Source organism: Pinus tabuliformis, chromosome 6, assembly GCF_031772625.1.
Source record: "Pinus tabuliformis cultivar Carrire ecotype Pingquan chromosome 6, CPIR1, whole genome shotgun sequence".
Classification (NCBI taxonomy): Eukaryota; Viridiplantae; Streptophyta; class Pinopsida; order Pinales; family Pinaceae; genus Pinus; species Pinus tabuliformis.
This window is the reverse complement of record NC_142292.1, coordinates 764,772,195-764,833,142: the sequence shown is the minus strand read 5'-3', so window position 1 is coordinate 764,833,142 and position 60,948 is coordinate 764,772,195. Positions and strand designations below refer to the sequence as shown.

General features: G+C 40.2%; 1 long non-coding RNA gene across 3 annotated transcripts; it reads right to left on the bottom strand.

Annotated features, from left to right (window-relative positions):
* Nucleotides 1-5,185: 5,185 nt before the first annotated feature.
* LOC149260960 (uncharacterized) lies at nucleotides 5,186-41,133 on the bottom strand. 3 transcript variants are annotated; one of them, XR_016248366.1, is made up of 9 exons: nucleotides 40,887-41,133; nucleotides 40,366-40,767; nucleotides 39,906-40,099; nucleotides 39,616-39,807; nucleotides 6,324-6,399; nucleotides 5,984-6,221; nucleotides 5,822-5,896; nucleotides 5,405-5,719; nucleotides 5,186-5,264 (listed from the first exon to the last, which is right to left on the bottom strand). It is a non-coding gene; the product is annotated as an uncharacterized LOC149260960 (long non-coding RNA). The 3 variants fall into 3 exon arrangements; XR_016248368.1 differs by having other exon boundaries at nucleotides 5,984-6,218; XR_016248367.1 differs by having other exon boundaries at nucleotides 39,933-40,099.
* Nucleotides 41,134-60,948: the final 19,815 nt, after the last annotated feature.

The window sequence follows — 60,948 nt, the reverse complement described above, 5'->3', positions numbered from 1 at the left end:
CTATGTGTGAAACAATGTGATCCCGGACACCATCTAGGATCAACCTCTTCACTCGTGCCATCTGCTTTTTGTACTCCTTCAGCTGATCTGCATCCTGGGGAACTGTCGACACTACATCAATATATGGCTTTAGGCCATATTCATCCAGAAGAAAGGATATCCTTGCCTTCCAGATGACATAGTTGGAAGCACCATCCAACCTATCATGATCTCAAAGTCTAACAGTGGCCATCTCAACAAAATGTCGCAAATCTCCTCTTCCCTTCTGCTCAGCGACTGCGAGGTTATTCGCAATTCCTTCTGGAGTGAGAAACTCCGCTCACAACGACTACTGATCTGCAAGGGAAATCGAACTTCTTGAGACTAGAAGTTCCCTGAGGAAAATTTTCCCTCAGTATGTGCTCTTCTTCCTACCACTCGACGCTAGCTTTGCTTTAGCAAACTACTGCAAAACTATTGCGTCCAGCTAGAGATCTGCTCTGCGAAAATATTGGGTTTCTCCCTATACCTATGGAATCCCTCAATCTGGAGAGATTGAATTTTTCTGTCCCTCACTCAGAAAAATCGAATCTCCTCAAGAAACTCGACCTCTCGGCAAAGTGATTGTGTTGCCTCTAGGGTTTCGATCTGCTGCCCACACTGAACAATGAAACTCCTTTTGTCTTCGCTACTGAGCTCTCTCGCTGATCAACTATGCTTTGATACCATGTGATAATTCCACAACTGGAATCCTATTGCAGCAACTAGAAAATATTCTCCTAATTGTTAATTTAATTTAACAATTTATTTATTGTTTGCTACAACAAATATTAAACAAATCACACTGCAACCTACACAAATAAACTGCGGAAGAATAAACGCTAGAAGAAATGTTGAACACACATAAAAATAACACAATTATTTTTGGACCATTGTCCTTGTAAAAACCCAACTTGGGAAAACTAGTGCAGCAGCTGAGGGTTTTAATATTAAGCAGCAGAGAAATAACCTAAGTACAACTGGATGCCTAAAATGGCAATCCTACAGAGAAATATACTGGCAAGAAAATCTAGTGAGGATATTTCCTCACTCCACAAGCAAATACAGGCTCTGACCTCAGCGCAAATTGAGTCGTCTAAACTGGCTCTGCGCAACTACTGCGTCACCCTAGCACAGTCACTTCTGCACTCAATTCGAACCAGCTTCTCATCAAGTCGTCTGGTCTGCTGTCGTCAAGGAAAATGTCTCTCCTGGCCTCCTGAACCTCTGCCCAGCTTTTGGAATTGAAACTCGTCTTTCCCCAGCAAAATCAAAAATGCCTCTAGAGGCTACTACAATAATTTGTAGTCAACCTCTCTGTGGCTCCTCAGCCTTTGCAAATGCACTCACCGGATTTGGAATCCTTCCTCCGGCTTCACAGTCTCTACACCTCTGTCATTGTTTCGATCTCAAGCTCCCTCTCCGGCAACTAACCACTGCTACTCAAGAAATCGAACTACTCAAGTGTATTCTCCATCACCACATCGACCTCCTCTTATAATCCTCTGTTGGAGCACCAACGACCAAGATTAAAACTTAATCAATGGCTAAAATCATCTCTGGATCAATCTGTGTGAGTTTATAGATGATTCACGCCTTGACTTAATTAATTCTGATTAATTAACCATATTACCCAAGTTTAGACTTAGGAAATATTTACAAATTGGCTAATAATCTAATTAAGACATTTTTAGGCGGAATTTCCAGAAATGATTTCTAGGTTTTGGAGATCTCCTGAATTCTAGCCTCTCCACAAAATTTTTTGACTAAAACACATCTGATGCTACAAAAAACTAACACTAAACAGTTGTATTCTAGTTTGTTAATATAACGAAGTTGGGTTATTTAAAAATTGTAAAATGTTGTATATATTTGTGCACTAGTTGATTTATTGTTGTTTATATCCCGTTGAGCAAAGTAGTTTGTTGTGGTATTTGTATTGGTAGTTCCAGTGATTCTAAGACCCTAACCTAGATTGTAGTACCGTGGAAAAACAACATGGTATCAGAGCTACTTTGAAGGGCCAGTGAATCAGAGTGTGCACAGCAAAGCAGCTCAAAGAGAGTTCAGATTGTCTAGATCATGGAGCAGATGTTTCAGCTAAAGACGTGGAGATGTGGTCTTGACTGGCTTGGCAACGAGATTTGTTGGGAGTTCTGGTGGATTGGTGGTGAACCTGGTGAACAACAGTTTGTTGTAGGGCAGATTATTGATCATGGACTTCCTATGACTTGCCATAGATCATTGGGACAGCTCTAGGATTGCTTTAGCATGGACGAGATTGGTATGATCGAGATTCCTTCATGTGATGAACAACATGTTGGCAGGCAAGTTTCTTCTTTAGGAAGTGATGTTGCATATCTGAGATTGGAGGGATGTGCATGTGTTGTGTTTGACCGAGGAGGATGAGTGCTTGCAGGACAAAGTAGTAGTGATGATGGTCATGTTCGAACACAACTCAGACTGACCTTGTAGGACACGAGATCAATAACAAGTTGAGCCATTGGAGATCGTGCACACTCATAGGGAGTGTAGCTTCAAAGAGAGCAACACTATGGAAGTGTTGAGATCTTTAGGTTCAAATGAGATGAGGCAAAGGCACTACTAAGATAGCATGGTTCATTCTATAAAGTAAGTTGTAGTGGCGGACACCGGATGGGCTAGTGTCGCAGGTGCTGATGATGAAGACTTCCTAGTGTTGGAAGTACATTCGTCGCTAAGAGGGAGTGTTGAGATTATTAGCTTGGGAGGTACTCCAAACCCTAGGCTATAGGGTTGTGGAGGAATTGGCACCACAAAGTGACGTGTGGGCTAAGAACCAAAGGGTGTGGGCTTTGCACCCAATCTTGTGGGTGTGAACTCATCTATGGTTTTGGACACTTAGGCACTTGGAGATTGTAGGGCACCCTTAAAGGAACAAGGGGTTGTCTGAAGGACCAAGAGAGGCCTTGTGCGTTAAGAGAAAATAATTTGTATGTGATTATGTGGGTGAATTTGTCTTAAGTTTCAAGGTGGCCTTGACTTGAGGAGACCATTTGAGAATGTTAGACGTCACCCTAAGGAATGATCTAAATAGGTCTGAGGAGGAGCCGCATTCCTCACCCAATCAAGTCACTTATTTCTCTTGTGAACACTGAAATAGGGGGTCGAGTCTGCAACCAAGAAGGAGAAAGGATCAAGTCTGATTAGGGTTGGTTTTGGGATTGTTTTGGGTTGTGGTTATGGAGGTAAAGGAAACAAGTAGAAGGACACTAGGCCACGACTTTTTAGGATGAAATATGAGCATGAAAACAATAGCAATCCCTCTCTAAAAGGCCGAGATTTCTGAAGTATTGTAGATGGACAAAATTATGATTCTAAGAAGGCCAAGTAGCCTACTTAGTATCCAAGGATAGGTCGCATTCATCTACAGTAGGAGAGAAGAAATCAGAGGTTGTTGGAGTGGTTTGGAGTTGGGTTGGATCTACTTCATGTTGCCCTAGTTAGGGATGATTACTTTAGAAAAAGCCTCGCTCAAATCCAAGGGTTTTGGAGAGCAGAAGTGGATGTGTTCAAGGAGGAAAAGTGCAAGATTGGTGTCCTAGTTTAGGACAATATTTGGAGTAACCAAAAGAACATTTTTGGGAGGGATGTGGTGGCTTGCTCCAAGCCCTAAGTACAATCACTTGAGAAGGAATTTGAGGACTATTAGAAGCGCAAAAGAAGGGATGCTTAGGACTAATCTTTGAAGGACAAAAGAACAAGGTCAAGGGAGCAATTTGACTAGCCCAAGTTTGTTGTTGAATGACTTTTGACAATGATAGGTGGCAACCATCCACTCCCTAAGTTTGCGTCATTAAAGCAGCACGAGTAGGCTATAGAGGGAAGAAGTCCCTAAGAGTTGTGTTCTTGAAGGACTATGGAGCAGCTAGAGAGCAAGAAGTCCCAAAGGAGTAGCAATGGTCAGTCTAGAGTTTTTCACAAACAGAGTTGTGTACAACTCAACAGAAGACCCTATGTCCTGGTTGTTGATGGACTAATGGAGTCGTGTTCAGTGACCTAAAGGAGCAAGATCTTTGATAGACGGAGATTGGTGTAGTTGTAGATCGGGAGCCAAAAGATCGGGCAAATGTGTTCAGGATACAACCAGTGAAGCTGTGAAGTGCACTAGATCAGCTAGTAGGTCAGTGTATCTTTTTCAGGGTAGTTTGGTGGTCAAAGTTGTTGACATCAAACACTAGTCTGTATTCATTGTATTAGTGATTGTATGAGAGCGATGAACCCTAGTACGAGAGTCTTAGACAATTGTATTACAGTTTGTTAATATAACGAAGTTGGGTTATTGAAAAAATTGTAAAAAGTTGTCTATATTTGTGCACTAATTGATTTATCTATTGTTTATATTTCGTTGTACAAAGTAGTTTGTTGTGGTATTTGGATTAGTGGTATAAGTGATTCTATGACCCTAACCTATATTCTAGTACCATGCAAAAACAACAGAACACCCAAAATCCTAGTGTTGTCTACTAGCACAATGGTTGATTGGTTGATGACTCAGTATTCTTGCTTGCTTAACCTTACCATCCTCCTCTCTAGGGCACATTGTGTGGGGTTGTGAGTGTGATGTGGACCAAATTAACATATAAATTTAAACATACCATTTTATGTATATCTCAAACCACTATTTAAGTGGTACTACCCGAGAACCATGCTAGAAGGAGAAAACGTCGAGCAAACAAATAATAATAACAATATTTTGTTGGAAAACAACATAACTCACCCATCCTCTGTGTTGCATCTACTTTTCCTAAGATATCTTATCCACTCGACCCTCCCAGACACTACAATTGTAGTCACTCGTTGCAAAAAGTAATATTATATATGAGATCATGAATAAATCATGGGAGCTTAAAGGATAAATATATAGAGCAATATATACATACCTAGCCTCCTTTGGCTAATATTATAATAGCGACAATCATGAAAAATAATCCTTGAACATGTGAACCCTAATGTAACATTTTCATTTCTTTCATATCAAATTTCTAGGAAAATCTTGAATCTCACACCCATGAACAAGATCATACTACCACGAAACCATGACAAAATGATAAATCATTGTGCAACTAACAAATATTTCATTGTATTAAAGGACAATAGTATTGTGTAGGAGAAAAGTATGCCTCACCCATCCTCCATGCCATGTTTGTAGAATGTCTGCATCTTCACCACCCGACCTTTGTAGACCACACAATTGTAGTTGTTCACTACATAAAAAAGATCAATATAGTTGACTATCAGAGCATAGATAAAACATATAATAATTTGAATAGTAAAAAACTAGAGCCACAAATTAGCGAAAAATACTTTTAAGTGACGTGCATTGCATGCAGATATCTTGAATTACCTTCATTTATGAACAATAACCTCAATTTTCTTTGTCTCCTTCCTTCATTTCCATTTCCGCACCCAACAAACGAAACCAATACCAAACTGCAAGAAACATTAAAGAAACAAAACAAAGCAAAGTACAACACACCCAACAAACAAAACGAAGACCAAACTATAAAAAACAAGAAAACAAAGACAAAATAAACGAAAACGAGTACAACACAGCATGGCCATGCTCAAACTCAACAAAACAAAACATGCAGACAAGAACAAAGAAAAATTGCAAACATCCCCTCCGCACATCATCTCTCCTGCAATGTGTTGTCCTCCGCTGAAAGGGGAAAAAGTGGGTTGAATAAGGTTAAAATACACATACAATTAGTAATGTTAAACTTATTTCAAAACCAATAATTGTTCATAATATGAAACACACCTCCCGTCGAGTTTGTTTTATAATGATGGACACTCTTTTGTATTCCACTTGCTTGTGGTCATCAAAACCAACCATCTACAAAAGATACACAATAAGATATTAGAATCATTATATAAGTTAAACTAAAGAGTGCACAATAATTAATCATAATAAGAAACACACCTTTCTTTGAGATTTTCATATAAAAGGAGAGAATCCATTTTGTATTTCATGTATTCATGCCCATTGGAACATGCCATCTGCAATAGATACACAATAAAATATTAGATTTCTAATAAAAGTCAAACTAGAGAGTTTGAAGGCATGAACTTCAACAAAAACAAATCATGTAAACAACAACAAACAAAAGTTGCAAACTTCCCCTTTGCACATTATCTCTATTGTAGTGTCCTCTCCTCTGCTGAAAGGAAAAAAAGTGGTGTCAATAAGGTTTAAATAAAGACACAGATAGTAATGGCAAGCATAATTCAAAACAAGTAATTATTCATAATTGCAAACATACCTTGTTAGAGTTTGCTATATAAAGATAAACATTCCATTTTGTATTACACTCGCTGATGCTCACCAGAACAAGCCATCTACAACACATACATAATAAGATATTAGAATCATTATACAAGTTAAACTGGAGAGTTGAATGCAACAATCAATCATAATCTGAAACATAACTAACTTTGAGCATTTTTATATAATGGGGGATCATCCATTTTTGTATTTTTGTATCAATGTTATCGCAAGATAAACAATACTTTTTGTAAGAGGGATCTAAGCATATTTAAACATATTGAACATGTTGAGATTGGTAACTTGCGAGGAATATTGAACATGTTGAGATTGGCAACTTGGGAGGTACTACAAACCCTAGGCTACAGGGTTGTGGAGGGATTGGCACCACAAAGTAACTTGTGGGCTAAGAACCCAAGCTTGTGGGTGTGAAACCGTGTATGGATTTGGACACTTAGCACTTGGAGATTGTAGGGGTTCCTTAAAGGAACAATGGTATGCTTGTAGCACCAATAGAGGCCATGTAGACATTTTGAGAAGGTTAGACGTCACCCCAAGGAATGATATAAATAGGAGTGAGGAGAAGCCTCATTCCTCACCCAATCAACACACTTATTCCTCATGTGAAGACTGAAATAGGAGGACGAGTCCGCAACCAAGAAGGAGAAAGTATCAAGTCTGGTTAGGGTTGGCTTTGGGACTGTTTTGGGTTGTGGTTATGCAGGTAAAGGCAACAAGTAGAAGGAGACTAGGCCGAGACTTTTGAGGACAAAACCTGAGCATGAAAACAGAAGCAAGATCTCTCTAATAGGCCGATATTTCTGAAGTATTGCATGTGGACGAAATTATGATTATTGGAGGGTCAAGTAGCGTACTTGATAGCCAACGATAGGCTGCATTCATCTACAATACCAGCAAAGAAATCAAAGGTTGTTGGAGTGGTTTGTAGGTAGGTTGGATCTGCTTCAGGTTGCACTAGTTAGGGTTGGGTTCTTTAGAAAAAGTCTCGCTCAGATCCAAGGGTTTTGGAGAGCAGAAGTGGACATCTACATGGAGGAAAGGTGTAGGATTGGTGTCCTAGTTTATGATAGTATTTGGAGGAGCCAAAAGAACAGTTTTGGGAGGGATTTAGTGGCTTGTTCCACAGTCATGCCCTAAGTAAAGTCACTTGAGAAGGAATTTGAGGATTGTTAGAAGGGGAAAAGGAGGGATGCTCAAGAAAAGGAGTTCAAGGGAGTAGTTTGACTAGCCCAAGTTTGTTGTTGACGAAGGACTTTTGAGAGTGATAGGTGGAAGCACTCCATGCCATAAGTTTGCCTCGTTGAAGCAGCACAAGTAGGCAACAAAGGAAACAAGTCCCTAAAAGTTGTGTTCTTGAAGGACAAAGGAACAACTAGTGGGCAAGAAGTCCCAAAGGAGCTGAGAAGCAGCAGTGGGCAATCTAGAGTTGTTCACAAACTGAGTTGTGAACAACTCAATAGAAGACCCTATGTCTTGGTTGTTCAAAGAATAATGATCATGTCTTGGTTGTTGAAACAATAATGATCAACTGGAGGGCAGATTGGAGCCGTGTTCAATCACCTAAAGGAGCAGTATCATTGATAGAGGCAGATTGGTGTTGTTGCAAATCGAGAGCCAAAGGGGCTAGTGGCGGATGTTAGAAGGGCTTGTGTCGCTGGTGATGGTGATGGAGACTTCCTAGTGTTGGAAGTACCTCCCTCGCTAAGAGGGAGTGTTGAGATTGGTAGCTTGGGAGGTACTCCAAACCCTAGGCTATGGGGTTGTGGAGGAATTGGCACCACAAAGTCAGTTGCGGGCTAAGAACCCAAGGATGTGGGCTTTGCACCCAAACTTGTGGGTGTGAAATATTGTATGGATTTGGACACTTAGGCACTTGGAGATTGTAGGGCACCCTTAAAGGAACAAGGGGCCATTTGAAGGACCAAGAGAGGCCTTGTGGTTTGAGAGAAAAGAATTTTTATGTGATTATGTGGGTGAATTTGTCGTAAGTTTCAAGTCGGCCTTAACTTGAGGAGACCATTTGAGAATGTTAGACGTCACTCTAAGGAATGATATAAATAGGACTGAGGAGGACCCTCATTCCTCACCCAATCAAGTCACTTATTTCTCATGTGAAGAATGAAATAGGGGGACGAGTCCGCAACCAAGAAGGAGAATGGATCAAGACTGGTTAGGGTTGGTTTTGGGACTGTTTTGGGTTGTGGTTATGCAAGTAAAGGAAACGAGTAGAAGAAGATTAGGCCGCAACCTTTTAGGATGAAATATGAGCATGAAAATAGAAGCAATCTCCCTCTAACAGCCGAGATTTTTGAAGTATTGCAAGTGGACGAAATTATGATTCCTAGAGGGCCAAGTAGCGTACTTAGTATCCAAGGATAGGCCACATTCATTTACAGTAGGAGAGAAGAAATCAAAGGTTGTTGGAGTGGTTTGCAAGTGGGTTGGATCTACTTCAAGTTGCCCTAGTTAGGGATGACTTCTTCAAAAAAAGTCTTGCCCAAATCCAAGGGTTTTGAAGAGCAGAAGTGAATGTCTACAAGGAGGAAAAGTGCAAGATTGGTGTCCTAGTTTAGGACAGTATTTGGAGAAGCCATACGAACAGTTTTGGAGGGATGTAGTGGCTTGCTCCAAGCCCTAAGTATAGTCACTTGAGAAGGAATTTGAGGACTGTTAGAAGTGCATAAGAAGGAATGCTTAGGACTGATCTTTGAAGGACAAATGGAGGAGAACATGGGAGCAATTTGACTAGCCCAAGTTTGTTGTTGAAGGACTTTTGATAGTGATAGGTGGCAGCCATCCATTCCCTATATTTGCCTCATTGAAACTGAATTGTGTACAACTCAACAGAAGACCCTATTTCGTGGTTGTTGATGGATTAATGATCAGCTAGAGGGAAGAATGGAGTCAGGTTCAGTGACCTAAAGGAGCAAGATCATTGATAGAGGCAGATTGGTGTTGTTGCAGACCGGGAGCCAATGGATCGGGTATGTGTGTTCAGGATACGACCAGTGGAGCTGTGAAGTGCACTAGATCAGCTAGTAGGTAGGTGTATCTTGTTAAGGGTAGATTGGTGGTCAAAGTTATTGACATCAAGGCCTAGTTTTTATTCCTTGTATCAGTTATTGTATGATAGCGACGATCCCTGGTATAGGAGCCCTAGACAGTTGTATTACAGTTTGTTAATATAAAGAAGTTGGGTTACCAAAAAAATTGTAAAAAGTTGTCTATATTTGTGCACTAATTGACTTATTGTTGTCTATATTTCATTGTGCAAAGTAGTTTGTTGTGGTATTTGGATTGGTAGCGTCAATTTTTCTAAGACCCTAACCTAGATTCCAGTACTGTGGAAAAACAACAAAACACCCAAAATCCTACTATTGTCTACTAGCACAATGGTTGATGGGTTGAAGGCTCAGTATGCTTGCTTGCTCGACCTTACCATCCTCCTCTCTAGGGCACGTTGTGTGGGGGTGTGCATGTGATGTGGAGCAAATTAGCATATAAATTTAAACATTCCATTTTACATATATCTCAAACCACTATTTAAGTGGTACTACCCAAGAACCAGGCTAGAAGGAGAAAACGTTTAGTAAACAAATAATAATAACAATATTTTGTTGGAAAACAACATGACTCACTCTACCCTCCCAGACACTACAATTGTAGTCACTCGTTGCATAAAATAATATTATATATGAGATCATGAATAAATCATGGGAACTTAAAGGATAAATATATAGAGCGATGAATCAACCATACACATACCTACCCTCCTTTGGCTAATATTATAACAACGACAATATTATCCAAGATTGGAGGGATGTGCATGTGTTGTGTTTGAATGAGGAGGATGAGTACTTGAAGGACTAAGTTGCAGTGATGATGGTCGTGTTCGACCACAACTCAGAATGACCTTGTAGGACACAAGAGCAGTAACAGGTTGAGCCAATGGAGACCATGCAAACTCAGAGGGAATCTAGCTTCAAAGGGAGCAACCCTATGGAAGTGTTGAGATATTTAGGTTCAGATGAGATGAGGCAAAGGCACTACTGAGATAGCATGGTTCATTCTATAAAGTAAGTTGTAGTGGCGGACACTGGATGGGCTAGTGTCGCAGTTACTGATGATGAAGACTTCCTAGTGTTGGAAGTACATTCGTCGCTAAGAGGGAGTGTTGAAATTATTAGCTTGGGAGGTACTCCAAACCCTAGGCTATAGGGTTGTGGAGGAATTGGCACCACAAAGTCACTTGTGGGTTAAGAACCCAAGGGTGTGGAATTTGCACCAAAGCTTGTGGGAGTGAAACTGTGTACGGATTTGGACACTTGGCACTTGGAGATTCTAGGGCACCATTAAAGGAACAAGGGGCACTTGGAGATTCTAGGGCACCATTAAAGGAACAAGGGGCACTTGTAGCACTAAGAGAGACCTTGTGGGTTGAGAGAAAAGTATTTTTGTGTGACTATGTGGGTGAATTTATCTTAAGTTTCATGTCGGCCTTGACTTGAGGAGACCATTTGAGAATGTTAGACGTCACCCTAAGGAATGATATAAATAGGAGTGAGGAGGAGCCTCATTCCTCACCCAATCAAGTCACTTATTTGTCATGTGAAGACTGAAAGAGGAGGTCGAGTCTGCAAATAAGAAGTAGAAAGGATCATGTTTGGTTAGGGTTGGTATTGGGATTGTTTTGGGTTGTGGTTATGCAGGTAAAGGCAACAAGTAGGAGACTAGGCCGCGACTTTTGAGGACGAAATATGAGCATGAAAACGGAAGCAATCTCTCTCTAACAGGGCGATATTTCTGAAGTATTGAACGTGGATGAAATTATGATTCTTGGAGGATCAACTAACCTACTTAGTAGCCAAGGATAGGCCGCATTCATCTATAGTAGGAGAGAAGAAATCAGAGGTTGTCGGAGTGGTTTGCAACTAGGTTGGATCTACTTCAGGTTGCCCTAGTTAGAGATGCGTTCTTCAGGAAAAAGTCTCGCTCAAATCCAAGGGTTTTGGAGGGCAGAAGTGGATGTCTACAAGTAGGAAAAGTGTAGAATTAGTGTCCTAGTTTAGGACAGTATTTGAAGCAGCCAAAGAATAGTTTTGGGAGGGATGTAGTGGCTTGCTCCCAACCCTAAGTACAGTCACTTGAGAAGGAATTTGAGGACTGTTAGAAGGGCATAAGAAGAGATACTTAGGACTGATCTTTGAAGGACAAAAAGGGGAGGTCACGGGAGCAGTTTGACTAGCCCAAATTTGTTGTTGAAGGACGACTTTTGATAGTGATAGGTGGGAGCCATCCATTCCCTAAGTTTGCCTCGATGAAGCAGCACAGGTAGGCAATAGAGGGAAGAAGTCCCTAAGAGTTGTGTTCTTGAAGGACTAAGGAGCAGCTAGTGGGCAAGTAGACCCAAAGGAGCTGAGGAGCAGCAGTGGGCAATCTAGAGTTGTTCGCAAATGGAGTTGCATACAACACAATAGAAGACCCTTGGTTGTTGATGGACTAATGATCAACAAGAGGGTAGATTGGAGCCATGTTCAGTGACCCAAGGTTTTGAGTGAGATAGTAAATTCTAAGGTTTATGTGAGTGATGTCACCCAAGGGTGGTTGGGGACATTACAAGTGGTATCAGAGCCTCGGTTTCAACACGAGGGCATTACAAGTGGTATCAAAGCCTCGATTTCAACACAGTGACGTTACAAGTGGTATCATAGCCTCAGTTTAAACACTAAGGCCACATGGGCTAGCCACTGTGAGCATAGAAGTGAAATTGCAAAGTGGTACTACAAACAATTTGACAAAACGTATGCACGAGATGTGATGTCTTGGGAGACAGCGATGGAGTTGCATTTGCACTCCCACATGTCCTGTATTTACACTAGATATATCCTTTAGTCCCAAAGACCTACTTTTGTGGTCACCCAGGGACATTAATAAAATTTCATTTCATTTCTACCTCATATTCAGATCAACAATCCCAGTAAGCCAAAGGTGGCAATGTTGAGAATGCACGCAAAGTGTTTGATAAAATGCATGAGCGAAATGTCTATTCTAGGATGCTAATGATCGGTGAATATGTTCACTAGGGACATTGTGAAGAAGCATTAAAACTCTTTTCCCGAATGAAATAAGACAAAGGTATGTTGTTTAATCAGTCCACAGTAGTTAGTGTGGTTTGGGCTTGTGCTAAAATAGCAAGGTTGTAATTTGGTAAATTAGTTCATGCCCATGTAATAAAAATTGGCTTTCAATCATGTGTAATCGTGGCGACTGCCCTTATTGATATGTACGCTAAACTGGGGCCAGCGAAGATGCATGCCAAGTGTTTGACAAAATACCTAAAAAAAACATGTTTTCATGGACTGCGATAATTTCAGAATATGTTAAGCATGGATATGGGGAAGAGGTCTTTAAATTATTTAAAGGATTACTCCTTGCAGGAGTGAAGCCAAACTACTTCACTTTTTCCAACATTCTTAGTGTGGGTTTAGTGCTAGATTCTTTAGAACAAGGCACGCAGGTTCATGCATAGATAATCAAAACTAGCTTTGATTCATATCTTTTTGTGGGGAATGCTCTTGTTGACATGTATGCAAAATTGGGTCGCATGGTAGATGCAAACTCACTGTTTGGCAATATGTCTGAACTAGACATGGTCTCATGGAACTCAATGATAGCAGGATATGCTGACAATAGTTTTGGAGTGGATGTTTTCCAACTTGTTTTCTTCTTATGAGGAGGCAGCTTCTCAACAGGTTTGGCAAGATGCCATGGTGGAGGAGTATTCCTCTATGATGAAGAATGATGTCTGGGAGGTTGTTCCACGACCTGAGGGGAAACCAGTAGTTGGATCCAAGTGGGTGTACAAGTTGAAACATGGAGCAGATGGGAATGTGGAGATGTTCAAGGGCATGGTTTGTGGCCAAGGGCTTCTCACAGATTGAGGGCATAAACTATAAGGAGACTTTTGCCCTAGTAGTATAGTATTCATTCATCAAGACTATTATGCCACTTGCAGCACAAATGGGGTGGAAGGTCCACTAGATGGATGTGAAGACAATCTTCCTCAATGGAGTTATTGAGGAAGAGATCTATATAGAGCACCCAAAGGGGTTCAAGGAGTTCAGCAGAGACACACATGTGTAGGCTGAAGAGAGCTCTTTATGGGTTCAAGCAGGCTCCAAGAGCATGGTACACTCAAATTGATAGCTAACTTCGAGGATTAGGCTTCACTAAGAGTGAGGCAGATGCCAACCTATACTACATCATGGTTGAAGGGTTTCCGCTCATTCTAGTTCTCTATGTCGAAGACCTTATACTAACTGGGGATGAGAGCTTGATCCAGGATTGCAAGGAGGACCTTGCAAGGGAGTTTGAGATAAAGGATATGGGGCTTATGCACTATTTCCTTGGCTTGGAGGTTTAGCAGGGTGATGGTGAGATCTACGTGGGACAGGGCAAGTACAGAGAAAGGATTCTCTAGAGATTTCATATGCAGGATTGCAGGCCTATGGACACACCTCTAGTCACAAACTAGAGGAAGGTGGATGCTAGCAAAGGACAACGAGTGGATCCTACATTATACAAGCAGCTCATTGGGTAATTGATGTACTTGGTCAACACATGATCTGATATTTGTTTTACAGACAACTAGTTGAGTGAGTTCATGGTGGAACCGACCAAAGTGCATTGGGTTGTTGCAAATTTGTGTTCAGATACCTCAGAGGTACATCAGACTATGGATTGTGGTACAGATAGGTTGATGGAGTGAGGCTTGAAGGCTTCACAAATGCAGATTGGGTAGGGAGCTCCACAAACAAGAAGAGTTGGGTTGTTGCAAATTTGTGTTCAGATACCTCAGAGGTACATCGGACTATGGATTGTGGTACAGATAGGTTGATGGAGTGAGGCTTGAGGGCTTCACAAATGCAGATTGGGTAGGGAGCTCCACAAACAAGAAGAGTACTTCAGGTGGCATCTTCAACATTGGGTCAGCAGCAGTTTCTTAGTACAACAGGAAACAAAAAACAGTTGCACTCAGTTCAACAGAGGCTGAGTACATGGTTGCTAGTCAAGCAACTTGCGAGGCTATTTGGATGAGGAAGTTACTTGTGGGACTTTTCAGACAAAGGATGGAGCCTACCATGATACATTGTGATAATCAGAGTTGCATTAAGCTCTCTGAGAACCCAATGTTTCATGATCGCTCAAAGCATATCGAGATTCGGTATCACCATCTTAGAGATTATGAGTTCCAGTGATGAGGACAAGTTCAAAACGCAGTTTGACTAGTGCAAGTTTGTGGAGGACCGAGTTATCTGTCCTCTAGAGAGTTAAATTGGGAACTAAAAGAACAAATGGAGTTAGCCTCATAAATTTTAGGAGGATCCAGTTAACTAAGTGTGTTGACTTTTGTTAAATAGAAAATCGCCAGTTCAACTCCTAATTTAGAAACTCACTAACAATAGCCAAATCAGATTTGCTTATACGGATATCGAAGGCACACTTTGTATTCATCATTCTTGAGCATGAGTTTGTGAGCAAAAGAGCTTGTGGAGGAACGAGCCAAGAGTTTCTTGTGCGAGTTATAGTGGAGAGAATTTCTTCTTGGATGTGCGCATAGAAATAGGGGAAATCCCTATTTAATAGGAGCTCAACCAACGCTAGGAAAAAGGGGCCTATTTCCTAAGGATTTGCACTAGGAAATAGGAGCATCTAGTGCGCATAGCAGGAGGAGGAAGAATAGCATATTGCAGGTTGCTTCAAGCCTAGACTAAGGCTGAGAGATCAAATTGTATTCTCTATTGAAGCGGGGTTATTTGTGAGAGATCTATTGCTCAGTTTTCCTCAATAAAATTCTAAAGCAAGGGTTTTCCCTGTTGGGTTCCCTAGAAAAATTGTGTTGTTTTTGTGTGAATTTGTACATCTTATTTATGTTCTATCCCGTTGTTATTTGGTAGAGAAATTTTGTGTCTATGTGAAAAGAAAACTTGTTTTCAAACTATTCATCTAGCAGATCAGAATTTCATGGAAAATCTGCAAAACCCCACAAGGGGGAAAACCCTTTGAAATTCTTCTTCTTATTAGATTGTCATAAAATGTTCAACAAAGAGAGAGTACAATGTTCCAATTCTTTAATCACAAAACTACCCAGCGAAACAAACCAAACAATATTCAAGAGATGATCCCAACAACAACACTGATTAGAAATCAAAATTCCAAGCCTGCAGCCAACAATCAGAGTTTGTGGTCAACTATCATCAAAATCATAGATCCCAGCCACCACGAAGCTAGTGATCATGTGTGCGGATGCAATGCTCCAGCCGCAGGGAGTACCCTTTCATGCGTGCGGCTATAGCTGAGATTATCCTATTCCAACCCTACGATTACAGACCAAAAACCCTTCCTCACATGTGCGAGCTCAAACCCTGCAAATTAGAACCTGTATGAACCAATTTCCGCGAACCAACTTCAGACTTGTGCGAGCCAAACCAAAGAAGAAAGAAGAAGAAGATGCTTAATGATGATCTCTAAATGAGGTTCACTTAACTTGTATTTGTAGGCTTCCAAGGGTGTCTAATTTCTCTTTAAAGTCGACCTGTACTTTTGTGCACATGTGGGTTTCCATATTAAAAATGTAATTTTCCTTAACCAAATTGAATTCTTCCAAGGGATAGGAGGGGTCTTTCTTGATTAGGAAGGTTGTACAAAGGTGGGAATTTGTCCCTGAGCTATCAAATTAACACAGTTATCAGTGAAGATAGAATGAGTTGGAGCTTCAGTCATTGATTGAAGTAAGGACAAGTTGTGACTCTAGTTATGATTGGAGAGAGAACCAATTTGATCTCAGTTAACTTGTCAACCACACGAGTTATGATTTTGTCCTTGCCAATTTCAGCATGGAGTCATGGACTGAATCTATAAAAGAAGGACAGAGGCACAAAGGTTAATCATATTGAGTGCACAAGTTTGTGTGAGATCTCTTCGGTTATGGAGTGTGTATCTTCGAGGAGCTAGTGCACAATATTGAGGAGACTTCCTTGTAGGAGAATTACATTAGGATTTAGGAGTTGCATTCTAAAGAATAGGAGGTATTGTGCGCTAGGAAATAGGAGGCCTAACACACACAGAAATAGCGCCAGGCAGATTTCAAGGGGTCAGCATAATTGCAGGGTGGTTCAGGCTAGTATAGCAGAGAACAGAAGTGTTCTCAGTTGAACAGACTGCCCTGTATTTGATTCAATTGCTCAAGACCAATAAAAGACCACATCAAGGAGATAGGTTTTTCCCTATTGGGTTTCTTGAGAAAAGTAATTGTGTAAATTTGTGTGTTGTATTTTTATATCTGTGTCTATTTCACTGCTCTTAAGTTGTTAAGAAATTATGTATTTTTCCCTATTGGGTTTCCTGAGAAAAGTAATTGTGTAAATTTGTGTGTTGTATTTTTATATCTATGTGTCTATTTCGTTGCTCATAAGTTGTTAAGAAATTATGTATCTTGGAGAAAAGTAAACTAGTTCAGCTTTTAGAAAATCAACTAAGTAGTTGCAAAATTTCATGGAGAATTAACATGGTATCAGAGCAGATATCAATATAAAGACCAGCACCAAGTTGATCATTAGTGAAGAGCGCAGATCAAAGTTTTGAAGAAGCAATTCTTGGGATAAGCAAGATGTCGGTTCAAGGACTGAGGGCAGATCATTGTTTAGAGGGAGTGTGCAAGGGAGATCATACTTGCCAAGCATGCATCCCTTGCACACTCTCGTGCATCCCTTTACAAGATTGGAGTGTGCAAGGGATGCACGCTTGGCAAGAATGCCAAGTTATCTTTCCAAGGTTGAGGCAACAGAGCCAAAGGGATTTTGGAGTTGTTGTATTCAGATGTATGCAAGCCCTTCTCTTCTCCATCACTTATGAGACACGGGTGTTACTTTCATAGATGATTATTCTCGAAAAACTTGGATATTTTTTATGAAGAAGGATGAGGTCTTAACCAAGTTCATGGAGTTCAAGGCCTTGGTAGAAAACTAGACTGGGAAGAAGATCAAAGCAATGAGAAGTGACAATGGTGGGGAATATATCTCCAATGAATTTGAGGACTTGTGTGCCAAGGAGGGCAATAGGAGAGAGTTGATAACACGCCATACACCTCAGCAAAATAGGGTGGCTAAGAGGAAGAACCAAAGCATAGTTGGAGTGGCCAACGCCATGTTGCATGATCAGGGACTGCCTATGTTCCTATGGGCAAAGGCATGCAACACTATAGTATTTCTGCAAAACAACAGTCCACACAGGGTGCTTGGACAAGTTACACTAGAGGAAGCTTTCACAAGGAAGAAGCCTAATGTTCCATACTTTCGTATCTTTTGTTGGATAGAGTTGTCACTAATGAGAGTATGACAACAAACCCTAGGTGCATTGTTGAAGTTGAACCTCCAAGTGAGGAGTGATAATGGTGGGGAATATATCTCCAATGAATTTGAGGTCTTGTGTGCCAAGGAGGGCAATAGGAGAGAGCTAATGACACCCCATACCCCTCAGCAGAATAGGGTGGCTAAGAGGAAGAACCGCAGCATAGTTGGAGCGGCCAAGGCCATGTTGCATGATCAAGGACTGCATATGTTCCCATGGGCAGAGGCATGCAACATTGCAGTATTCTGCAAAACAAGAGTCCACACAGGGTGCTTGGACGAGTTACACTAGAGGAGGCTTTCCTAGGGAAGAAGCCTGATGTTTCACACTTTTGTATCCTTTGTTGGATAGAGTTGTCACTAATGTCAATATGACAACAAACCCTAGGTGTGCATTGTTGAAGTTGAACCTACAAAAAAACCCTGGGTGTTGAAAGCAAACCCTAACTCTAAAGTACATTGATGGAAAGGTGTTGATGGCAAACCCTAGAAGGTTGGTTGGAAAGCCCTAAAATTGTTGAAGAGTATGTATTGACATTTATATGGAAGCAAGCCTAGGTGTATGGAAGATGACCTAAGCATGAAGTATATGTCAGTGGGGCACTTCAAGAATAAAGACATGTTGATGTTGGAGCAAACCCTAGGAGGAAGCACTAAAGCATATGCCATGATCAGAATTTGGAAGGAGAGATCTTCCAAGAAAGACTGTCACATAAGGGTCCTATTCTATCATTAGAGACAGTATCATCCACCATGAATACAATGTATGCTATTATACTACTTGTGTGTGGATTGATGATCATGAGGCATTCATGGATACAGATGTTGCAAGGAAGGATATTTTCCTTAGGAAGACTTTAGATGGCAACATGAAGATCAAGAATTGACTATGTGGATTGTTGTGAGTGAGATGTTGGCAGTGATTTCCAGAAAAGTTGGTAGTTCTTTTTCAAGAGTCAAACCTTCTGTTCTATATTGTCTTAGTACATTAGAGCATGCTTGGAAAGAGATGGTTGAAACCCTTTCAGATCTTGTTAGTACTACAAAAGATATTTTGGATGTTGAACCTACAAAATTTGGCAAGACCATCTCAAAAACATATTAGATCGGACCCTTGAAAAATGTTGTTTATTCAATAAATGTCAAAAATTATGCACAGGTCGGCTCCAAATAGATATGTCGGCTCTCCTTAACCAACAAACATGTCTTTTCAACATGTTCAAACAACTATAAGTACTTAGTTAGACTCGTCCATTTCAAAATCAGTTCAATTAAGCAACTTGTATATGAGGAAAGAACGAATAGAAGATTAGAAGGACGAACATAGAAGGATTGTTTTCTATGGTTAAGTTCAGAATTACATTACTGTCTTGTGAGGAAATACTTGGACAAAGATCTTGTTCTATTCAAACCCTTTGGACAAAGACACAAACTCGGATCTGTGGACAAATAAAAATTGCAAACGTTCAAAAAAAAGGGCAAGTCCAAGGACTGGACGTAGGACATTATTGGGATGTTTTTGTTTGATATGTTTCCTATGGTATCTCTGTGACAGCCGTACCTCAGATGTGTGCTTTAAAGAAGGGTCGAGACCTTGTTTGTGGAGAAGGACGTGGTCAATTGAGGGTTGAGTCTCCTTATGGTATAGCGCAATAGTTTTCGGGACTGTGAGTAAGGTAGCACAACATATAAAGGTATGATATGTGACTGAGGTAACCCTAGTCGTAGAAGACTGTAAATTAGGCTGAAACTCCATTCAAGTTGTGCCCAGAACTGTGATTCCTTTAGAGTTGTGCTGAAGTTTCCGAGTAAAGCAAGACATTTTTTTATTTTCCCTAACTTCTATCACATTAAAGAAGCAAGTGGTCAAATAATGGGCAAATTTGTGTGTCCTAGCTCAGTGATTTGGGTATAATAGATAAGTGATAAGAAGGGAGAGTTGTAGACCCTAAGAACAATATCAATTGGAATAGCTAAAGTACTATTGGAGAGCAGATTGTTGAGCCTTAGTAACAATCATCCCTGGATAAGCAATGTAGCAGTCCTTGTGTGCACAGTCCTAGTATCTTCTAGAGCAACCTTAAAGACCTTTTGTGGAGACCTACCTTAAGCAATCGTGAAGACAAGTGGACAGAGAAGATCTCAAGCTAACCAGTGATAAGTTCTTGAAGGCATTTTCAAGCAGCTTCTTGGAAGGTATTTTTGAGGCACCCTTGAAGACTGTTTGAAGCACTTCCAAAAGTCAACCGATGAGAATTGGAAGCAGTCTTTTACACATGCTCTTGGTGTTCTTTGAAGCAGTCCTAAAGACTTTTGAAGCAGCTGTGAACTTTGAAACTTGTTTGGAGCACACTTTGGAGATCACTCTTGCAGCACCTTTGATGTCACATTTTGGAGCAGCATTGTTGAAGCTCTAGTGATGTAACTTTGCAGAAGTACATCTGAAGCAGATGAAGAGTCTTGGAGACACTTTATAAGTGGACCTTTGACGCACTCGTGTAGCAGACATTTGAAGAAGTAGCATTGAAGACATCCTAGAAGCATTATTGTAGAGTATTATTGGAGGAGATTTTTTAAGTCTTGTTGAAGTAGCCCTTGGAAGACTTGAAGCAACCTTTTAGCCACCTTGAAGAACTAAGCATTATTGAGGATGACCTTGATGGACTAACCCTAGGATCATTTTGGAGAATTTGTTGAAGCAAACCTACCCCGGGAACATTTTGGAGACTTTGTTGAAGCAAACCTACCCCTGGAGCATTTTGGAGAATCTTTTGAAGCAAACCTAGGAGTTTTCATTGTTGGATCAGAAACATTCTTAAAGATGATCATTCAGGATTTGTTGCAGAAGATATTGGAAGCCTTAAAGAACCAATAAAGCCACAATGAAGATTTGAAGCAGAGGGTTGGAGTCCTCAAGAAGACCAAGTTGGAGCCTGAACCAACTAAGAGGGTTGGAGCCCTAGAGGATTGGAGTCCTCAAGAAGACCAAGTTGGTGCTTGGCGAAGTACAAGTTGGAGCCTAGTGGATTGAAGATTGGAGTCTTCATCTAGGGTTGGAGCCCTGTGGAATTATTGTACAGTTTGAAATTTGAATATTGTAAAAGAGGATTGGAGTCCTCATTGTTTTTATTAATAATTATTTTGATATAAATATTTTTTTGTGTTATGTTTTAAGTGATCTTATCTGGCATAAAAATAACAATTGTAAAAGAAATAATGATTCACCCCCCTCTCAGAATTTCCAACATCTTTGGCACAAAAGTTTACTGCCATGTGTCCAAATATAGCAGGAAGAAGCTGGAGCCCACAGCAAAAAAGGGCATTTTCATGGGTTACAATGAGACATCTTTGGCATACAGGGTGTATGTTCCATCACTTAAGAAGACAGTTATCAGGCGGGACATGAGGATTGAGGAGGACAAAGCTCTGAGGGAATCCTTAGAGCGAGATCAAGTTGGAGTACCTAAGGAGGAGTTATTCGCTCCCAAAGAGGAGACTTAGCCAGGATCACAAATTGAGTCTTAGCCAAGTGGCAAGAGGGTCGCACAACAGGATGAGGAGGAGGAGAGACCAGGATGAGAGCAAAGAGGTACCCAGTTAGAGACTCTTGGCACAGGAAGGAAGAGAGCCAAGTGGGCTAACATGTTGATTCAGGAGGCCCGAGAGCGTGTTGAAGCTCCTAGCTCTATGTTCAAGCAGAGCAAGCAGCCACAGAGGTACACCTCGTATATGCCACTGATGACAGAGTTGGACACAAATCCTTCTCAACAGGTTTGGCAAGATGCCATGATGGAGGAATAGTCCTCTGTCATGAAGAACGATGTTTGGGAGATTGTGCCACGACCAGAGGGCAAATCAGTAGTAGGCTCGCGTTGGGTGTACAAGGTGAAACATGGAGCAGATGGGAGTGTGAAGTATAAGGACAAGTTTGTGGCCAAGGAATTCTCACAAATTGAGGGCATAAACTATGATGAGATGTTTGCCCCAATAGCATGGTATTCATCCATCAAGACTATTTTGGCACTTGCAGCACGGATGGGGTGGAAGATCCACCAGATGGACGTGAAGACAACATTCCTCAATGAAGTGATTGAGGAGGAGATTTATATGGAGCAACCAGAGGGGTTTGAGCAGTTCAGCAAAGACACACATGTTTGTAGGCTAAAGAGGGTTCTTTATGGGCTCAAGTAGGCTCCAAGAGTATGGTACACTCATATTGACAGTTACCTTCGAGGATTGGGCTTCACTAAAAGTGACGCAGATCCCAGCCTATATGACATCATGGTTGGAGGGCTTCCACTCATTCTAACGCTCTATGTTGGCAATCTTATACTGATTGGAGCAAATAGCCTGATTTACGATTGCAAAGCAGACCTTGCAAGGGAATTGAGATGAAGGATATAGGGCTTATGCACTATTTCCTTGGATTGGAGGTTTGCCAGAGTGATGGTGAGGTCTTCTTGTGACAGGGCAAGTACACGCAAGATATTCTCAGGAGGTTTCATATGCAGGATTGCAGGCCCATGGCCACGCCTCTAGTCACAAACTAGAGGAAGGTGGATGCTAGCAGAGCAGAGAGTAGATGCTACATTATACAGGAAGCTCATCGGGTCATTGATGTATTTGGTCAACACACTACCTGATATTTGTTTTGCAGTAAACTAGCTGAGTCAATTCATTATGGAACCGACCAAAGTTCATCGGGTTGCTGCGAAGCACATTTTAAGGTATCTCAGAGGCACAACAGATTATGGCTTGTTGTACAAACAGGTTGATGGAGTGAGGCTTGAGGGCTTCATAGATGCAGATTGGGCAAGGTGCTCCACAAATCGAAAGAGTACCTTAGGTTGCGTCTTCAACATTGGGTAAGTAGTTGTTTCCTGGTTTAGCAGGAAGCAAAGATCAATTGCACTTAGTCCAGCAGAGGCCGAGTACATGTCTGCCAGTTTGGCAGCATTCGAAGCTATCTGGATGAGGAAGTTGCTTGTGGGCCTTTTCAGAAAGGGGATGGAACCTATTGTGATACATTATGACAATCAAAGTTGCATTAAGCTCTCTGAAAATCTAGTGTTTCATGATCACTCAAGGCATATTGAGATTAGGTATCATCATCTCAGAGATTGTGTGCAAAAAGGGATAGTAAAGTTATCGTACATTCCAATAGAGGAGCAAACAGCAGATATCTTGGCCAAGGCATTGGCAAGAAGAAATTTCATCTATTTCAGAGACAAGAATCCCTTCCTCGCTAAGAGGGATTATTGAAAAGTGTAGCAAGTGGAAGGTCTTCTTTGGCTCATGCCTTAGCCAGAAAGACCACGATTTGTCTTTCCTTGACCATGGAGCGAGTTCATCGACATGCTAAGTTTATTTTCAGTTTGCAGGAATGATACTCACAAGTTCATGCATAGTGTTTGAGGATCAGTTAAGTGGATCCTTCTTTAGTTTGACTACAGAATCGACTGGAAGTTATGAGAGCAAATAGAATGAGTTAGAGATTCAGTCATTGATTGAAGTAAAGACGAGTTGTGACTCCAGTTATGATTCAAGAGAGAACTACTTCGGACTCAGGTAACTTGTCAACCACACGAGTTCTAATTTTGTACTTGCCAATTTTAGCATGGACTGAATCTATAAAGGAAGGACGAAGGCACAAAGGTTAATCATTATTGAGTACACAAATTTGTGTGAGATCTCTTTGGTTGTGGAGTGTGTATCTTGGAGGAGCTAGTGCGCAGTAGTGAGCAGACTTCCTTATAGCAGAATTGCGCTAGGATCTAGGAGTTGCATTGTAAAGAATAGGAGGTCTTGTGCGCTAAGAAATAGGAGGCCTAGTGCGGACAAAATAGGGCCAAGAAGAGTGCAAGGAAGTAGGATATGGGTTAGTGTAATTACAAGGTGGTTCAGGCTAGTATAGCAAAGAACAAGTGTGTTCTCAGTTGAAAAAATTGGTTTATATTTGATTCAATGGCTCAAGATCAATAAAAGACCACATCAAGGAGACAAGTTTTTCCCTATTGGGTTTCCTAAGAAAAATAATTGTGTAAATTTGTGTGTTGTGTTTTTATCTCTATGTATCTATTCGGTTGCTTATAAGTTGTTAAGAAATTTTGTATCTTGGTTAAAAGTAAACTAGTTTAGTTTTCCCGTCAAGGCCAGTTACCTCACCCCTTTCTTGAATACTTGACATTGTATACTATGTATATTAGAGTAGGATGCATTGCATATTTATTTTGCATAGCTACTATCATCATGTCATGTTCTCATGCTAGAATAGATGCATTTATATTAGAGTTGCATCATAGCGTAGATTTTGTTTTCTATATGGTTTATTATTTGATGAAAACATGGGCGATAAAAGTACGCCCAAGACAAGCTTCCAACATTGTTTGTGATGTGAAGAATACAAGCCTGCAATCCCAAGGGATTGTTGGTGTTCTCATGACCTCCCCATTGGAGAACATTGATTGTGCACTCTACACAGAGCTCATGTCCCAGTTAGAGCCAGATGTTACCCATCAAAATTGGGTGACCCCGTAGGAGAATTTTTCTCTTAGACGTCTCTTTAGTCGGCAACCAGCAAGCCCTTACAACCACCGATGTAGTCGATGTATTGTGCCATTTCATCTCCATTCCCTAAACTAGTCATATGTTCCCTCGCCCATTTGTCGAGAGCATATGCTTGAAGGTGGGCAATCCAATCCTAAAGGCATGTTTTTCATTATGCAATCGGATGCTTATGCTTGTTTTTCCTTGGGCATCTTAGGCATGGATTATTGGGTAACTTGGAAGAAGAAAGGGTTTTGACCACAGTTTTGTTCCATCACCTTAAATGGGGGGTTAATCCTCAATCCTAGTCCTGTGGGATCTCCCTTATTGGCCTATAGCTTTAGGAAGGGCTCTATTTGGGAAACCCTGATTTTGGTAGCACGGTCTCGTTTTCCCATTCCATAATTTTCACTCCCCTTTGCACATTACAAGCCCTATTTCATCATCTTCCCTCTTTGGGTCCACAAGGCATCGGTACAGCCCCCTCCCCTTATCCATAGGTTTGGATCGGGTCTGAAAATGTTGCCCTAGAGGTTGATGCAGCTAAAAGAACATTAAAAGCATATCATGGCCATAAGTAAGAAACAAAAGAAAAGAATATTATAAAATGCAAAAGATGGTCGGAACATTAAAATAATGGGCAAAAGCCAAACATGAGCTCTACCGCTTATCATTATGGCCATCACCCTGGTTCCTAGGGCCCCATGAGTACCCCCACGTCATTAAGAAACACATGCATGCCCCAACCCCTAGTGGGCGATGAACTACCCCACCTTAAGGGGGTAATAACTGCTTACATCATACACAGCATGCTCCCATCTCGAGCAGTAATACAAAGAAAAATCAAGAAAAGGCAAAAGGTTAATGAACTCATCATTATCATCCTTGAACCCATGCCATTTGGCCTTCAGACCCCTGTGTCCCCATCCATTCATCATCATTCACATGGCGCCTATCAATTGAAGGATGTACAAAGGACATGTCTTTCTCCTTAGGGGCTAGGAACACCTAATAGGGTTGTTTATTAGCCACTCCTACCTAGGGAGATAAGACTACTACAAGCTTAAAGCCCCAAATTTGGAAGGGAGGCCCACTATGAAATCTCAATGTGCCATTGATTAAAAAGCTTGGTTCACTTAGATGGACTAATGAATTATTGAACCTAATGGTGAGGAAGCGCATTGGATCTTATATGTAATTGACAAGTGGTTTCATCATGGGTTGGGCTATAATTGGGGCCCAATCCCACCAGAGGATCATATTGACATCCCCAAGGGGAAGCGTTGCCATCATGTGTTAAAGCATTATTTCATGTCGTGGGCACCTTCATTGCACCCTAAGCAGTCTCTTCATTACCCCACATTTTTCACAAGATGATGCACTTGCACCAATGTGCCCTGGCCGACTTAGCATATTATGGCAATTGATTTAAGGCCCAGCGGAGGTTTGTCTCACCCTTGAGACATGGGAGGGAAAGCACCATCGTCAAAGCCCTCATCGTTGGAGCAGCATAGGCTTTTCTATCATCAAGAGACCCATGAGACCAGTTCTTGTGCCCCAAAACCAATTTGGGGCCCCACATGATGTCTTGCATGGAGACCAAGGAGCCATCCCCTTGTTCAATATTTATAGAGCCCTCTCTCACACTTTGACACAAAGAGGACTCCACATGGCCCTCCAGCGGCCCTACATCAACATGACATCATCAATTCGGCTAGCATTTGGATGGCTAATATATAATTTGTGAAAGCTACTTGGCCGGCTTGTGACCAAGGCTTGCTTCTTGCCCATTATTTTAATCTTTTGGGGGCTAGTTAGGCTAATTCGACTTAGTGAGGTTCATATAAATAGAACCCACTCTCATTTGTGAGAGATCATTATCATCACTTGGATTCTTGTCTTGTAAAATAACTCGTACTTTTTCTTTGAAAGTTATTGGAGATTCTTTGATGCATTTTGACATTTGGAGCTGAAATTTTCGATCTGCTTTGGAACCATATCATGCTTTGCGAATGGATATATCATATTGTCATCTTGTAAGTTCTTCTTATTGAATATTTTCTTGAAATAATGTCTAATGTATGGAATTGGTGCAGCAAGGTTAATGTTATTGTGCCCTAATTATTGAAAATCATTTTTGGAAAGCTATTTGGTTGTTAATTGCATATGTTACCCATTGTATGGAAAATGATGAATGTTCCTAGAGGATGAAGTTTTGTCTTTCTTCCATAAAACTCCATAAATCTTGGGTGGATAAATGTTAAGGGTCGATTGCTAGAGCACCAATCTTTAGCCTCCTTAAGGACGATTTTGACCAATTTAAAAGCATTAGGACTCCATACGCCAAAGGACTAGGCACTAGTCCAAGAAACTCTATGATCAACTCCTCTCTTCTCCATATTTTCTCCTCCTTTGATTTTCATCTCCTTTTTCTAGGACGGCTAGGCTAGGGCATCGAGTAAATTCCTTTATAGAGGGAAATTTTAGATTCTGTGAGGTCAAGACTCTTCCTTAGGGTCTTGCCTACAGAAACTCCAAGCTTGGTAAAATTTTCACAGTTCCTCATCCATAAAATATTGTGCCCTAGGTATGCCCTAGAAGGGAAACCCTTGCTTGTTTCTCCTAGACTAAGGGACTTTCTTGAGTGTTGTATGAGCATAGTATTCGTTGGAACAAATCATAAGAAACCCTTTCTCCTCCCTTGCCTTGACATAGTGAGTACTTTGGAATTATTTCTTCCCACGATTATCCATAAAACCCTAGGCCTAACACAAACCTTTCCTAGGTCTCTCAAAGGAAGTGAGGAGCCTCTTTTATCCTTTGTCCCTGTTACCCACCACTTGTGGGTAGTATGCATGGGAGAAAAAATTTCCCCTGGATGGTCCTCAACCGACAGCCCCTTACAGCCCCCAGATAGCTCGATGTGCCATTTTCTCTGCCGCCTGAGCCAGCCATGTGGTCCCTCGCCCCTCTGTTATGAATGTATGTTTGAAGGTGGGTCTCCCGACCCCAAAGGTATGGCTTTTTATTGGTATAGTTGAGTAATTTTCCTTACTTGTCATGGGCACTTTCAGGCATGAATTGGTGGAGGGATTCAGCGGAAATAGTGGGTTAGGTCTGTATTCTTGCCTCCATTGCGCGATTTTGTGGTTACCCTTGTATCCTAGTCCCATGGGATCTCCTTTACTGGCCATTAGCTTTAGGGCTAGCACTACATGAGAAATCCTGATTTTGGTTGCGTGGTCCCGCTTCCCGACACCACCTGCATTACTCCCCTTCCAGTCATTTTAGCCCCATTCATCTCTTTTCCCATCTGGGTCCACATGTGTCTGCTAGGTCCACATAGGGTTAGCCTCCCCCTCCCCTTGTCCACACCTTGGGTCGAGCCTAGAACGATGCCTTAGAGGTTGATGCAGCTAAAAATAAAATAAAAAGCATAATTTGGTCGCTCTCAACAAGAAATGTACTACAAAATGCAAAAGATGGTCGCGACACAAATTTAGCACGTGGGCAAAAGCCAAACATGAGTTATACCCCTTATCCATGGCCTCACCCTAGTTCCTATGGGCCCTAGATGAGCCCCCTTCATCATTAAGGAACCCATGATTGTCAACCCCTAGTGGGCAATGAACTGCCCCACCTCAAGGGGGTATCCACTACTACATATTACACATCATGCTCTCCATCCCCTGGAGCCCCGAGCAGTTATGAAGAAAAATCGATCAAAGGCAAAATGCATATGAAGAAGGGTGGAAAAACAAAGGTTGGGGTAACACATGTACCATGATTTGCTCCCTCCTACACTCATATACCCAAGTGTGGGCTTCCCTTATTATAGCTACCCTTGGACCTTGACATGCAGTCTAGATGATTCCCCTGATCCCCACTCTATTCCATTATTATATCATTTGCCACCTACCACTTGAGGGAAGTACCATGGATATGTCACCCCTCTAGAGGTTGAAACCACCTAATAGGATCCTTGGTTAACCCCCTATTGAGCTTGCAGACACTTGTATATGCCAGAGCCCACTATGGAAGGGCATGCCACCATGAAGTGCCCCATTGATCCCATGACTTGTAAGCTTTATTACTTGATTATTCTAATGACTTGTTGTATTAGAGGGCAAGGGGATGCATTGGATCTTATGCAGGATTGTAGGTGGGTCTTCATTTGGGGCTTGGTCTCCCTATACAGGGTCCTAGCCCTCCAGAGGCCCACATTGGCACTTGTAGGGTGAGCGTTGAGAGCCATGGGCCTCCACCATAGCAAATATTACTTCATGGATCCCCAGCACTAATCATTGATTGCTCGTGTTCCACCTTTTGGATGAGGATGATGCACCTGGTTCACCATGCCCAGTCGGCTCCACACTTGCACCATACACTTGGCAGATGTTCCAGGGTCTAGAGGATGTCTCCCACTACAGAGGGAGGGCTTACATCACCATCCTAGCCCTTACAGATGGTCTATAGGCATTTTCAATCCACTTGGAGACCCATGAGGATGTCCTTGTGCCCCCACACCCACTTGGGAGCACCACAAGTTCTTGCTTGGAAAACAAGGGGCCAACCCCTTGTCCACTATGTTTGGAGTCCATTTCTACATCATGGCACCCCTTGGACTTCATTCGGCCTCCTCAAAAGCCTAACGACTCAATTTTTTTTATCATTCGACCCTCTTGAGAGGCTTATATTTACATTATTGAGCTATTTGGTGGGCTTGTCACCAAAAGTATTGTTATTATGCACATTATTTTATTTTAGGGGCTAAATTAGGCCAATTTAGCTAAATTGAATTCATTAGAGTATATAAATAGAAGTGAGATGAATCATTTTGATCATCATCACTTGGATTGGGTTCTTGTCTCTTGTGATTTTCGCTATTCCTTTTGGAGAAGGATTTTGGATGTAATGGATGAATTTTGATGTTTGGATATCTCTCTCTTTTCTTGGAGCTTCATTATTGGAATAATTTGGTGATTGGATATACTCTTTTATACATGTAAGCACTCTTTTAATGCTTATTCTTGTCATTTACTTTTGTCACATGAATGTTGTTGGGATTTTCTCTACACAAGTCTGAAATTTACTGCTGCTCTATATGAAATTGTGGGAATTTTTGTTCTTTATACTATTATAGTGTTGCATCATGTCATGGGACATGTATGAATGGGTGAATGTTCCTAGAGATAATTTATGTTAAATACATCTCGATGAGTCATCATTTATTGCAAACCTAAGTATAAAGTCCTTGCAGCAACTATTCTCATGCTCTAAATGCCATGCGAAGTTGTTGAAGGCCTCCTTGATTAGGTGAATTCTTCCCAAACCATAAATTCTCCTTGACTCCATCTCTCCCAAAGGACAAGGCACTAATCATCCATTGGTGATCATTTTCAACGCTTATTTTTTTCACCTCCCTCTTTTTCTAGGCCTAGCTTACATAGGTCACCTAGGGCATCAATTATCTCACAATCTAGCCATCCAAACACTTCGATTTTTGGTCCAAAATTGCATTGAGATTTATTCTATAGGCCCTCCAAATTTGAAGCAAATCCAATGGTGGGATCTCGAGATATAGCAAGCCCTAGCTCGAGGACCATTTCTTGCCCTAGTTTTCCCTTGGCTAGTGTCCTCATTAGGATCATTGAATTCAAATCTCAAAGAAAATTTGTCCTTTGATCCTCTTCTCCTCCCTAATTAGGTCAAGCCCCTCTTTGGTCGATCAACTCCATACCCTTGACCTAGTTTGGGCCCACATTGGTTCCCTATGGTCCCGCAACTTTATAACTCAAATTCCACAAGGACTACATAGAATCCATTTCTCCATAAGGATCCTTCAGTCCAGGAAGCCCCTTGTGAAGGCATATCCTCCAACCCTATGCCAAGGTATCCTCATAGCCCTTCTTAGAGAGCCCATCACCTTGCTTCTCAAGCAAGTTATTTAATTGAGTCTCTTTTGTGAATAGGCTTTAGGATCACTCCTTATCCAATCATTGATCCATTCATCATTGTGATTCCTCTTATACTGGGTCTCCTCCCATCAGTGAAAGTCTGTAAAGAGCAGGGAGCCTTAGCTGAGGTGACATTGGGCTATTGCTCCATTGTTTCCCTTGACCTAGTAGTTGCTCTATAGGATCCCCTCCTAGGACCCCTGCTAGTTTGAGCAGTAACAGTCCCCATACTTATTTCTACTATTTTCCGAGGGGTTGAGCAGATGCTTACTAAATGCAAAGGCTAGAAAGATGGTGAGGGGTGTACCAGTTGGCAGACATCTTTTAAGAACACATATATTATTTGTCCATGATATTCTACTTTTTTGTTCTAGAAATCCTTCGGAAAGTCAAAGTGATGGATAATTTAAACCTATATTGTTTGAGACTAGCATGGAGATGAACAGACATAAGTCAATCTCTTATGTTTTTTCTCCAGATGACAATCTTTTGGCTTAGCTGGAGGTTGTACTACCCTATGCTCGAGGAAATCCCAAAGGCATAAGATACCTTAGGTTTAATATCCAACCAAATAACTAAAAGAAAGCTAATTAGCACTAGTTGGTTGGTCAAGTTGGTAAAAGGATTCATTTTCGGTGCAATAGGTGGTTGTCCAGACTAGGTAGGTTGGTATTGGTCAAATCATTTCTAGGATCTCTACCAAATTATTAGCACCTCCTAGTGTACATACCAAAAGGTATCTTAGAAAAGATAATTTATGTTTTAATTATATTTGGAGAAATAGTGGAGAGTATAGAAGGTTGCATTTGGCCAACTGGAAAAGGATTGGCCTTCCAAAAGAATGGGGAGGGTGGGGCCTAAAAAATGCCCATCTTTTTGGACAGTCACTTGTAGCTCAATCTCTTTGAAATTTCATTTTCAAGTCCAGTTTGTGATGGGAGATCCTCCTTAACAAATATATTTCCCCTGACTCCATGATTGATTAGGTAAGGGAGGTGCGCTAAGGTTTAAGACGGTGCACTAAAGAATTGCTTTGCAATGCACCGCGCTAAGGAATAGCATTGTGATGCGCTGTCGAGTAGCATTGTACAACGCTAAGACAATAAATTGCACTAGGCCATTAGTAAGAGTTGCACCATGCTAAGGAGGTGAGGGGCACTGAGCTCTTTATACAAAATGTGCCAGTGCAGCTATCTGACTTTGTTGACTTAGAGAAACAAGGGTGCTCATTTCTTTAAAATAAAAGTAAGGAGGAACTCCAAATTTTAGAAATGTCAAAAATTTGGCGTTATTGTAGTTGCTACAACAGTCCCTTTATAGTAAATGCTACTAAATTAATTTCAAAATTTGATTGGAGTATTCTATAGGCATTTGGTTAGTGATAGTGTATTCATTTTGACACAATGTTCATAGTATCTAGGATCCTTTATTAGGGTAATTGCAATTGCTAAGAAATAGTATTGAATCCTTTATGAGGGGAATTTACTTTTTGTCATAGCCTTTATGAGGGTAATTGAAATGGAAATCATTATTCATGCTTGGCTCATGATTATCTACCTTAGCTTTCACACAACAACTCATGAGGCGTTCCACCATTGTGATGTCATCCACCTTAGCTTTAACACAAAAGTTCAATTCATAACCTTATCGGGAATAACAATTCAATCCCCTTACCTTATAAGCTACAAAGCAAAATTGACACACAAGAGATTCACAATGCAACCTATGCTCCAAGATTTAGAATCAAACTCCAACACTGTGTTGGTACGTCATAACCTCCAAGTGCACTCACTCTATATATCCAAAATATGAGCCATTCATTTCAATTTTATGCCTAACTAGCCTTCTAGCCTCCTAGAAGCATCCACTAAATATCAATAAAACTAATGGGCCCACCTAGAAATATAATAAAATATCTTGGACCAACATATCTAACTCCTCATAGAAGAGAAAAGAAATTGAGAATTCAACTGGACGAATGGCGAACCCTAGCTTCACCGCCTCCTTGCCCTCGGCCGCCGTCGGCTCTCGGCTTGCTCTGCGTGAGAAGAGGTTCGAGAGATCAGGGCAGAGATTGAGGGGTTGTCTCTCAGCTGTAGATACGCATCAGGACCTCGCCAAGAACATCAGCTCGAATCCCTGCACGATTGCCTTCACGCCCCATGACGCCGTTGGATCACAGACTGTTCTGGCTGCGATGGGGACGGAGAGATCTGGGCAAAGACCAAGAGGTTTTCCCTCTAAGGCAGGTACACACGATTTCCAAGCCATGATCACTGGTGCCGTAGTCCTAAAAGGGATTGCAAATCCCTTAGCCGAGAACTCAAGGAAAGCCTGGCCCCCTGCTTCCTTTGCGTGCCATTGCAGCCCCCTTCTGACTGACGGAGAGGTGGACAAGAAAGATCATGCAGATCCCGTAGCTTCTCCTCTGTCCCAGGCCTCCAGAATGGAAGGGACGGTTCCAAACAGAAGCACGCAGCCCCTGCTCATTAGACAAATACGGGAATCGAAAATCAATCAAAGCATTTACCTACCCTCTCCACAGAACGGTTGGGGAAAAAGGCTTTCAGAATCTTCCTCATCATTCCAGATACAAATCAGGCTCCTTTCAGGCAAAACTATGCTTCAATGGGTTTGCCAGACGGATCTAGTGTGGAATCTCAAGCATGCACTGAACAGCAAACTGGGGATCCCCCTTGCAGCTCAAAGGCTTCTCTACGAAGGTAAACATCTTGAGGATCTCTTCCCTATTTCTTTTTATGGCATTGAGAAAGATGCATCTATTATCCTAACCCTTCGTCTAAGAGGAGGTGTTGGAGGAGAACCTTCCTCAGCTAAGGCTTTTTCGTATAAAGATGCAGTCCATGCCAAACAGACTGAAAAGACAGATCCACCAATGCAGACTTCACCCAAGCCTTTTTTGGTTGACAAATTGGAGGAGGTCCCCTCAGTTGAGATCTCCTACCCTGATCTTGAAGACGACACCCAGAAATTTGCTGAAAGGGCCATCATTTGCAGATTCAATGGGCTCTGGCCACGCTCACAGGATCTTCATGACTGGATCAAAGACAACTGGACTGACCGTTACAAGGTTTATTTCTGTGCAAAGGGTTATTTTATAGTGTTGTTCGATGAACTCGAGCATTGCTACAACGCCCTAGACGAAGGCCCTTGGTTCATGGGTTCAGCTGGCCTCTTCCTAACTCCATGGTTTCCAGATTTTGACCCAGCTTCAGCAGTCATCACCAAAGCCCTGGTATGGATCAGACTTCCAAATCTCCCTGTTCACCTGTGGCGTACAGAAGTATACAGGCAAATAGGCAATGCCTTGGGTAGCTTTCTAACGGGAGATTACAAGAGAGAACGGCAGGGTCTCTATACATACGCCAGAGTTTGTGTGGAGCTGGACTTAAGCAAGGGATTGCCAGAGTACATCAATCTCAAGATCAGGGACCTCATCTGGACCCAGTTTCTAGAATACGAAAACACTGCCTTCAGATGCCGCCATTGTCACCTAACAGGGCACCTGCATAACTCCTGCCCATCGCTATCAGCAAGAACGAAAAAGGGCCTCTTCGCACGCTCTAAGCCCAAGAGTTGGGCTCCATGTCCAACGCCGCCAGCTGGAAACTCCAGTCCCCCAAGTAAGGAAAAGGAGGAAAGAGAATCAGAACCAGATCTGACGATGCAGCAGATGGAACCGCCCTCGGACAATATGGGGCACACCCATGTCCCAGCAAACTCCCAGAAGCGTCCCCATGAGACTTCTTCCTCTGATTCAGAGAAGGAGTCCCCGATGATGGAGAACGCCAGTCTTCAAGTTGTTCTTGCCCATCATCCCCATGAAGGCTGGACAAAAGTTAACAAAAAGAAGGGGAAAAAACATTGTGGTGTAATCACTGTCCCGCTGGGATAATAGCCTGATTGTTAGTATTTGCTCTCGAATCTTCTGATGTAGCTGTGTTTGCATCCTCCCTCCGAGACCGAGGTTGATGTATCCATCATTTCCGGTCTGTCGGTCTTTTGTTTTTTCTGTAGCTCTGTGATTGTATCTCTCTTCCGGGACCGAGGTTGATGATTCCATCATTTCCGGTCTGACGGTCTTTTGCCTCTCCTGTCTGTACTATATTTTTATTAATAGATTTAGACTTTACCGAGAAAAAAAACATATCTAACTCCTTAACATACAACCACCATGGGGGTAATAGTTACTTAAAACAAGTCCCAAAAGGTGCCATTAAAGCTCAGATCCAAAATTACACCACATAAATTGCCATTAGGCAATATAACACATCCTAATATCCCCTCGTCAATATTGACTAGGAGCACCTTGCAAAATATATATATATATATATATATATATCAAGAATAAGATGAAGAAGGTGACATAACATCACATCAAATCCTCACTTTATGTAAACTTCCTTCATCCCAAGCATAGATCTGAACTTCACAAACTGTCTTTGTAAAACATTTGGGTGAAAATGTATACTAGATTTTATTCACATATATAAAACTCCAACTCAACAATGCCATCAAACACAATATCTTTGATTTAGTCAACATCTAGCTTTAGAGGGAAAAAAATGATTCTTTGCTAGATCACAACTGATTTTTGTAGGCTTCCTTTCAACAAGTCCAAGCTCATACAAAACATCCCTGAACCACATTCCTTCCTTATTTTTAGACCTAGTATTCTCAGAAGCATTGGATGCATAACCTCAGTATTATTTTAGGCTTGCCTACTGTTAAAATTGGCAACTAGGGCCAAACTCCATGTTGGCCATCTTATTAATGGAAGCTGATATTTTTCTTGGATCTCTCTCATCGAGAGGTGTAGGATTGATCTAAAGATCATCCGATTCCGATAAGTATTCATGGAGATATGAATTTATTTGTGTTATGGGACAATTCGTCAAGGTCAGCCAGCAACCAAATAAACCCCACTTGTGCTCAACGTTTTAGTATAAATAGAGGTGGTCTTCAAGTCATTTCAACACACTTGGGATCTCTTCCTCTCTACTTGTCTTTGGGTTTTAGTAGGAGGAGAGATCCTAAGGGATAACGCTGCTCTAATCCAGAGGGCAGAAGCCGGGAACTACTGGGAACAACTGGAACTGCTAGAACTGCGGGAAACTGCCAGAATAGCCAGAGCATCTGTCTCCGAAGGAGAGCAGCATGCAAGGGACAGATAGCATGCAAAAGCAAGCATGCTAAAGACAACAAGCATGCTAGGGACAACAAGCAAGCAAGATGCAGCCAACACACAGGTCAGTATGGCAACATGGTGCAGCAATGGCACATAATGCAATACAGTGATGATTGATGAAGCGTGATGAGATGCAGCATAGTGATGATGGGTGCAGCATGGTGCAGCGCGATGAGGTGCAGCATGATGACGAAATGCAGCACAACAATAGGTGAAGGAGTCACCTTGGAGAATCAGTTAAAGGAGCATGTCTTCAACTGATCTCATGTATCATCTTCTTAGAGATGATCTATGCTCTTATCTAGATAAGTCAAAATGTTGACTTCTGTTGTAAGCATACTATCTCTTTCTCTCTGTTGAACTATTGAAGAACATATAAGAAGAATTGATCAAGGGTTTCCCCCCATTGGGGTTTGTACCTGGCTAGCTCCACATCGTGTCCTCTTCTCTTGGCTTGTCTTCTGCGATTTATGTTTATGTTCTATCTGCGGTTTACTTTAATGCTAATGTGATTGCTAATCTGGAAAAGATATTGAGCTAACTGAGAAAATTGAAATAAATTGCTCTAAGCATAGAACATACCTAAAATTAACACCTACTTACCCCTAAAATTGCATGTGCAATTTGGACATTCCTGCCAGCAGTACAATGATGAAGACGTGTATTCCTCTGATCTTGGTGTTTCATCTCTATGGATGGCTTTTATTTCAACCTAGGAGGTAGTATTACAGATCTAATTGGTCATTCCTATTGAGAGAAATTTCAAAAGATTCATTCAAAGAAGGAAGGATTTCTTGCTCAACAATAGAAGGGCAAAGAATTGTCATCATTAAAAGGTCAGTGTGAGAAAGCTCTTGCAACTAAGCAAAGATGATTGATGAGATGCACAACATGCCATTCTCATGAACAATAGATGTAGGAGAACCCACAACCATAGGTAATGTGCTTTAGTTTTCTATTTTTTAGGTCAAATCAACACTATATAGTTTCAAGGGTTAATTTGACCTCCACAGAGATATGTGAAGTACGAGGAAATGGATCAATTGACCAAGTCTATGTGTGGTCTAGTGAATACATTGGTAAGGCAAAAAGTATTAGTTGATTATCCAAATAAGTAGAGCACTCAATTTTTGTTTGCATCAGTAATGAATGGCTTTGTTTTCAGGAAACAAAATCAATGCATGTGTTGCTTAAATCAGATCAGAATGAAGTATATCCCCAGCACTAAGGCATTATTTTCACTTGGCATGCTAACCACTTCCTTTATTGTTGATATTGCTAATCTCACCTTGCTCAAGTAGAATCATGTTCCTAGAAAATGGTGGTGACACACACCAAAAACTTATATTCAGTCTTGTTGAGCAGTAGAAAGGGTGTCCCCTGTTTAGTTATTATTGGACTTGATGAGGCATCATGTGAAAAAAGAAAGTTTGGAAACTATGTTTGACCCTATTTCATGATGTACTTGCAGCAGCAATAAGATAAATTCCTCAATAGAGTTGAGACAGAATTACCAATAGCAGTAAACTTTGTTTTTGGGAACCGTGGTCAAGACCAGTTCATATTTGAGAAGGTTTCAGCTACAAGGAAAAATATAGGGATTTCAGCAGTCAACAAGTTTAGCCCAAACAAAGCCATGGAAAAGGATAACTCCTTTAAGAAGATAGTGTTTGGCTTAAATTAATGCATACACTTCGAAAGTGTATATTTCTAGATTTGATAAGGAAGGGATACATTGGAAACAAATGGTTCTTTGAGAGTATCATGTATAGCATGACATGGAAGTTTTTAACGGTCAAAAATTCAGTGAGGAGACATATTCCAAGCTTAAAGGAAGTAATAGATTGTAATTATTTGAAAGAGTGAGCTCTTCTTATTTCTGGAAAGAATGTTTTTGACATGGAGGTGCAGCCTTTGAGAGAGATATGCTTTCCCTGATCTCTGATTATAATGGAAAGGTCTCAGATTACACTGATTCAAAAATTCAGTGAGGAGACATATTCCAAGCTTAAAGGAAGCAATAGATTGTAATTATTTGAAAGAGTGAGCTCTTCTTATTTCTGGAAAGAATGTTTTTGACATGGGGGTGCAGCCTTTGAGAGAGATATGCTTTCCCTGATCTCTGATTATAATGGAAAGGTCTCAGATTACACTGATTGGTTTCCGATTCCCAACAATGGGAGCATTCTCTAGAAGCTATGGTGCTAATATACAATCCAAAAATGCACTCACATAGCAATAAAACTCTCAAAACGCAGCATGCACCAGACAAGCTTTGTAGATATGATAGAGGGGTATCTCCAACAGGATTGAAATGCTTGGTAGATGGAGAAACTAAAGCCAAGTCTAAAAGAGCGCTCCAAAAAAGATGATATAGGAACTTGAACATGTATAAACGCCCAGCATGATAAAGGATAAATGAAGATGTTTAAGGGATGATTTCAAAATCACTCAAGGTTGTTGAGGACAGTTGGCACAAGTGGACCCGATCATTCTAATGCTAATTTTTTACGATTGTTGGTAAAAGGTGGTTTAAAAAGAAGCCAAGTCATTTTCTCTTAGGGTGCCCCATTACTTTGAACCCCTTGACACAGTTAAAGATAACCCAACTTACCGCTTTCATGAAGTTTTTTTATGGATAAGGATGGTGACACTCTTAGAGAAGGGGGCAAACATTGCCCAAAGATACGCTTGACATGGTCAAACCACCTTAAAAGAGAAACACACCTTTATGAGTATGGTTGTGGGGTTGTTACATTGCACATCTTTAAAGTCAGATCCATTATTAAGGGAGTGTGTTATTTTGTGGAGCGACCAGCCAACCCACTCTCCAATGACCATTGAAGCGCACAACATAGAAGAAGCGCCTACTAACTCTGTCAGAGCAATTAGAAAGTAGCTATTGTTGTTACCACACATTACAAGGGCACCTCACCTGATTTCATGCACCTGAGCTATGTCTTAAGAGTTTGTTATCAGGTTGCCTTTTTGGGGAAGTGCCCTAGTTTGATAATGTTGTTTTAACAACCCTTGACCTATCTTTGCACTAATACATATGAGATCCACGATTCCAAGAAAGCAGTTATGTCAAGGAGGCAGCCAACACACCATTCAAGTTCATAGAAGATCCCAAGGAGGAGGCAGCCAACACACCATTCAAGTTCATAGAAGATCCCAAGGAGAAAAGCTCCCAGCCAAGAGGAAGAGTTGTGGCCTTGTTAAGGTATTTTATTATTTATTCTAATATAAATTAGGGGATCAGGAAATGATTAAAGAGATTTTCTTATTTTATGGGGAGACAAGAAAAAAGGACATTTAAAGGAATAACATTTCAATCACCTTACCTTACAAGCCACCATTGGATTGCCACGAGTTATTCTCCAATGGAGGGGATCACGAACACTTGAGCTTGTAAGAAATGAATTTACATTCTCTCGGAGCTAGGGGAATCTCAATTTCTGTTATAAGTAAAGAAATAGGATTAGGACAGTGACCTTCCCAGTGGTTATTCTCCCATGAAAGGGATCATGAATACTCGGAGCCTTGATGGGATCACGGACACTAGGAGCCTTTATGAGAGGAATTTGCATTCTCTCAAAGCTAGGGGAATCTCAATTTCTGTTATAAGTAAAGGAATAGTATATGGGAGAGTTTATAAGGAGAAATGTAAATCGATCTAATAAGTCAAAAAATATGATCCCTGAGACTTTATGAGGGGAAACGTAAATTGATCTTGAATCTCCTATTGTAGAGCAAGGCAGTGAACGAGGCAAGCCTTATAATTCTGCCCCGCCGTAATAGTATTGGGAGAATTTGCATCAAGGATTATTTAACAACAATCCGCTAAAGGTAATCAGTCTAGAGATCATGGAAAACAAGTCGAAAAGCACCCAACCATCAATTTCAACCAACATATTATCTACGTCTCATTGACAACTAATAAGAAGTCCAACTATATGACCACATTCTCTTAAATTGTGAAATAGATTAGAAAGTCTTGAAAACTATGAGAGGATATATCACATTGTCACGAGAACCAAATGAATAAGCACACATTTTATGACCACCACAATGATTTTGAAATCAACTGTTCCAGGAATTGCAATAATGTTGCATGCATTTTAAACAGTGGAAAAAGTCTGACTATACCTGAGGAAATTTTGTACTTGGGACACGTAATGGGGAGTCAAGGTGTACAGGACCAGGTACATATGGAGAAAATTCGCCCTGTGCAGCATCGCATTTTTGGCTTTGCGAGAGAGGTTGCGATCTTGACTCTACGGTAAGCGGTGTGCTTTTGCCCGACCGCTATCATCCTCGGCTAATTATAGGATCGAAGCTCTGCATGATGGTCGAATCAATCAATACAATCAAAGAACAGTGAGCTGCATGATGGGCGAATCAATCAATACAATCAAAGAACAGTGAGCGCATATTACCAGGCAAGAGTAAAATCGGTGGGCTACCTCATCCATCGAGCAAAGACCTCAGCACATCTCCAAATAGCCCAAAATGTATATTATGGTTCTAATCATTCTCTCCTATTACCTTTGTTAGTCAATTTAATAACTGATATGATAAGACTGTAAAATCTTCTTCCCTTCTGCAACCTGAAACCAAACTCTCACAAAACCTGTAATGACATCACAAAACATATGACCACATTCTCTTAATTTGTGAAATAGATTAGAAAGTCTTGAAACACATATGACCACATTCTCTTAATTTGTGAAATAGATTAGAAAGTCTTGAAACTGTAAGAGGATATATCACATCGTTAGGAGAACCAAATGAATAAGCACACATTTTATGACAACTACAATGATTTTGAAATCAACTGTTCCAGGAATTGCAATAATGTTGCATGCATTTTAAACAGTGGAAAAAGTCTGACTATACCTGAAGAAATTTTATACTTGGGACACGTAATCGGAGGTCAAGGTGTACAGGACCAGGTACATATGGAGAAAATTCGCCCTGTGCAGCATCGCACTTTTGGCTTTCCGAGAGAGGTTGCCATCTTGACTCTACAGTAAGCGGTGTGCTTTTGCCCGACCGCTATCATCCTCGGCTTATTATAGGCTCGAAGCTCTGTATGATAGCGCATATCACCAGGCAAGAGCAAAATCGGTGGGCTATCCCATCGATCGAGTAAAGACCTCAGCACATTTTCCAATAGCCCAAAATGTATATTATGGTTCTCATCATTCTCTCTTATTACCTTTCTTAGTCAATTTATCAGCTGATAAGGCTGTAAAATTTTCTTCCCCTCTGCAACCTGAAACCAAACTCTCACAAAGCCTGCAATGACCAACCAAAATCACAAAACAGGCATACTCAACATTCATCCCAAAACACAACGCAAAAAGAAATACCCAATACACTGTCTATGTACTCCTTCCAGAGACAAAAGGCCCTACCCTGAGATCGATTGAATTGAGCAGCGGGGATGAGAGCAGATGAGATAGGACCGATCGACTAGTAGGCACCACAAAGCAAGCAAGAAGGGCGAGCTATATAAATTCCGTGAGCAGCGATTGAACTGAACGTTCCAAGTGCATCAGCAGGAATCGAACCTACTAATTTGAGCTTTAACCATTCAGCCATATTGGGAAAGAAAGTGGTCCATCCGGGCTGTTATGCTTTTTCGAACCTACTAATTTGAGCTTTAACCATTCAGCCATATTGGGAAAGAAAGTGGTCCATCCGGGCTGTTATGCTTTTTCTTGGACACGCCGATTTTAACCGTCTTACCGATTTTAATCTAGCCACCTGTGTCATATAAATCATGTATCCTGTACAAACCGTGCTTAAGACAGCAAAGCTACACATGCATGTATTTAGCTGTCTCATATAAATCATGTATCCTGTACAAACCGTGCTTAAGACAGCAAAGCTACACATGCATGTATTTAGCTGTCTAACAACACAAAATAAATGTCATTTTCTACCGAATAAACTCTTTCCCCGAACTGGGAGCGTTGGCTCTGTTTTTTAACCCACTACAAGCCTACTCTGTCGGTGTATTTTCAAACACCGACAACCCAAGCAGCACGCGCCCACTACCCGTGCCCCCTATCAACTTTATCTGGGTTACATTATAGTTTTCATTTAAACATTTTCAAATTAATAAAAATGATTCTTATTATTTTATTAATGTTTTTAGATTAAAAGAATGAAAGCGATGGATAACAAAGTTCTCAACGGTACACATTAGGATTACCATTTTATTGTTATTATTTTATTAATATTTGTAAATAGAAAGAATGAAAGTGATGGATAACAAATGTAACAATTGTACATATTAGCATTTTGGAATCGGGGCTTTTCAATGTTTCTCAACGTGTGAAGAAGAAAATTGTATGTTACCATTTTATTAATATTTTTAAATTGAAAGAATGAAAGTGACCGATAATAAATGTAACCATTGTACATATGGGTGTCTTGGAGTTGGCGTTCCTCAATGTTTAAATCATGTAGAATATTCTCAATGTCTTTGATTAAAATAATGTAATCATGTGTGGCAATACTTAAAAACATGAGGGTGGTGAGTGGTAACGCATAATTTTTTATATCTTGCCTCTCTCAACCCACTTAAAGGAACAAAATTGTATGAGCACATGGTTAGAAATCTCTCTATAAAGAATGAGAACAACAAGCTCTCATGACCAAATAATCCCTATCGCCCTGTCCTACAAGTACTCAGTTGGTCTCACATATTGATCATTATTGGGTCATTCATTTAGGCTATCGGACCTAAACACCAATCAAATATCACAGGCCTTAGTCACTTTATGTCATGTTGCATCAATACTCAAAAGGTAGATGTAGTGTCGTGGATCCCACTATCTATAAAATGATGAACATAATGGTTTGAGTCTTAGATCACATATAGCTTAAATTGACGATTGATTGGTACCTCCCATGCCCCTAGTGCATAGTAGGTGTGTATGCAATTTTTCACACTTGTAATGACCCCACCTCTACCACCTCCTTTCAAGGCTACTAGTATCCCTTGTTGGGATAGCCCTATAAGGAAATAGATGTACTCAACATCCAAATGAAGTGTCTCCTCACCAATCCAAAATGCCTACTCATTAGGATCACAATACCTAGCAAGTCTCTCCAATAGCATTGTTTGTCTCGACAGGTTGGGTCTCTTGAAGAACTTGAAAATGTCATAATCACGAAGTGTGCCTCGTGTGGCACAATCACCTAAAGAATCATTCTCTATTATTCGTGTGCTCACTCTCTCCACTCGATCATTACATAAGGCTTTGCATGATCCATAAGGAAAATAGAAATCAATTCCATTTTTGGGTGTTTGTTTTTGTCAAAAATATGTGTGTGCTTGCAACACCATGTATGGATAGTTGTGGTCACCCATTAGTCTTACTCTAACAACCCACAAGTATTTCTATTTGCTCATGACTATTCATTGCAAGAACCATGAGCACACATACGCACACCAAAAAAGATTTTGCACCCAGTAAAAATCCAAAGTTCTTAAAATTGAAGTGAATCAAAATGAAGAGCATGAGATGAGGGCTTACCTAGTCCACATAGCTTGAAATTTTGACAGAGGAATCTCTTAGAATCCTCAATTGAAGTTTTTGGTGTAAATTGGTTTTTCCGATGATGATGAATTTGACAAGTAAAATGGTACAAATTAAGTGATTTTCATTTATTTAAAACATTTTAGTTGTATTTTGCAAAACAAAAGCCAATTTCCCCCAATTTCTCACTATTTTTGGATTTCATGCAATTTACCTTTATTTCTAACCCTTATTCAAGGTATGTTGATAGTTTAAAGGAGTGTAGGTACCATTCTTTGGCATTTTTCAATGTGAGTTTATGTGACCTTTGAGTTAAATGTTGTGAATCTTGCATATAATGATAGGTTCTTACCTTCCATTTTCCACTATTAACCTTTGTCTTATAGATATTATGCCTTAGGGTCAAACCCATCAAGTTGTGGCCTTAACCTATCTACATCAATTATGAAGAAATAATTTGTTTGATAGTTCCTACCTATCATGGGCCATTCGAATGAGCACCTATGTTTCCATCAATAGGTATCTATGATGAGTTTTTCGCATAGGTCTACGAGCCCCATTAGCCCCACCATGATTTCATGTTTGATTTGTATTGGTATTTCTTATCATTGCTTGCACACTTATGACGAATTCTTCATTGGTGTTTGCTTCCTTATGCTTGCAATGTATTCACATTAGTTTACTCACCATTTACATCAATTAATTAGCCTTTTGAAACCTATCTCTAGAGGAGATGAGCTTGTGAGTGTACACAACTTGTTGAACACCTTTTTTCTTTCTTTTCCATTGGTATGTTCCATGCATCTGAATGTAATAGGCATGCCTTGCAGCATTCATCTCCTCCACTATATTATGACATCATAGTTATTCTATTTCATATAATGATAGGTTCTTACCTTCCATTTTCCACTATTAACCTTTGTCTTATAGATATTATGCCTTAGGGTCAAACCCATCAAGTTGTGGCCTTAACCTATCTACATCAATTATGAAGAAATAATTTGTTTGATAGTTCCTACCTATTATGGGCCATTCGAATGAGCACCTATGTTTCCATCAATAGGTACCTATGATGAGTTTTTCGCATAGGTCTACAAGCCCCATTAGCCCCACCATGATTTCATGTTTGATTTGTATTAGTATTTCTTATCATTGCTTGCACACTTATGACGAATTCTTCATTGGTGTTTGCTTCCTTATGCTTGCAATGTATTCACATTAGTTTACTCACCATTTACATCGATTAATTAGCCTTTTGAAACCTATCCCTAGAGGAGATGAGCTTGTGAGTGTACACAACTTGTTGAACACCTTTTTTCTTTCTTTTCCATTGGTATGTTCCATGCATCTGAATGTAATAGGCATGCCTTGCGGCATTCATCTCCTCCACTATATTATGACATCATAGTTATTCTATTTCAACCTTTATAACATGGAAATGACAAAAACAAATAAAAATAAAAATAAAAAAGAGAGGCGAGAAGAAATTAGATCTTTATGGTTCATCCATTTAAATGGAAATCGTCAGTTTATGTTACCCTTGGGCGAAACCCTTTTCTAAGTTAGTTATTTTCAATTGGGTTTGTAGTGTTACCTTAGGAGTTGTACCATGATTTTCAATTTTACTCCTCCTATTGGTTACTCTTCCAATTTCTATGGAGAATGCCTTAACACCTTCTACATTAATGATGTATAACTTTGGTCCTTTTTGGTGTAAATTGCTACCCAAGTCACCATTATGTCATGCTAATTTTAAGGGATGTCTTCAACCTATCTCATTTAAATCCTCATATGCCTTGATTATCCATATCAACCTTCCCACTGTTAAATTGTACTCAATTGTATGATTTCTCAAGTTGTTGTCCCAGTAATCAAAATTGTTACTATCTTATGTTAATGGATGAGGAACACCTTAATGCCCTCCTTTCGATGGATCACTTCCTATCAAATCCAATTCATTTTTCTTAGAAGTGGATTTAGAGACCCTTGTAGTAATTTCGGGCTTCTAGTCATCAATGGTAGGTTCCTTCACATTCAATAGTGGGTATGCATAATGACTCATAATCAATTGACTTTGTAAATGTTCGACGACAACACATATATTCACACTTATTAGAATTTCCTAAATAGCTTGGTGCTCATTATCATCATTGGTGGGTGGCCTCGCATCTATTAATTATATACATGAATGGCTTCTCCCATGTTTGACTTTAGATCATTTAATCATATGTTGTGGATCCACACTTATTATGGGTTTGGATTAAAAACCTTAGGTTATGATTCCATCCTATTTTGGTGCTACAACCTAAGTTTATTATATATTACCACTACATCATGGGTAGCTTGCAAGACCAATTTGTATTTTACACAATTATGGTTGTTCTCCTAATATACATTAATATGTGGATCCACTCGAATTTCATGACCATGATCTTGTTTTGACCCAAATTCACCATGTATTCTTTCATGGCCACAATTTTGCATATTACACAACTCATGGATCCATAATGTACTAGACTAGGTGGTCATTCTCTTTTTCCACCTAAGTATACGTATGCCCACCTTGGGAATATTTTCAATTGATTTTGGGTCTTCGCTTGTAGGTACTTCCCAATATCTTTATTTTGTTGTACTCCCTAGCTCACTTACATGAGAACTCTCCACTTTATAATGTATTTTAACCATCAATTGTCCTCTCCTTCTAACCTCACACATTAGAAGGTATATGTTATACTTTTATTTGGTCACTTATGGTCAAATTAGATGAGTCAATCCACTTACACACTTTATGCCAAATCTGATAGAACATATCCAAGGTTAATTTAAGTCATTTACCATGTGCTCATGGGTTTCCCAAGTAAAAGTCACAACTAGGTCACTAATATTCAATGATAAACATGTAGCACCCTCAAATGCCATTAAAAAGTACAAATTATACATAATTCATAGGCCTAGAGTGGATATCATGTATGCTTGACATTTGTATGGCATGCACTTCACTCCTCAATTGCATTGACTCTCTACTCACATAAATAGGGCCTCTTAGGTAAAGGGAAGGACATGGCAAGAGAATACACCATTACGTTAGAGAAAAATCAGGCATGTGGTTAATTGCCATATGCTTGTAGTTTTCTCTCTATTTGAGTATGTTATCCCTTGGTTCTTCAATATGTGATTGAGTTTTCTATAGAGTTAGTTTAGTCTCTCCTTGGATACTCTGCCAAAGTGAAACTACAACCGTATTGTTGGAAAGTTGATTGCATGTGGCAAAGGATGAGAGGACTCAAAATCTATTGAAGGAGATGTTACAACAAGATTCGGGTATACTTTTTTTCATCTTTTTTATATTGATATAATAGATCTATCTTCTCCCCCCACCCATTATCATGTATTTATTAAATCTTTCCATGCATGGATAATAATATTAGTAGGAACTTGATTTTCCTTAGTATCAACTACAGTTTTATGATTTTGCAATTTTTTTTGACTGTTTGAAACGTTTAAATGGAAAAGAGAAAGGTTTTGTTAATTTGAATTGTGTAGGTTTGTCGAGGAATCTAGCTTTGGAATTGGACTAACCAAGTTATTCATGAGACAAGGGAAAAAAATGATCACTATGTATTTATATCTATCTTCCTATTTTCATTTCCATTATGAATATGAACCCTAGGAAAAGGTAGACAATATCATATCTCTATATTTATCAATGAACCTAACTCACTCACAAGGGATGTGCTTTTGGTGTTGGTAGAAATCCGATCAATAGTGCACCATGGGGGACATTGCATTATGCTTTTAGATTGAAGAATGTTGGAGCCACTTTCTAATGGTACATTTCATATTGCTTTTCATGACTTGGTTGGTATCATCCTTGTTTTTCTCAACAATATCACTATTCATTTGAAGAAATGGTCACAACGCTTCTTTGAAGAGGAAACCCTCCTATGGATAGGCTATCCCTCTCACTCATCTAATTATGATTACAAATAGATAGGGGATAAGACACAATCACATTTCACTCTACACATAATTTATTCATTCAATTGATGTGATGAGGATAGGAGAAAGGACCATACCTGGTTACAGTGGTTGCGCTTGCATGTTCATAGTTGATCCAACTCCAAGAATCTAGTCCTATCTCAACATTCAATAACCTGCACACAAAAAACAAAACATACCTTTCTCAAACTCATTTGGCCTTAAAGAATATTAGAAACAATATCTAATTTACTTTGCTCATGTAAAAGTTGATCTAAAAATGCATTAGATAAAAAAAACTCAATATAAAACACATTAGAGGGGAAATGGCATATATCTTTATTGATTATCAAAGAAAGTACACCAACAAATATAAACCTTGATCATTGTTGCAATACCTTTAAGCTCCAAGTTGCTTGACACCTTTATTTTCCCTCTCTTAGTTTCAATAGTACAATGACTCAAACTTTAGATATTCCCTATCCCCCTATTTGGCCTCTTCTTATTAGAATCTAGAAGGACTTGGAGACATGCTTGATGACATGTGAATTAGGCAGATACGAGTCATAGATAGGCTTGACGACATGTGGACCAAGCAATTGCAATCCATAAATAGGCTTGATGGCATGTGAACTAAGCAAGTACAAGTCATGTACAAGTTCCATGATCAATTATGAGATTTTGCAAACCCATTATGAAATTTTTCTCTATTATGAACTTTTTGCTCAAGTTCCATGCTCAATTATGGGATTTTTCCAACTCATTATGAACTTTCTTCTCAATTACGAGTTTTTTCTCAATTATGAAATAATTATTATTTCGTAATTTTGAAAATTGTGACAAAATAACTATTTCCGTGTGAAATAATTATGAGATTTTTACTCAATTATGTAATTTCACCCTCATAACATCTAATGACATCATGCAACACATATGGTGGCAAATACAAGTATAACGCTCTTAGAAGATTTTCACATTGTTTCATTCAATGTCAAAAATATATAATTTGCTTGAATATAATTAAGTGTGTTCTTTTGTGTTGCAATAGATAACCGTGTAGAATTCATTATTGTTGGCATTATGATTCAAGTGTTGTCCTTGATGGCAACTCACTCAGAGGTTGGTACAGGTGATGGCAACTTAATCAGAAGACAGATCTTAGTACAGCATGCCAAGGAAGTTCATATACGCAAGTTCGTTAAGCCCAAGTCGCGTGTACACGCAAGTTGGATTCAGCAAAAGCGCGTGTATGTGGAAAAGTACCTTTGGTCCATGGTGGTTAGTCCTTGGAAGTTGTGCCTAGGATTTCGGACCATTGTGTCTCGACGGGCGTGTCGATCCCTAGTTTTGAAGTTGATGGTATTGTGTTACTATGGTTTTGGCTCTTGGTATTGAGCAAGGCCTAAGGCTATATAAGGAGAAGAAGATCATTAGGCAAAATCATCTTTCGATAAGGCTTGAATATCTAAGAGAGAAAGAGATCTGATATGCAGGGTCTGGGTTGCTTGATATGAGCTAAGGAGAAATCACATCAGTGGATGGAAGACTAGATCTAAGGATAAATCGGGATCTAATGGTTTGAAATGCACTATTATGATATGGTTGATTATGCGTATTTCTAGATCTGCATACTGTCGCAATATTATGTTCTGGATCTAACTGATGTCTGGTACAGCTGCAAGTTGAGAGAATCTATTTTTAGATCTGTACGCAGGTTGGCTTAGGTAAAAGCGCGTGTATACGCGGGTTTCGCTCATTGAAGTAGCGTATATCTCTTAAAGCTTGATTTTTGGGTTTGCAGTTGGATCTGACTGTTATTACAGAGTTCTGTAGACTGCTCTGTGTTCTGGTATCTGGTGATTGACAGGGTTCAGTGGTTCAGTGATTCAAAGTTTGATAATACTAGTATTGGTTGTTTTATGCTTCAATGATCTGTTGTGAAAGTTGAATGAATTGTGGCCTTCAGATTGTAATGTTGTGCTTCAGGAATATCCAGTCTGAAAATGTATGAAAGGTGGTACCTGAAGGAAAGAAGATTGTAGGTCAGCACCTACGTACTAGTATCTTGGCTAGTACAAGAGCAAAGGGGGTTGGAGCTCCCTTCCAAGGAAGTTTGGAGAACGAGAGAAGGTTGTAGCCTTCTGCAGGTTGTAGCCTGCGTACTGGTATAAGGCTGCACCAGTACAAGAGATTGTAAACTGAAGTTTCATATTAAAGAAAGATAGAGACAACTTGCAGCAGGTGGTTTTCACCCACATTGGGTTTCCACCTTACATCTTGGTGTTCATGTGTGTGGCTTTTGATCTGTTATGTTATACTGCACCTGTTTACTGTTAATATGGTGAATAATGTCCAGATGAACTTAACTGAAGAATAAGCTAACTAATTATGAGTTTTCTTCTTATACGTTGTTTTATTTAGTCACAGTAGCGTGTACACGCTGGTTCACCTAACTGAAGTAGCGTATATGTTTCTGAGCATTGAATAGTTTGATTGATCTGATAATACTGATTCACCCCCCCTCTCAGTATTATTTCCAACAATTGGTATTAGAGCAGGTCCTTCAGAGAAGCTTGATCGCTTGAAGGTAGATCATTCATCATGAGCAACTACGAGAAAGAAGCATCAATCAGGCCACCGATTTTTGATGAGACAAATTTCAATTATTGGAAGGTAAGAGTTACTGCATATCTTCAATCTCTTGGTACAGAAGTTTGGAACATTGTAGAAACAGGCTATGCTTTTCCTTCAGCTACTCCTACAGATCCAGCTGAGAAAAAGCAGTATGAAACAAATGCAAAAGCAGTCAGTACTCTATTAGGAAGTATATCCCAAACAGAATTCATGAAGGTCATGCACTTCAAATCAGCAAAAGAGATATGGGACAAAATGATCACTAGCTATGAAGGAGATGAACAGGTAAAGCAAGCTAAACTTCAAACTCTCAGGATTCAATATGAGACTCTCAAGATGTATAATGATGAAAGTGTGGCTAATTATTTTCTTCGGGTAGATGAGATTGTTAATTGCATGAAAAATTTGGGTGAAGAAATAAAAGAGACTATAGTAGTTCAAAAGATTCTAAGATCATTATCCCCCAAGTTTGAATCTAAAGTATCTGCAATAGAAGAAAAAGAAAATCTCCGTGTTCTCACTATGTCTCAGCTACATGGAATTCTAACTGCTTATGAAATGAGAAAGGGAGGTCCATCTGACAGAAGGGAAGCTGCTTTTAAGGCATCAGGAAAAGAAGATTACTATGAAGCAAGCCATGTTCCAGAAGCAGAGGAAGAAGAATCAAATTTTGTCAGAAATCTTCAAAGAGGTTCTGGAAGGTTCAGAGGTAAGCTACCTTTCAAATGCTTTGCTTGTGGAAGAGTAGGTCATTATGCTGCAAAATGTCCTTATAAGGATAAAGGAAAAGAACCTGCTAGATGGAACAAGAAACAAAGTGCAAATAAGAAAAGCTACTACACCCATGAAGATAGTGATGGCTTATCAAACAGTGATGAAGATGAACAAGGTAATAAATATAAGTTGTTAATGGCATTTGAAGATGATGATTATGAGGATGCTGTAGATGTGGATAATCTCTATAATGAAATTACTAGACTCAAGAGATGCATAGAAGAAAAGAATGTGATCATTGATACTTTGCAATTTCAAATTGATGAAAAGGAAAAACATCTTGAAAAACTAGAAGGTGAAATTGTTGGTCTCAGAAAAGAAATTGAGAAAACAAAAGCTATTAATCTTAAGTTTGTCAAAGGATCTGAAACTTTGGATGAGATTATCAATGTGCAGCGGTCTCCTCTAAACAAGACAGGTTTGGGCTATAATGGAGAAACCTCTCAAGCATCCACCTCAAAAAGTTATCTTGATGCAGCAAGAAGAAATGAGCAGAAGAACAATGAAGATAATCAGGTAAAGCAGGGACGAATTACAAACAGAAACTATCAGGGACAATCCTTCTTAAGGGTGAACAAAAGCTACAACCAACCACAGGTAAAATCTTCTCAGTTTGGCTCAAGAATAGATGAAAATAGAAATTACAATCAGTTGGCTGGTAGATTCAATAACCGCAGAAGCTTCTTCAATGGACAATGCTTTTCTTGCCATAACTTTGGTCACAAAGCAGCTCAATGTGTTGCATATAAAACAATCATGACTAGGGAAGCTCAAAAACAAAGAAGTATGACAGGGATTACAAAAAGGACCTATAACAACTTTTCGGTTCTTGAAAATGAAGTTGAATGTTCTATTTGCAATAATTTTGGTCATAAAGACTCTGAATGCAGGAGCAGGTTTCAAGAAAAAAAAGGAACAAGCCACGAGCACCAAAAAATGGAGAATAAAGGAACCTCAAACAGAAAGATGTGGGATAGCTTTTTATGCAGAAGGACAGGAAAATCTATGGTACATTGACAGTGGATGTTCGAAACATATGACAGGTGATAAAGAAAAACTTGAATCTTATTCTACTTTAGAAAAGGGAAAGAAAGTTTCTTTTGGAAATGATACTCCTGCAACTATAAAAGGAAAAGGTATTGCTCCTTTGAAAGAAAAGGTCAAGGCTGGAAATGTTTTGTATGTTGATGGATTGAAGCATAATCTACTAAGTGTCAGCCAGATGTGTGATCAAAAAACCGAGGTTATTTTCAGATCGAATGGATGTCTTGTTCGTGATCTTGATACAGGTAAAACAGTTCTCAAAGGCAAAAGAACTCCAAATAATCTGTACATATTTGAAGAAGGACAACAACAATGCTATCTTAGCAAGGATGAAGAGCACTGGTTATGGCATCGAAGGTTGGGACATCTAAGCTTCTCACAAATAAGAAAAGCATGCAAATATCAGGCAGTTCGCGATCTTCCAGATATCAAAATTCCAGACAACACCATATGCAAATCTTGTCAGTTTGGAAAGCAAACCAGAACTAACTTTCCAGAGAAGGAAGGATCAGCTAGCTTGCCTCTTGAGCTAGTCCATACAGATGTATGTGGTCCATTTAGGAAAAGGACACCTCGAGGAGAAGAATATCTGATATTATTCATTGATGATTTCTCAAGGTTTGTTTGGTTAGGGCTTATGAAGCACAAAGATGAAGCATTCGAAAAATTCAAATCCTTCAAAGCATTGGCTGAAAATGAATCAGGACACAAAATTAAGTGCCTCAGATCTGACAGAGGTGGGGAGTTCACATCAAATGAATTTTTCGATTTCTGCGATGAACATGGGATAAGAAGAGAATTCTCTACAGCTAGAACTCCTCAGCAAAATGGGGTTGTGGAAAGAATGAACAGAACTATCCAACAAATGGCTCGTGCTATGCTCGATGAATCAGGTACTCCTGCAACCTTCTGGGGTGAAGCTGCACATGCTGCTGTTATTATTCTTAACAAAACAAATGTCCGAGTAAACAACACTCAAACACCTCATGAGCTTTGGAGTGGTAAAACTCCTTCCGTGAAGCACTTCAAAATCTTTGGGAGCAAATGTTATATTAAGAATACTGATGAGCAACTTGGCAAACTTGAACCAAGAGCAGATGAGGGCATTCTTCTTGGTTATTCTCCACATAGCAAAGCATACAAGTGCTACAATAAAAGACTTGGCAGAATTGTTGACAGTATTGATATAGTGGTTGATGAGAAGGGATATATTCCTAGGCAAGTTCATCATGAAGACATTGAAGAAGATGAAGGTTACTCTCAAAGGCGAAATGATGAAGAAGAAGAACCTCAAGAAGAAGAAGAATCTCAAGAAGAACCAGAGGAGCAGACAAGAATAGAAGAGAAGACTCCATCCAGATATGTTCAAAAGAATCATCCAGAAACTCAGATTGTGGGGCAGAAAGAAGCAGGAGTACAAACAAGAAGGACACTTGCAGAAGCTTCAAGCTACTTGGCATTACTCTCCTCCATTGAACCACAAAATGTGAAAGAGGCATGCAAAGATGAATGTTGGGTCAAAGCAATGGATGAAGAACTTGAGCAAATCGAAAAGAACAACACTTGGGAATTAGTTCCTAGACCAAAAGATAAGAATGTAATAGGAACAAAATGGGTCTTCAAGAATAAATTAAATGAAAATGGAGAAGTAATTAGAAACAAGGCCAGACTTGTTTGTAAAGGGTATGCACAGCAAGAAGGAATAGATTTTGAAGAGACCTTTGCTCCTGTGGCAAGACTTGAGGCCATCCGAATGTTCCTTGCTCTCTCAAGCTTTCAAAACTTCAAGGTATTTCAAATGGACGTGAAATCAGCCTTCCTGAATGGAGACTTAGAAGAAGAAGTATATATTGAGCAGCCAGATGGTTTCATTCTTGGGAATGATCCAAACCTTGTATGCAGATTGAAAAAGGCACTCTATGGACTCAAACAAGCTCCAAGGGCTTGGTACTATCGGTTGGACAAATATCTTCACCAACAAGGCTTTTCAAAAGGATCAGCAGATAGCAATCTCTATATAAAAGTTGAAAATAACAAATTGCTAATTCTTGTTGTTTATGTAGATGATATTATTTTTGGCAGCAATGAAGAGACTATGAGTCAAAACTTTGCCTTGGTTATGCAGAAAGAATTCGAAATGTCACTTCTTGGAGAATTGACATATTTTCTTGGATTGCAAATCCAACAAAATGAAGGAGGTATCTTCTTGTCTCAAACCAAATACCTCAAGCAGATCTTGAAGAAGTATGGCATGGAAGAGTCAAAGCCAGTATGTACACCCATGGTTACAGGATGCAGCCTCAGTGCAAATGATGAATCAGCAGCAGTTCACCAACCCACTTATAGATCCATGATTGGGAGTTTGCTTTATTTGACAGGTACTCGACCAGATATTACACATGCAGTAGGAATGGTTGGAAGATTTCAAGCCAACCCAAAGGAAACTCATCTTCAGGCAGTCAAAAGAATCTTCAAATATCTTCAAGGGACCCAAAACTATGGCTTATGGTATCCTAGAAATACAGATCTCACTCTTCATGCTTACACAGATGCAGATTGGGCTGGAAGTGTGGATGATAGGAAAAGCACAAGTGGTGGTGCTTTCTTCATGGGTTCCAGATTAGTATCTTGGTTCAGCAAGAAACAAAGTTCGATTTCCTTATCTACAGCTGAAGCAGAATATGTGGCTGCAGCATCTTGTTGCACACAACTTCTTTGGATGATGCAGACCTTGCAGGACTTTCAAATCACTTGCACTCCACCCATCTCTATCTTATGTGATAATACAAGTGCAATCAGCATTTCAAAGAATCCAGTCATGCACTCAAAGACCAAGCACATACCAATCAAGTACCATTTTCTTCGGGAACAAGTGCTTGAGCAGAAGGTCAAGTTGGAGTATGTTCCTTCTAAGGAACAAGTTGTTGATATTCTCACAAAACCACTGCCCAGGGAAACTTTTGAATATCTCAGACAAAAGCTGGGAGTAGTTGATGCTTCATCCTGCTGTTGAAGTTTGTTTATTCTACAGAAAAGTTGGTATACGCAGGTTACGGAAGGGCTATCCGCGTATATACGCAGGTTACGGAAAAGGAAGTCGCGTGTATGTTGGACGCTTGTTGCAGAAAGTTTATCCGCGTACATACGCAGTTTCATGCAGGAGAAAACGCGTATATGAAGTTCTGAACAGCAAGGGCAATCTCTGGAGTTCTGAACAGCAATCGGTATGTCAGAATTCTTCAGGTACAGTTTCAGGGGGTGCAGCAGGCACAGGTTCAGGGGGAGCAGCTTAAAAGTCTCATAAAGTATTGTTGGCATTCAGATGTTTTGGTTGTTGATTTCAGGAAAAGGAGCTCGGAAAGAAATCCTGGTTGCTGATCTAAAAAGATGTTTATCATATGCTGCTGGTGACTTTCATAAGTCTTGGTCTAGATCTGTTGTCTCTATGTCATGTATCTCTCTTGTCATATCTCTTTTATGGTGTCAAGGTCATGTAACGGCCTATGTTGGTTTCCCCACTATGCCTGGGATGAATGCTGTAATATAATTGGTTCTTTCTGATATGTCTCCTCTTGGTAGGGAGTATGGATGTATGTATTGAGTCTTTTGGTGATAGGAAGGTCCCTTATGGTGTATAAGTCTTGGTTCTTGTTGAAGAACATCTTTTGCAGATCTGGCCTACTGTCAGGGGGAGCATGAGTCAGCACAGCCAAGCAGAGGTATCAGCATGTCCTCAGGGGGAGCACAGCCCTTTGCCCTTGATGTCAAAGGGGGAGAGTGACTTGGTGTGGTGGTTGCCTTCAAGTCCAAAGGGGGAGATTGTTGGCATTATGATTCAAGTGTTGTCCTTGATGGCAACTCACTCAGAGGTTGGTACAGGTGCTCAGAGGTTGGTACAGGTGATGGCAACTTAATCAGAAGACAGATCTTAGTACAGCATGCCAAGGAAGTTCATATACGCAAGTTCGTTAAGCCCAAGTCGCGTGTACACGCAAGTTGGATTCAGCAAAAGCGCGTGTATGTGGAAAAGTACCTTTGGTCCATGGTGGTTAGTTGTGCCTAGGATTTCGGACCATTGTGTCTCGACGGGCGTGTCGATCCCTAGTTTTGAAGTTGATGGTATTGTGTTACTATGGTTTTGGCTCTTGGTATTGAGCAAGGCCTAAGGCTATATAAGGAGAAGAAGATCATTAGGCAAAATCATCTTTCGATAAGGCTTGAATATCTAAGAGAGAAAGAGATCTGATATGCAGGGTCTGGGTTGCTTGATATGAGCTAAGGAGAAATCACATCGGTGGATGGAAGACTAGATCTAAGGATAAATCGGGATCTAATGGTTTGAAATGCACTATTATGATATGGTTGATTATGCGTATTTCTAGATCTGCATACTGTCGCAATATTATGTTCTGGATCTAACTGATGTCTGGTACAGCTGCAAGTTGAGAGAATCTATTTTTAGATCTGTACGCAGGTTGGCTTAGGTAAAAGCGCGTGTATACGCGGGTTTCGCTCATTGAAGTAGCGTATATCTCTTAAAGCTTGATTTTTGGGTTTGCAGTTGGATCTGACTGTTATTACAGAGTTCTGTAGACTGCTCTGTGTTCTGGTATCTGGTGATTGACAGGGTTCAGTGATTCAAGGTTTGATAATACTAGTATTGGTTGTTTTATGCTTCAATGATCTGTTGTGAAAGTTGAATGAATTGTGGCCTTCAGATTGTAATGTTGTGCTTCAGGAATATCCAGTCTGAAAATGTATGAAAGGTGGTACCTGAAGGAAAGAAGATTGTAGGTCAGCACCTACGTACTAGTATCTTGGCTAGTACAAGAGCAAAGGGGGTTGGAGCTCCCTTCCAAGGAAGTTTGGAGAACGAGAGAAGGTTGTAGCCTTCTGCAGGTTGTAGCCTGCGTACTGGTATAAGGCTGCACCAGTACAAGAGATTGTAAACTGAAGTTTCATATTAAAGAAAGATAGAGACAACTTGCAGCAGGTGGTTTTCACCCACATTGGGTTTCCACCTTACATCTTGGTGTTCATGTGTGTGGCTTTTGATCTGTTATGTTATACTGCACCTGTTTACTGTTAATATGGTGAATAATGTCCAGATGAACTTAACTAAAGAATAAGCTAACTAATTATGAGTTTTCTTCTTATACGTTGTTTTATTTAGTCACAGTAGCGTGTACACGCTGGTTCACCTAACTGAAGTAGCGTATATGTTTCTGAGCATTGAAAAGTTTGATTGATCTGATAATACTGATTCACCCCCCCTATCAGTATTATTTCCAACGTTGGAAATAATACTGAGAGGGGGGGTGAATCAGTATTATCAGATCAATCAAACTTTTCAATGCTCAGAAACATATACGCTACTTCAGTTAGGTGAACCAGCGTGTACACGCTACTGTGACTAAATAAAACAGCGTATAAGAAGAAAACTCATAATTTAGTTAGCTTATTCTTCAGTTAAGTTCATCTGGACATTATTCACCATATTAACAGTAAACAGGTGCAGTATAACAGAACAGATCAAAAACCACACACATGAACACCAAGATGTAAGGTGGAAACCCAATGTGGGTGAAAACCACCTGCTGCAAGTTGTCTCTATCTTTCTTTAATATGAAACTTCAGTTTACAATCTTTTGTACTGGTGCAGCCTTATACCAGTACGCAGGCTACAACCTGCAGAAGGCTACAACCTTCTCTCGTTCTCCAAACTTCCTTGGAAGGGAGCTCCAACCCCCTTTGCTCTTGTACTAGCCAAGATACTAGTACGTAGGTGCTGACCTACAATCTTCTTTCCTTCAGGTACCACCTTTCATACATTTTCAGACTGGATATTCCTGAAGCACAACATTACAATCTGAAGGCCACAATTCATTCAACTTTCACAACAGATCATTGAAGTATAAAACAACCAATACTAGTATTATCAAACTTTGAATCACTGAACCACTGAACCCTGTCAATCACCAGATACCAGAACACAGAGCAGTCTACAGAACTCTGTAATAACAGTCAGATCCAACTACAAACCCAAAAATCAAGCTTTAAGAGATATACGCTACTTCAATGAGCGAAACCCGCGTATACACGCGCTTTTACCTAAGCCAACCTGCGTACAGATCTAAAAATAGATTCTCTCAACTTGCAGCTGTACCAGACATCAGTTAGATCCAGAACATAATATTGCGACAGTATGCAGATCTAGAAATACGCATAATCAACCATATCATAATAGTGCATTTCAAACCATTAGATCCCGATTTATCCTTAGATCTAGTCTTCCATCCACCGATGTGATTTCTCCTTAGCTCATATCAAGCAACCCAGACCCTGCATATCAGATCTCTTTCTCTCTTGGATATTCAAGCCTTATCGAAAGATGATTTTGCCTAATGATCTTCTTCTCCTTATATAGCCTTAGGCCTTGCTCAATACCAAGAGCCAAAACCATAGTAACACAATACCATCAACTTCAAAACTAGGGATCGACACGCCCGTCGAGACACAATGGTCCGAAATCCTAGGCACAACTTCCAAGGACTAACCACCATGGACCAAAGATACTTTTCCACATACACGCGCTTTTTCTGAATCCAACTTGCGTGTACACGCGACTTGGGCTTAACGAACCTGCGTATATAAACTTCCTTGGCATGCTGTACTAAGATCTGTCTTCTGATTAAGTTGCCATTACCTGTACCAACCTCTGAGCACCTGTACCAACCTCTGAGTGAGTTGCCATCAAGGACAACACTTGAATCAAAATGCCAACAATCTCCCCCTTTGGACTTGATGGCAACCACCACACCAAGTCACTCTCCCCCTTTGACATCAAGGGCAAAGGGCTGTGTTCCCCTTGAGGACATGCTGATACCTCTGCTTGGCTGTGCTGACTCATGCTCCCCCTGACAGTAGGCCAGATCTGCAAAAGATGTTCTTCAACAAGAACCAAGACTTATACACCATAAGGGACCTTCCTATCACCAAAAGACTCAATACATACATCCATACTCCCTACCAAGAGGGGACATATCAGAAACAACCAATTATATTACAGCATTCATCCCAGGCATAGTGGGGAAACCAACATAGGCCGTTACATGACCTTGACACCATAAAAGAGATATGACAAGAGAGATATATGACATAGAGACAACAGATCTAGACCAAGACTTATGAAAATCACCAGCAGCATATGATAAACATCTTTTTAGATCAGCAACCAGGATTTCTTTCCGAGCTCCTTTTCCTGAAATCAACAACCAAAACATTTGAATGCCAACAATACTTTATGAGACTTTTAAGCTGCTCCCCCTGAACCTGTGCCTGCTGCACCCCCTGAAACTGTGCCTGAAGAATTCTGACATACCCATTGCTGTTCAGAACTCCAGAGATTGCCCTTGCTGTTCAGAACTTCATATACGCGTTTTCTCCTGCATGAAACTGCGTATGTACACGGATATACTTTCTGCAACAAGCGTCCAACATACACGCGACTTCATTTCCCGTAACCTGCGTATATACGCGGATAGCCCTTCCGTAACCTGCGTATACCAACTTTTCTGTAGAATAAACAAACTTCAACAGTAGGATGAAGCATCAACTACTCCCAGCTTTTGTCTGAGATATTCAAAAGTTTCCCTGGGCAGTGGTTTTGTGAGAATATCAGCAACTTGTTCCTTAGAAGGAACATACTCCAACTTGACCTTCTGCTCAAGCACTTGTTCCCGAAGAAAATGGTACTTGATTGGTATGTGCTTGGTCTTTGAGTGCATGACTGGATTCTTTGAAATGCTGATTTCACTTGTATTATCACATAAGATAGAGATGGGTGGAGTGCAAGTGATTTGAAAGTCCTGCAAGGTCTGCATCATCCAAAGAAGTTGTGTGCAACAAGATGCTGCAGCCACATATTCTGCTTCAGCTGTAGATAAGGCAATCGAACTCTGTTTCTTGCTGAACCAAGATACTAATCTGGAACCCATGAAGAAAGCACCACCACTTGTGCTTTTCCTATCATCCACACTTCCAGCCCAATCTGCATCTGTGTAAGCATGAAGAGTGAGATCTGTATTTCTAGGATACCATAGGCCATAGTTTTGGGTCCCTTGAAGATATTTGAAGATTCTTTTGACTGCCTGAAGATGAGTTTCCTTTGGGTTGGCTTGAAATCTTCCAACCATTCCTACTGCATGTGTAATATCTGGTCGAGTACCTGTCAAATAAAGCAAACTCCCAATCATGGATCTATAAGTGGGTTGGTGAACTGCTGCTGATTCATCATTTGCACTGAGGCTGCATCCTGTAACCATGGGTGTACATACTGGCTTTGACTCTTCCATGCCATACTTCTTCAAGATCTGCTTGAGGTATTTGGTTTGAGACAAGAAGATACCTCCTTCATTTTGTTGAATTTGCAATCCAAGAAAATATGTCAATTCTCCAAGAAGTGACATTTCGAATTCTTTCTGCATAACCAAGGCAAAGTTTTGACTCATAGTCTCTTCATTGCTGCCAAAAATAATATCATCTACATAAACAACAAGAATTAGCAATTTGTTATTTTCAACTTTTATATAGAGATTGCTATCTGCTGATCCTTTTAAAAAGCCTTGTTGGTGAAGATATTTGTCCAATCGATAGTACCAAGCCCTTGGAGCTTGTTTGAGTCCATAGAGTGCCTTTTTCAATCTGCATACAAGGTTTGGATCATTCCCAAGAATGAAACCATCTGGCTGCTCAATATATACTTCTTCTTCTAAGTCTCCATTCAGGAAGGCTGATTTCACGTCCATTTGAAATACCTTGAAGTTTTGAAAGCTTGAGAGAGCAAGGAACATTCGGATGGCCTCAAGTCTTGCCACAGGAGCAAAGGTCTCTTCAAAATCTATTCCTTCTTGCTGTGTATACCCTTTACAAACAAGTCTGGCCTTGTTTCTAATTACTTCTCCATTTTCATTTAATTTATTCTTGAAGACCCATTTTGTTCCTATTACATTCTTATCTTTTGGTCTAGGAACTAATTCCCAAGTGTTGTTCTTTTCGATTTGCTCAAGTTCTTCATCCATTGCTTTGACCCAACATTCATCTTTGCATGCCTCTTTCACATTTTGTGGTTCAGTGGAGGAGAGTAATGCCAAGTAGCTTGAAGCTTCTGCAAGTGTCCTTCTTGTTTGTACTCCTGCTTCTTTCTGCCCCACAATCTGAGTTTCTGGATGATTCTTTTGAACATATCTGGATGGAGTCTTCTCTTCTATTCTTGTCTGCTCCTCTGGTTCTTCTTGAGATTCTTCTTCTTCTTGAGGTTCTTCTTCTTCATCATTTCGCCTTTGAGAGTAACCTTCATCTTCTTCAATGTCTTCATGATGAACTTGCCTAGGAATATATCCCTTCTCATCAACCACTATATCAATACTGTCAACAATTCTGCCAAGTCTTTTATTGTAGCACTTGTATGCTTTGCTATGTGGAGAATAACCAAGAA